General features: G+C 32.3%; 12 protein-coding genes and 1 non-coding gene across 23 annotated transcripts in view; 8 read left to right on the top strand and 5 right to left on the bottom strand.

Annotated features, from left to right (window-relative positions):
• Nucleotides 8,454-12,284, top strand: LOC109361040 (isocitrate dehydrogenase [NADP]-like). 2 transcript variants are annotated; one of them, XM_019606335.1, is made up of 16 exons: nucleotides 8,454-8,609; nucleotides 9,182-9,225; nucleotides 9,315-9,424; nucleotides 9,597-9,634; nucleotides 9,838-9,915; nucleotides 10,067-10,120; nucleotides 10,197-10,298; nucleotides 10,472-10,563; nucleotides 10,657-10,760; nucleotides 10,849-10,917; nucleotides 11,003-11,118; nucleotides 11,207-11,241; nucleotides 11,341-11,483; nucleotides 11,593-11,715; nucleotides 11,826-11,919; nucleotides 12,051-12,284. In XM_019606335.1, exons 1-15 carry the CDS (start codon nucleotides 8,561-8,563, stop codon nucleotides 11,905-11,907), a joined length of 1,239 nt encoding a protein of 412 aa, XP_019461880.1. In that variant the 5' UTR covers nucleotides 8,454-8,560; the 3' UTR covers nucleotides 11,908-11,919; nucleotides 12,051-12,284. The 2 variants fall into 2 exon arrangements, with proteins under 2 accessions (XP_019461880.1, XP_019461881.1); XM_019606336.1 differs by having other exon boundaries at nucleotides 11,826-11,917; nucleotides 12,095-12,284.
• LOC109361335 (L-type lectin-domain containing receptor kinase VIII.1-like) lies at nucleotides 14,813-17,360 on the bottom strand. The gene has a single exon (XM_019606790.1). The coding sequence runs from the start codon at nucleotides 17,046-17,048 to the stop codon at nucleotides 14,955-14,957; it is 2,094 nt and encodes a 697-aa protein (XP_019462335.1). The 5' UTR covers nucleotides 17,049-17,360; the 3' UTR covers nucleotides 14,813-14,954.
• Nucleotides 23,433-24,658, bottom strand: LOC109359244 (universal stress protein A-like protein). Of its 4 annotated transcripts, XM_019603831.1 has the most exons (6): nucleotides 24,333-24,658; nucleotides 24,099-24,208; nucleotides 23,862-23,980; nucleotides 23,639-23,748; nucleotides 23,581-23,596; nucleotides 23,433-23,545 (listed from the first exon to the last, which is right to left on the bottom strand). In XM_019603831.1, exons 1-4 carry the CDS (start codon nucleotides 24,505-24,507, stop codon nucleotides 23,652-23,654), a joined length of 501 nt encoding a protein of 166 aa, XP_019459376.1. In that variant the 5' UTR covers nucleotides 24,508-24,658; the 3' UTR covers nucleotides 23,433-23,545; nucleotides 23,581-23,596; nucleotides 23,639-23,651. The 4 variants fall into 4 exon arrangements, 3 of the variants coding, with proteins under 3 accessions (XP_019459376.1, XP_019459378.1, XP_019459377.1); XR_002109052.1 differs by having other exon boundaries at nucleotides 23,433-23,544; nucleotides 23,579-23,748; XM_019603833.1 differs by lacking the exon at nucleotides 23,581-23,596 and having other exon boundaries at nucleotides 23,433-23,559; nucleotides 23,603-23,748.
• LOC109360331 (pre-mRNA-splicing factor 38B-like) lies at nucleotides 25,554-31,813 on the bottom strand. Of its 3 annotated transcripts, none has more exons than XM_019605141.1 (6): nucleotides 31,692-31,813; nucleotides 30,710-31,084; nucleotides 28,599-28,679; nucleotides 28,034-28,105; nucleotides 25,790-26,681; nucleotides 25,554-25,749 (listed from the first exon to the last, which is right to left on the bottom strand). In XM_019605141.1, exons 2-5 carry the CDS (start codon nucleotides 30,995-30,997, stop codon nucleotides 25,842-25,844), a joined length of 1,281 nt encoding a protein of 426 aa, XP_019460686.1. In that variant the 5' UTR covers nucleotides 30,998-31,084; nucleotides 31,692-31,813; the 3' UTR covers nucleotides 25,554-25,749; nucleotides 25,790-25,841. The 3 variants fall into 3 exon arrangements, with proteins under 3 accessions (XP_019460686.1, XP_019460687.1, XP_019460688.1); XM_019605142.1 differs by having other exon boundaries at nucleotides 25,554-25,740; nucleotides 25,780-26,681; XM_019605143.1 differs by lacking the exon at nucleotides 31,692-31,813 and adding an exon at nucleotides 31,561-31,677.
• On the top strand, nucleotides 32,277-33,354 carry LOC109360334 (protein OPI10 homolog). Its single transcript, XM_019605146.1, has 2 exons — nucleotides 32,277-32,525; nucleotides 32,633-33,354. The coding sequence occupies exons 1-2, from the start codon at nucleotides 32,423-32,425 to the stop codon at nucleotides 33,106-33,108; spliced, it is 579 nt and encodes a 192-aa protein (XP_019460691.1). The 5' UTR covers nucleotides 32,277-32,422; the 3' UTR covers nucleotides 33,109-33,354.
• Nucleotides 35,523-36,253, top strand: LOC109359633 (expansin-A13-like). Its single transcript, XM_019604332.1, has 2 exons — nucleotides 35,523-35,747; nucleotides 35,793-36,253. The coding sequence occupies exons 1-2, from the start codon at nucleotides 35,591-35,593 to the stop codon at nucleotides 36,251-36,253; spliced, it is 618 nt and encodes a 205-aa protein (XP_019459877.1). The 5' UTR covers nucleotides 35,523-35,590.
• On the top strand, nucleotides 38,807-41,494 carry LOC109359634 (expansin-A13). The gene is made up of 2 exons (XM_019604334.1): nucleotides 38,807-39,327; nucleotides 40,891-41,494. Exons 1-2 carry the CDS (start codon nucleotides 38,807-38,809, stop codon nucleotides 41,198-41,200), a joined length of 831 nt encoding a protein of 276 aa, XP_019459879.1. The 3' UTR covers nucleotides 41,201-41,494.
• On the bottom strand, nucleotides 42,433-44,223 carry LOC109360333. Its single transcript, XM_019605145.1, has one exon. It carries the CDS (start codon nucleotides 43,870-43,872, stop codon nucleotides 42,757-42,759), a length of 1,116 nt encoding a protein of 371 aa, XP_019460690.1. The 5' UTR covers nucleotides 43,873-44,223; the 3' UTR covers nucleotides 42,433-42,756.
• On the top strand, nucleotides 44,958-50,730 carry LOC109360332 (autophagy protein 5-like). Its single transcript, XM_019605144.1, has 8 exons — nucleotides 44,958-45,151; nucleotides 45,716-45,840; nucleotides 46,213-46,279; nucleotides 46,860-46,949; nucleotides 47,282-47,369; nucleotides 48,061-48,198; nucleotides 48,366-48,497; nucleotides 50,336-50,730. Exons 1-8 carry the CDS (start codon nucleotides 44,969-44,971, stop codon nucleotides 50,641-50,643), a joined length of 1,131 nt encoding a protein of 376 aa, XP_019460689.1. The 5' UTR covers nucleotides 44,958-44,968; the 3' UTR covers nucleotides 50,644-50,730.
• On the top strand, nucleotides 53,639-58,892 carry LOC109359489 (NAC domain-containing protein 86-like). Of its 2 annotated transcripts, XM_019604177.1 has the most exons (7): nucleotides 53,639-53,915; nucleotides 54,096-54,322; nucleotides 55,499-55,776; nucleotides 56,535-56,873; nucleotides 57,210-57,650; nucleotides 57,899-57,980; nucleotides 58,114-58,892. In XM_019604177.1, the coding sequence occupies exons 2-7, from the start codon at nucleotides 54,166-54,168 to the stop codon at nucleotides 58,776-58,778; spliced, it is 1,962 nt and encodes a 653-aa protein (XP_019459722.1). In that variant the 5' UTR covers nucleotides 53,639-53,915; nucleotides 54,096-54,165; the 3' UTR covers nucleotides 58,779-58,892. The 2 variants fall into 2 exon arrangements, with proteins under 2 accessions (XP_019459722.1, XP_019459723.1); XM_019604178.1 differs by lacking the exon at nucleotides 53,639-53,915 and having other exon boundaries at nucleotides 53,941-54,322.
• Nucleotides 64,065-67,574, top strand: LOC109360474 (phytoene synthase 2, chloroplastic-like). 4 transcript variants are annotated; one of them, XM_019605404.1, is made up of 8 exons: nucleotides 64,065-64,295; nucleotides 64,599-64,762; nucleotides 64,798-65,284; nucleotides 65,390-65,440; nucleotides 65,660-65,832; nucleotides 66,282-66,517; nucleotides 66,666-66,858; nucleotides 67,208-67,574. In XM_019605404.1, exons 3-8 carry the CDS (start codon nucleotides 64,819-64,821, stop codon nucleotides 67,385-67,387), a joined length of 1,299 nt encoding a protein of 432 aa, XP_019460949.1. In that variant the 5' UTR covers nucleotides 64,065-64,295; nucleotides 64,599-64,762; nucleotides 64,798-64,818; the 3' UTR covers nucleotides 67,388-67,574. The 4 variants fall into 4 exon arrangements, with proteins under 4 accessions (XP_019460949.1, XP_019460951.1, XP_019460948.1 ...); XM_019605406.1 differs by having other exon boundaries at nucleotides 64,696-64,762; XM_019605403.1 differs by having other exon boundaries at nucleotides 64,599-65,284.
• Nucleotides 66,927-69,161, bottom strand: part of LOC109360475 (ras-related protein RHN1) — a 9,133-nt gene continuing 6,898 nt past the window's right edge. Inside the window, exon 7 of the mRNA XM_019605408.1 lies at nucleotides 66,927-66,961. Coding sequence (XP_019460953.1) covers nucleotides 66,942-66,961 — 20 coding nt within the window. The 3' untranslated portion in view covers nucleotides 66,927-66,941. The remainder of the gene's footprint in view (nucleotides 66,962-69,161) is intronic.
• TRNAI-AAU lies at nucleotides 68,110-68,183 on the top strand. The gene has a single exon. It is a non-coding gene; the product is annotated as a tRNA-Ile (tRNA).

Raw genomic sequence — 69,161 nt, forward strand, 5'->3', positions numbered from 1 at the left:
ATACCTTGAATATGTTGTTCTATTTATAACATGATGTGCCTATGGCATGAGATAAAGGAAAGTTGGTCTATTTCAATTATAAAATCATGTGTGATATAGAAAACTCTAAAATGTCAAAGCATAGGTGAAAGAACTGAAACATGATTAAAGTTTAGCAAGAGCATAAGAAATTTCATATTAAAAAACAATACAACAGAGCAAAAATGTTGTTTAGTATCTCCATGAGTTAATACACAAACTCTAAAACTTTAAACTATTGATAGAAATGAGTGGGTTAGATAAATTATGGAGAGAAACTATTACCTAAAATATGAAATATATTGAAAAAATATCTTTTTAAATTGAAGTGTTACATTATATAATTGCATATTGATTTTTTCTACAAATAATAATTATTAAATATTACTTTTCTTAATATGCATCTTAATACTTAATTTTTAATAAAGAAGTAAACTTAATTCCTCCTAAGTACTTTGAATAAGTTGTTCTATTTATAACCTGATGTGCTTATGGCATGAGATAAAGGAAAGTTGGTCTATTTCAATTATAAAATCATGTGTGAGATGAAACAGTCTAAAATGCCAAAGCATAAGTGAAAGAACTAAAACATGATTAAAGTTTAGCAAAAGGAAAAGAAACCTCATATTGCAAAAACGATGTTCAATATCCTCATGAGTCAATACTCTAACTGTAATACTTTAGACCATTGATAGAAATGAGTGGTTAACATAAATCATGGAGAGAATTTGTTACCTAAAATATAAAATATATTGGATTTTTTTTAAAATTGAAGTGTTACATTATATAAAAGATGTTGCATGAAAACAAGGAAAGTTGGTTTATTTCAAATTAAAATCATGTGAAGCATTGGAAAGTCTTAACTTCCAAAGGATAGGTGAAAGAACTAAAACATGATTACATTTTAGAGAGAGGCAAAGAAACCTCATATTAGAAAAACTACAAAAAGAAACCGGAAAAACAATGTTGAATATCACAATGATTAGATACCAAAACTATAATACTTTGGACTAGTGATTGAAATGAATGTATTAGATAAAATATGGAGAGAAATCAATGAGGAAGATATGAAATTGATTTGAAAAATATTTTTGATCTCCTACAATGTTAATTAACCTACTAGGGATGAATGCATTTTTGGATTAAGTTTGGGTGAAGTGTCTTACAATAAAAACTAAAGAGGGGTAATAAATAAGTTTGAATTTAAGCCGTCTTTCATAAACTATTTAAATTATGAAATTCACTAGTTGACAATGTTAAATCATTTGTTTTTATAAAATTATTTTCCAAGATTAACTCAATCTAAAAAAATTATAATAGGTTGATAAATATAATATTTTAATATTTAATTATATTCGATTAATTTGGTTTCTCGTTAGAATTATATTTCTCCATAAAATTTAATAGGTCAGATAAATAAATTTGGACATGATCCTTATTGCAACAATAATTTTGTTAGTAAACGAGTGGTGGCAACGCACCACCAATTATATTAAAATCCACAAAGAAAGAGGATAGAGTTTACAAGGAGGCTTACATTGAAACAAACCTATAGTTCGGTAATTTTAGCCTATTCCTATTGACCTCCTCATGAATGAAGATTGGAGCATGGTTCCACCAACTGTAAACCATGGATGAAATTCAATAATTAGCAAGCTTATCTGCACTAGAATTTCCCTACCTATATATATGAGAAATTACTAAGTCCATTGATGTTAACATTACTTGACACAAACTCCGTTTACTAGCTAGCTTCCACGGGACTCTAGCTTTTAGATTTATAATATCCACTACCAGCATTGAATCACAACCAACCAGATTTTTTGCCAACCTATTTTGTGAGCAACCTTGATTCCCAGCATAGCAGCATTTAATTCAGCAAAAGGAGCATTTTCTAAACCATTATAGCAAGCAAAATAGACCATGACCATTCCGTTTTGATCCCTAAAGATACCACCTCCACCAGAGTGACTAGGGTTGCCTTTGGCAACACCATCACTATTGACTTTAATTCTCCCTGGGGAGGGTGGTTGCCAAATGACTTCCAAGATTATAGGAGTCGAGTTGAAGTTGATTTTTATATGGAGCTCGCTAAGCAGGGAGAAGTCATGCACATTGTTGTATGCATACTTAGTAGAGCTATTTCTAGACATAAATGTTGTTGATTTCTAATTAGACAAGGCTGAAAAGTTAATGCAACAATAATAAAAAACAATGCTAAGTGCTCATAAATATTTTACTTTGAAAATTCATAAAATATTAAATAAAGCTTTTAATAAAATAAAATCAAACACATTTTTTGGACCCTTATAAATGAAAATCCTTATAAACTGAAATTATTTTGATAACCAAAAGAATTAAAAACATGATACATTATATTAGAATATTTTTCATATACACAATTAGTGATTGCATTTTTTTATTTTGCAATCCCCATTCAATAAAATAACCGAAGTCAACATTAAATTAGTTCACCAAATCTAAATTCCTTGACTTAAATCTAGATGAAACACATTTTTTTTAGGGTCATTGCATTTTTTGGCTGTAAAATCCAACCTTACCCCTCAGAGATTGATAAAACCTGCATTAGGTTGATAATATGGGATTCCTCAAGCCTGCATTAACTTCATTATTGTAAGTAGACTCCTTAACTTGTGTTTTTATTTTAAGGTCACTTTATTCGTACTTCCAGAGAGGAGTGACAATTGGATGAATTTGGATGTGTATGAATTTGGATCATAATAGATGGATAAAAAGCCATATATCAATCCATATAAATCCATAAAATCACATTTCCAAACTATCCAATTCATCCATATTCATTGGATTCCAATCCACCCATTCCATTCATATATCCATTTTAATCAATTGGATGGATAGATATCCAATCCATATTTTTCTTAAATTTTAACTACAGCATTTTTTGAAGGAAAAAGCCCTTTTAAAAATTATCATTTAATAAAGAATTTCTAAAAATCAAGTTAAAAAAAAAATTTAAAATATTTTTTTAAAAACACTATTTAAAATAACCGAGTATTTAAATTTACATGTGGAAGCTCTGAAAGACAATAGTGTAGGTGAGATCAGAGATATTGTATTATGCAATTATGCATTTTTTCTTGTGCTCAATCATGACACAAAATGTTACACCAATCCTTATTGAATCTTTTTGAAAAAATGTTGTTATAAGAAGGATAATATTGTTGAAGGAATCCCTTTGTTAGGAAGAGAGTAGTTTATATCACTAATATCAAAGTCGGTTCGTGTCGGCCGAGTTCAACCATTTCTTGTCGCCCGGGTTCAACTGGTAAACATATGAATCAGTATTGATACAACTACAATACAACATTTATTCTAGTCATGCAATTATATAGGTAAAAACTGGTCACACTAGCCGGTTTTCAATTGAACTGTACTGATCACCATCTTGTTTCATTTAAAATTATTTTTTAATAAAATTGATTTATTTTCACCAAAATATTTGTATGGATGATCAAACACACAACTACTACATTTTTTATACATCTAAAATATGGTCTATAATATACATTTTTAACAAGTGCTATAAATAAAAATAATTATTGTCTTCTTTATTGATTTTTCAACATTAATATTAGTATAAAATATATGAATATCTAACTTCACCGGTATGCGATTTAATAATGAACCACTGTTTGAACCACCATATCACTATACCAGTACTCTGACTGATATGATATTAATGACATTTGTTTATTATATTTTGCACGTTGAGTTTGCATAGCAAAGTTGGGTCTACATGTTGCTTTATAGAAAAATTATTTGTTTTTTATTTTTTGGGTGGATTGGATATCCATCCAAATGGATATACCCATGGATATCCATTGGATATAATAGATGGACTGGAATCCATCCATTATTAACACTATCAATTGGATTATATAAATTTAAATTTATTACTTCTAACGGATGGATTTAACTTTGATGGATTGTGGATAATTTTACCACCTCTATTTCCATATACTTATTTACATTAAAAAATTATCATTTATAACTTTCAACAAAAATAAACTCACCCTTTGGTTCATACATTATAAAAGATATATTATTGAATTGACAAGGTAACATGTTTAGTTCTACATAATTATGTGAATAGTTTAATTTTTGTGATTGCAAATAAAAAGTGTTGAGAGAATTTACATCCCTAGAATTGGATATCTCTACTCAACTCGGGTTAGTCTAAATCTAATGCAATTTTTCAAAACTATATGTGTTACACTTAGTTTTTCATTCTCACAATAAAATAACTTTGATATACAATAAAATAAAGTTGGTTTATTTCAAATTAAAATCATGTGAAGCATTGGAAAGTCTTAACTGGCAAAGGATAGGTGAAAGATATGTGGTAATCACTCTTCCTTATGTGCTAATCCTCATCTGTAGGAATTTTATATTTTGAGAGCCTTTAATGTTCAGTGTCATCTTAGCAAAGCTCCAAGAATCACTGAGGTAATTTGGTTTCCTCCCAGACCTAGTTGGACAAAAATCAACACTGATGGGGCTGCTCATGGTGCACCTGGCCATGTTTTATTTTTAATGAGGAATGGGAGGGAGAGCATATTTATGAGGATTTAAAACGTAGTTCCTACATTTTATATGTCGAAGCTCTACCAAGTACCAACCAAGCAATCTTCATACAAATTGTAATAATAGCCAAATTATTAGTTCTGATGGCATGTTCAAATAATTTGAACTCAAAATATGAAGTGAAAAACATTATTTTCAACCACAACCTCTAATAAAACTAAGTTTATTTTTTTAAATAACAGGAATTTATAATGCCCAATTTATTTATGTATATGAAGGCAACAATGACCTTCTATTACATATCTGAAAGATCAAATTGGAAACTTTTTTTATCAAGGAAATTTAGTTTGTACTTGGAGGCCTGAAACATACACAACTTTTAAATAGGCAAAAACAACATATACAAAACCCCGGAACGTCGCACGCACAAGGAGGGCAATCTTCGGTTTTTCCACAGGGATCGCCATAACCTGGTTTTTTAACTTCAGCCTGAAGCTCCAAGCCTAAAGATACATTGAAGTTTGTAATCAATTAGTAGATAAAGCCTAAAGATACATTGAAGTTTGTAATCAATTAGTAGATATTTGTATTAATATTAAGATGAATTAATTTAGAAGCATTTTATTTAGATTATATTAGACACTATGATGAGACCGACAATATTTGTATATAGTACGTTACATGAGTAAATACGTGAGATACTTCTTATGAAATTGTATTGGAAAAAATGCAAACACATTTTTGCATTGAAGTTAATCGAGAAGAAACAATCATAAGTTAATAGAGAATTCTAAAAAATAATCATTTCCTAGGATCCTAAAAACGTTGTAATTAAAATAAATTAAGGAATTAATTGTTTGTCAGATTTAAATAAAGAACTAAATGGATCTTCTACTAGTAAAAAGGAAAAATTACCTGAAGCGACAACAAAGAGGAAGACAAAGTAAAACACGACAACCAAGGACTTCTTCATATTTTGTTGGGTATAGAGATGATGTCTTCTCGTTGGCCAAGAGTGTGGACTTTTATAGGTGAAGCGGGTAAGATTTGTGTCAAGTTGTTAATATTTTCCTTTATGTCCATTTAATGGAATAAAAAATAATTTTCAATCAAAGATTATGATTATGATTAGGTGGTTGAATAAATATCTTCAAAGATTATTATTATGATTAGGTGGTTGAAAAAATATCTTCAAATATTATGGTTAGAATTAGGTGATTGCATCTTTATTTTCAATGATTTTGCTTAACATTAAGATCTACTCTAACATATTTTGTTTCATTTAGCTTATAATCACCTGAAATATCATAAAAACACATGCTATTAAATTTGGTGCAAATATTTGATTCAGTAAATATTATACATTAGATTTATATATACTCTTAAAGTTAAAAGATGTTAAATTGTCTTTATCATTTAAGGTAATTTTTGCATTTAACAAGTTCAAACTAAAGGATTAAAAACATGATGCATTATAGTAGAATATTTGTCATACACATAAATTGTTGGTCAGTAAAGTTTCCAGATTTAGAAACTAGTTGTTAAGCTGCTAAATCAGTTTAGTTTGTTTTAGCTTTTGGCATTGTATCTTTAGTTGCTTATATAAGTTCACAACAATTTATGTTTTACTTGTTAATTGAATACATACATTCTTGAGGAATATTCACTATCTCTAAAGATTTAATCTCTCTCAACTCTCTCTCAATTCTACTCTTCACATTCAATCATCTTCTCTTTTTCATTCTTCCGCGTTAACAAAAACAACATATACAAAACCCCGGAACGTTGTATGCACAAGCAGGGCGGTCTTCGGTTTTGTTGCACGGATTGCCATAACCTGGTTTTTTAACTTCAGCCTGAAGATATACATTAAAGTTTATAATCAATTAGTAGATATTTGTATTATTGTTAACGTGAATTAATTTAAAAGTGTTTTATTTAGATTATATTAGATACTACGATGAGACCGACAATATTTGCATATAATATGGTTACATGAATAAAAACATGAGATAATTCTTATGAAATTTTATTGGAAAGAATGCAAAACACAATTTTGCATGAAGTTAATTTAGAAGAAACAATCATAAGTTAATAGAGATTTCTAAAATCGATGGAATTAAAATAAATTAAGGAATTAATTGTTTGTCATATTTAAATAAAGAACTACATGAATCTTCTACTAGTAAAAAACAAAAATTACCTGAAGCAATAATAAAGAGGAAGACAAAGAAAAATACCACAACCAAGGATTTCTTCATATTTTGTTGGGTATAGAGATGATGCCATCTTGTTGACCAAAGAGTGTGGACTTTTATAGGTGAAGCCGATAAAATTTGCTTAAGTTGTTAATATTTTCCTTTATGTCAATTTAATAGAATAAAAAGGTAATTGTAAATCAAGCATTTATACTTTTTAACTTTTTTCCATATTTAAATGTATAATTGATTTAATTAAAAATGTTAAATGTGTTATCCTTTGAAAAATATAGTAATTTTAATTTAATAAATAATTCATGTGAAAGATATCTCATTGAATAATAAAAAAATCATTTAAAGTTGGATTTGATCCGTCTTTAATAAATTATTTAAATTATGAAATGCACTAATTGACAAATTTAATTCCAATTATTTTTTATAAACATATTTTCCAAGATTAATTCATTCTAAAAATTATAGTAGTTTAATAAATGGAATTTTTTAATATTTAATTATATTAGATTAATTTGATTACTCGTTTGAATTATATTTCTCATTAAATTTTAATAGGTCAGATAAATAAATTTGGTGACAAGCCTTAATGCAACGATAATAATATAGTACCCATAAATATCTGTCTTTGAAAACTCATATAATATTAAATACAGTATTTAATAAATATAAATAAAATCAAACACATTTCTTGGACCCTTATAAATAGAAATCATTTTGTTTACCCAAAAACTATAAATATTTTTGAACCAAATCTTTTAAAAGGAATATGATATTCAAACTAAAGAATTAAAAACAGGATACATTATATTTGAATATTTTTCATAGTCATAAATTGTGACTAAAAATCATAATGCAATAAATATCATAGTTGCAAAAAATCAGTTTTGAAGTGTTACATTATATAAATACATATATTTTTTTCTACAAATAATAAATATTAAATATTATTTTTTCTTAAAATGCATCTTAATATTTAATTTTAATAAAGAAGTAAATTTAATTCCTCCTAAATACTTTGAATAAGTTGTTCTATTTATAACATGATGTGCTTATGACATCAGATAAAGAAAAAATGGTCTATTTCAATTATAAAATCGTGTGTGGTATGAAAAAGTTTAAAATGACAAAGCATTGGTCTATTTCAATTATAAAATCATTTGTATTACTTTTATTTGATAGTTAATGGTGGGTAATAAATCAATGATGGATAATCTGTTAACAGTGTAAAAATATTTATATTGTCAATGTATACATACTAAATCATTTCTGGATTAAGTTTGGGTGGAGTGTCTTCCCATATAAACTGAAAAGGAGTTTCTGTAGTTTACTGTTTAAAAATAAAATATATATTTTGTCTTCTTAATAAATTAAGTTAGGTATGAAACCCATATAAATAGTTCTTCATTAAATTACTTCACCAAAACTAAATTCTTAGATTTCAGTCTAGATGAAACACATTTTCTAGGGGGTCATTACATTTTTTTTGTCATAATAATGCCATTTAACGGTTTAGTAATACAAAGCTAGTGTACAAATATAGTGTATCAGGAGTAATATAAGTATGATTTTTAAACAAAAGCAATACATGATATAATAATAGTGTTGTATAGATTTTAAAGTGAATTTAAGGAAGAGTTTGGTACTGAAATAAATATGATTGATTAGTTAGTTGTGTGTCACGGAGCCTCTACATACGTTTTTGTCTCATTTCTCAGTTCTCACCTAACTTCCTCCTTCACTTCTCATCTCTCATCGGAGCCACCATGGCATTCCAGAAGATCAAGGTCGCAAATCCCATCGTTGAGATGGACGGTCCGTTCATTTTCTTCTCTCTCTGATCTATTCCTATATATCAATTAACATGATTTATGTAAACCATTATTTGGATCCAGCTTCGTTGTTATTATTGTTTCTTCTGTTTTCCTTTTCGTCGATCTTTATGTTATCTCTCTAGATATTTTTGTTGTGATGTTTCTGTGTTGTGGACCACTCTCTGTGTTCTGTTTTTTCATTGCACTGGATAATATGTCACTTCATGTTTAATTTTCTAGATCTCTTTCGTACTATCCATTTCTACTGTCACCATTATTAGATGGGATACAAGCTGTAGCTAGTTTCTATTTCTTAATATTTTAAAAGCATTAGTTATATTTGTGATTTTGTATTTGTATTTTCACAATTTAAGAAACTCAAACTATGGGATACTTGATGCTTGATTTTTAATTAATTGTTTGCAACAGAATACGATTGTGTTTTTTGATTCACGTAGCTGACCGCACCGAGTGATGCTTGTAGGGGAAATTTTTTGTTGATTGTGCTTATCTATTGAAACAATCTTTATCTTGCCCCTCACATGTTTGTTTTTGGGTGATGATGCATTGCAGGAGATGAAATGACTCGAGTTATCTGGAAATCAATCAAGGATAAGGTGATTTATCGTTGTTCTGATCTCCGTGATGAAAAGTGTTTACAATAATTATATAACTGATATCTTTCTTTCATTTTCCTTTGAGATAGCTCATTTTGCCCTTCTTGGAGTTGGACATCAAGTATTATGACCTTGGCCTTCCTTACCGTGATGAGACAGATGATAAAGTCACTGTTGAAAGTGCTGAAGCAACTCTGAAGTATGTTATTATATAACATGCTGATTTTAAGTTCTTATCTAGTCATTTTTATATAAAAATATCATTCCTATATCAAATAAATTTGAATGTAGAGGGGTGAAATACTTATTATATGCATGTGCTATGGTATTGTTGTTATCCTTGTTTCTCTAATGGTTGCTCTGCTATGCAGGTATAATGTAGCAATCAAGTGTGCAACTATTACTCCAGGTATGGTAGTCATATCTTAACAAAAGTAATATCTCCATATGTGTTCTTGTACTTCCATATACTTTTGGTAAATGATAAATAGGCGACATCGTATGTAAGTTTGTATTGCTTGTTCAAGAATGATACTGGTTGAATTGCTGCATAATTACTTTCCATTTGGTACTAGATGTTGCCAGAACTTATACAAGTGTTATAATTGACAGATGAGGGCCGTGTGAAGGAGTTTGGCCTGAAGCAAATGTGGAGGAGTCCAAATGGGACAATTAGGAACATTTTGAATGGTAACTTAACTTTGTTAATGGCTACTGTTTCTTAAATGTTAATTACTGATTAATAAATATTTAATTCATATATTTGTATTTGGTGACTAATTAATGCTATATGAATAGTGACATGTATTGGTTTCTTATTAGTTGTTGGAAAAAATTTCAGGAACTGTTTTCAGAGAACCAATTCTTTGCAAAAACATCCCCCGCCTTCTTCCTGGTACTTATATTGGAGTATTGTTGTTTTTTATTTCTCCTTGATGAATGGAGTTGCATTAATGTCTCAACATTGCCAGGCTGGAACAAGCCAATATGTATTGGAAGACATGCTTTTGGTGATCAATATCGGGCGACTGACTCAGTGATTAAAGGAGCTGGAAAACTAAAACTGGTGTTTGGTATACTTCTTACTTATGGATATTAGATAGCTTCTTGAGATTGTATTTCTGTACTTGGACTTCTTGAGTTATTATTTACAGAACCATGTTCTCCCTTCTTAGGGATTAAAATTTTCATTATTATATTTGTTTGTAACTAAAAATTACTTTTTATGATTCTATTATGCTTGTAGTCCCAGAAGGCCAAAGTGAGGCAACTGAATTAGAAGTTTATAATTTCACCGGTGAAGGAGGTGTTGCATTGGCTATGTATAACACCGACGAGGTTGATTCTGCAATGTCTTTTATTGGTTTGATTGGATGTTTATCAATTCTGCTAGTTGCTGAACTTCTGTCTATCATCTGTTTTGTGATGCAGTCTATCCGTGCTTTTGCTGAGGCTTCTATGACAACTGCTTATGAGAAAAAATGGCCACTTTATCTTAGCACCAAAAATACAATCCTTAAGAAATATGATGGAAGGTAGACAAATATTCATTAGCTTATTGATTTATTTCTTAAATTTTTGCTACATTTATCCTTTTTAATTGTATTCATTTATTGGTTTAAGATTCAAGGACATCTTTCAAGAAGTTTATGAAGCAGGCTGGAAATCAAAGTTTGAGGCTGCTGGTATATGGTGAGTTATTGAGTACTTCAGTTTTGAGAAAAAGAAATTGGTTCATGTTGTACCGTTGTTTACAGTTATCTGATGGATTTTTAAGGTATGAACATCGGCTCATCGATGATATGGTGGCATACGCAGTCAAGAGTGATGGAGGATATGTATGGGCGTGCAAAAACTATGATGGAGATGTCCAGAGTGATTTCTTAGCACAAGGTTTGTCTGATGTGCTTGTTTATTTATCATTGTTTTCTACTATAGTTGGTTTCCTCCCTTAACTAATACCTAATTTTCTTTGTTTTAGGTTTTGGATCACTGGGCTTGATGACATCTGTATTGGTTGGTGTTATTCGAATTCCTTTTATAAATATTTATTGGAGAGTGCTTACAGTTCTTGGCATCTGCCTGTTGACACTTTGTATTATGGGATGAATTCAGGTTTGCCCTGATGGGAAAACTATAGAAGCAGAAGCAGCCCATGGCACAGTTACCCGTCATTTTAGGGTTCATCAGAAGGGAGGGGAAACCAGCACAAACAGCATAGCATCCATCTTTGCTTGGACTAGGGGTCTAGCCCACAGGTACGCAACTGTGTAATTTGCGTAGTTGAGTGTTAAGCTTTTTTCCTGTCTCTAAATTCTGCATATAATATTGAGATGTTGGGGAGTTAAAATATTTCTGTTCTAACAGGGCAAAACTTGATGACAATGCTAAACTCTTGGATTTCACTCTAAAACTAGAGGCAGCTTGCATTGGAGCAGTAGAGTCTGGGAAGATGACCAAGGATTTGGCACTCATTATTCATGGATCCAAGTATGTCACTTGTTACATCGCTGCATTATTTAAGCATAGGCCAAGTGCACCTGTTTTTCTCATTTACATGATTAATAAACTTGTATGCACTGTATAATTCTTGCAAATAGGCTTTCAAGGGAGCACTATCTGAACACAGAGGAGTTCATTGATGCTGTGGCAAACGAGCTCAAAACAAGGCTTTCTGCTTAGGCTTGATTTTAGGTAGACAGCACAGATTATATGTTCTTTTGTTGCACATAACAACATAATATGCAATGAAACACTAAATCATATTGTATCTCACTTTTTATAGCTAACGGGAATGTTTTCTTTATTTTTTATGGCATTTTCAGATAGATGAGAAAAGATTAAGACTGAAAGGAGATCTTTCCAGTGATGTTATACTCTCTTCTGAAGAAATAAGAAAGCATTGGTTGGCGCATTTTTCTTGTTTGTTGAGTTAGTCCTGTAATTTTGAGTGGATTACTTCGGAGTTTAATTGGGCTTTGCTATGTGTTATTTTGCTGATTTTACTTCTCGCATGTTTGACATATTATTCTGCAAATAACGCATGCGTACTTATTAAAGTCAAATTTGGGGGATTTTTCCACTACATGATAAAATTCTTCTAAAGCCATATTTGGGAATGGAATAGTATATCCATCCCGCGTGACTTTTATTCCTTGCTAAATCATCCTTTGTGATCATCATTATCCTTTTTGTGATAGAAAGGAGCTTAAAATGCCCAACAGAGAAACAAAAGACATTACCCAATCCTCTATCCGGAAGGAAAATAATATTGTAAAGTTAGGGGATAAAAGTTTCTTTGTCTTTTAGTTTTTCTATGTATTTTTAACTAACTGTTCTCTCTAATAATGGGAAGAGGAATCACTATTCTATTATTTTTGTCATAACTTATCAAAATCTTGAATGAGGTAACTGTTTTTTACAATGATGTAAAAATCATACCGTACTGGTTGGTTCGACTGAAAAACTAGCGAACCGGACCCCGAACTGGTACAGTATAGATGTTGAAGTGGTCAAGTATCAAAACCAGTCAAAATCGGTAAACCGGTCAGTATTTGATTAAACCGGACGGTTTTCCACATATTTTTTTTAGAAAAATAAAACTTAAAAACCCATTACAAAGTGACTCATCTTTCCAACACTTGTTCAACACTTCAAGGCACATGCTTCTAATGTATACTTAGATTCGTTTCTAATATTCATGTGTAATCTCATTGACATTTGTGTAATCTTAGAGTATTATATGAATGTAGGATTTGGTGCAAAAATGTAATCTCAAACAACTTTGACTCATTGGTGTTAAATATTAAAAATCCAAATATATTTGATTTGTAGAATGAGTTATGAACTTGTGCCATTTATTTATATTTTGTGGTTATTAAGTGATATTTTTTGGATTGATATATGTTTTGTAATTTAGACTTTGAAGTTGTTTGTTTATGTGAATTTTAAGTATATCATGGATATAAATTATAAATTTGAGTATCTACCTATTTGAATTTTTTTATTTTTATAGGTTTATATATATATATATATATATAAATATAAGCAATATGTCCAGTTTAACCGACATGCAGTTTAATTACTGAACCACTGTATCATCGTACCAGTATCCTGACCGATATAATAAATGATACGGTTTTAACAACATTGGTTTCATATCCATGGAAAAACCTCAATCCATGAATGAAACAAGGGATGTGAACGGTAGAAAAATAAAGACAGAGTTGTGTGTCCTGCTCTCATCTTGTCCAGGCACCATTTCATTGCGATTGACTGGTTAACAATCAACAATACTACTCTTCTATTACTCAAAATTGGAAAAATAGTTTAAGCATAAAAAAATATTTAATACTTTTTATGTAGTTACTAAGAGGATTAGTAAAAAGAAAAATAATCGGGTGACAGAATTTAGAGTTCTCTTTTACAATACATTTTTATGCTCATCTCTTGGGCCTTTTGCTGTAGCAGTTATCTTATAAAAATTATAGTATCAATAATGGTTACTCACTCTAGCTTGTCATATGTAATACCAGGAATGTTCAGATGTGACTTATTAGTTGAAATAAGAGGAAATATCATTGACTAAGATTTGCTATACAACAATAACCAAGTCTTTATCTCACTAAAGGAAGACGATATGAATCGAACAATGCCACAACGTTTTATCAAATCATATTCATTTAAAAAGCTTTGATCTCTAAGTTTCTTAATCATGAAACCGAATTTAAATGGGCTGGGAACTAGGATTACAAAAGGTTCACTCAGAAAGTGGAAAGTGGTTTTACCAGCACTTAGCATTTCTACCATTTTCATTCACTTGTGAAAGATAATCAACTTTGGAGGGTATCATCAGTCAAATAGAGGCAAGACTCCTATTTCTGGATTCTTATCAGTAACCAAGGCAAATCCAAAGAAATACAAACGTGTTAACAAAAAAATTCCACCATCACAATTTCCTGTAGACAAAAGAAAAAACACAGAATAATCTCACTATAATTTTCCTAGTTTTTTTTAAAGAAAAAGGGGATTACATACAAAGAAAAGTAGATTAAACTCAAGGATTGAAGAAAAAAGTGATTTATGACTTAGTAGAGAAGCAGAAAGGAAGATGCATTGGTGAAACTTTCCTGAAGTTCAGGTTGTCTATCTTAATTAAATGGACAAGGTCTGAGGAAAAAAGTGGACAAAGAAATGTTGTGCTGACAGCTAAACACTTTCCATACATCAAGAAAATTAAGAAGCAGTACCACATATGTATTATGGAAGATACAGCACCTGATTGTTATGGGGAGGGGAATGGAGAAGGCTGCAGAGAAATTTCTATCTTTATTATACAGTGGTAACATAATCAAATTGACCAAAGCTTGTTTAGCATCAATAACTTAATTCTATTTTTCTCTATACAACTGGGGCATTGGATAGAACTAGAACAATGATCTATGTAAGTTTCCACATTGCCTGTAACATTACACACCATAATCTTGCAATGTCTTGCAGCATCAGATTAACCTCTCCAATTAATTTGTGCGAAAAAGTGCACACTAGCACTCTGCCATAAATTATGAGAATTAGAGGCAGAATTGCATTAAATATCAAAACTTCTTTCTCAAGGCCCTCATTTGCATGTTATTGTTATTTACATACATGAACAAATGAATACCATCTCTCTCTATTTACACTATGAGTCAATAATTTAAAATGGCTCTGGTCCCAGCCAAAGATTTTCATCATACTATATCTCCGCCATTAAAGTTGTTCTCTGATGAGGAGGTAGAGATGGTGATTACACCATCACAGTCAGATACACTATCTTGCAAGCTCAGTAATAGGTCAGAGTGAGAGGTACTAAAACCTGTAGATGGCTTAGCTCTTGAGACAACAGGCACTTCAGCCTCGCCGACCAGCATCTGAAACACACTCCTCATAGTGGGTCTAGCCAATGGGTCAGGGTGGGAGCAAGCTAGCCCAACCAACAATAACCTCCTCATTTCCTCCTCGTCAAACTGTCCCTCCAGCCTTTGATCAGCTGCCGTTAGCAACCTCCCTTCACGGTGCAAACTCCAAACCCATTCTACCAAATTGCTGCGAACCCCGACTTTACCAACCCCAGTGGCATCCTTCTCTATAGGTCTTCTCCCACTAGCCACCTCAAGAACCACGGCACCATAGCTAAACACATCAGTTTTCTCTGTAGCTTTACCCGTAAGGAGATATTCAGGTGCCAGGTACCCCATTGTTCCGGCAGCCACTGTGGCATCTGGAGACTTGTCATGCTCGGTTTGCCTTGCCAAACCAAAATCACCCAATTTAGCATTGAATCCTTCATCCAACATTATGTTACTAGTCTTAATGTCTCTATGAATTACCTGATTCTCACATTCCTGATGCAAGTAGGCCAACGCCGACGCAACACCTAACAAAATCTTACGCCTGTGAGGCCAAGGCAGAGGTGTTCTTGTCTCGAACAAAGCCTTATCTAAACTTCCATTGGGCATCAAGTCATACACCAATAAAATCTCGCCTTTCTCATGACACCAACCTTGAAGGCGAACAAGATTCCGATGTCTAAGGGTCCCAATTATGGATAACTCAGACAAAAACTCATTCTTACCCTGACCATTATGGCTACATCTCTTAACCGCGACAATGTCCCCATTTTCAGGCAAAATGCCCTTATACACAGTCCCAAATGCACCATGACCAATTATCCTATTGGCATTGAAGCACTTAGTAGCTGCTTTAAGCTCCTTGTAACTAAACTGTTTAGGCATTTTGATAACCTCTAATCCTAATGAATCCATCTTTTTCACATGCTTAAACTTCTTAGAATAAACCCAAATCATTGCACCAGCAAATAGAGCCAAAACAAAAGCACCAGCAGTTACAACCCCAGCAACTGCACCCAAACCTCGTTTGCATAACCCATTGTGGCAAGAAGACTTACTCTCCTTTTGTTGAGCATTGGATGAAGCTGAAGGTGCCAAAGACGGTGGCGGCGACTTAATTGAATTAGCAGTCGTGTTCATCAAACTCATTGCCGGAGGCGGCGGTGACGCACCCGATGAGTCAAAAGAAGAATTGAAGCTCCACCACTCAACACTATGAACTTCCGTGCTTCCTTGTGTTGAACCAGAGAACCCCACATACATAAAATCATTGAAAAGCTGATCCACATCGAGATTCAAAGTCAAAACCGGTTCTTTCGGTTTCAGATTCGAGTATGAAACCCACACGCTTAACCCTTTGTTGGATCCATCAAAGTCGATCCACGCGTTAACCGTGTCCCCACTTTTGAGATCGATTCCAATATCACCCAAGTCACAAACTTGCGTTGAAACCATTGTGTTAAGGTTCACCCCAACATGGTTTCCATTAATGTCATTGAATTCCTCGTCCATGAGAGTATCAAACTCCACAGCGACAAAACTTCCGCCGCCGCCGAGACCGAGGAAACCGCCGGCATCTCCCATGGAGTCGTCGTCCGGCGATAGGAGGAAAGCCAGACCGCCGCCGATGGAGGAGGGGTTGAGGTTGATAACGGAGAAGGAGAAGAAGGTGGTAAAGCTCGCCGGAGAATGGGCTCCGTATTGCCGGAACATGATCGGACGGGAATATAGTGCTCTGCCGGCACCGGAATTGGGTACGGCGAGGTCGCGCGTGAGGCTGACGGTGCCATTGTTCAAGTGGGCATCGCCGAGAAGCTTGAGACTGCTTAAGGTTAAGGTTCCAAAGTCAAAAACGGTGGTTGCGGTTACAGTTACATCATAGATAAAGAAGAAGAAGAAGAAGAAAACGAGAAGGGTGGAAGAAAGTAGTGACATTTGGGAATTTTAGGAAAAAGGGTGTTCAAAAAAATATTGTGTGATTCAATTGGTGATTGGGCTTTGTTTTTATTTTGGTTTGTTTTGTTTTGTGAAGCGAAAATGATAGAGGAGGAAGAGTGTGTGAAAGATTCACGGGTAGAGAGAGAAAGGTATATATATAGAGAGAGAAGAGTGTTGTGTAGTGAATAGTATGTTATGTTTGCAGAGAAGTGAAGAGAACAAGACAACATGAAGTGGCAGAGAATCCCAAGAGAAGAGTGAAGAAGACATGTGACTCGACATGACACGTGCCCATTCTCTTACACCGGTTATTGGTTTCTTCACCATAGCAAAGACCAAGAATATCATATCTCATGTTAATAAAAATATGATATATCAAGTAAAAATTATTTTAACAACATATTATCAATCATTAATTTATATTATTTTATATTTGAGAATTAGTGATGGTTTATATATGAATAGTAGATAATTTGTTAACAATGTAAAAAACTTATATACATAAAGTTACCAAGTCATGTCATTAACTATTTTTTGTCAATTTATGTTGACTTCAGTCATTTACTCACTTTTCGTTTTGTTTCTTGGAAGAAAAATTAAACATATAACGGAGATATTTAGGTTTATCAAACAGGTTTTATTGTTTTGAAAAAAACAATTATGTAAAACACTAAACAAACAGGCTCATTGTCTCTACTCTCTAACTCTTTGTGGTTTACAGGTTTAGCAATTTTATGAACAAATTTTTAATAATTATGAAGGCAATCATGAACTTTAGTAAGGAAAAATCGCATAAAAAATTATAGTCCTAATATTTATGAACTTTAGTAAGAAAGCTTAGTATGGGTAAGCTATGTACTATGCTTACATTGTTGATATCTACATTGCTACCAAACCATGATCGTGTGGGTTTTGATCACTTCATACTTTGACTTGTAGGTAAGATGGATATTTCATTCTGTTTAATCATAATCGGATAAAATTTATAATTTTGAAAAAAGCTTAGTATGGCGAGTTAAGCTATAAATTAAGAGTGTGAGTTTGCGTATAAATGCGTTCAAGTGCAGACAAATTAATGTTAGGGACATGTGCACTAGCCACTGAATCTAAATTTTTTCTAATAATCGCATGTCACTTGACTATTTAACTATAAACTATAAAGAGCAGGGAATCGGGGGTAATAAAAACATTATGCCTTTCATTCCCTGATGCATTGTGCATCTTCTCAACTTCTGATTAAGCCATGTGGGTAGTATTTGGACATCATTTAATATATATTTTTCGCCTACATCGATTTTATGTTGTTGGTTATCACATATTTATTTTGAAAATCTATTGCACTTTCATTATAATGATTTATTCACAATCAACACACAACATATACCAATCATGTGTTTTTTAAAAAGGGATGATAATTAAATATAGATAGTAATGATATAATGACAATTTATAAACTCATATATTGTCAGTATATATATATTTTCTCTGTTTTAAAACTATTAATTAATAAACTAAAGTCGCTAATATTTACTTGCCATGAATGGCATTAAGAAAAGTGATATTTCAATATGTTAGCACAAGCTATGTGCTCTTCTAAGTACATGCCCATTCCTTTTTTAATAAGCAAAAGAAATTTATGAAAGGAAATGGAAAGTAAATGGAAATATTATCCACAGCATCCAGTATTTTGTTCATTTAAAAGAGAAGGAACATGTATATATCCTTCAAAAATCAAATTTCAAAATCAAAGTTGAATAAGTAAAAAAAAATCAGTGCAAAATAATTATAAGGAATAAGCTAGGATAAGTAAATAATGTCAGGCACTTAAAGTGATTCGGGTATAGTATTTATTTCAGGGGAGTTTTCATCTCCCAGTTTTGTAACTATAACTACAGGTATTTAGATCTTCATTCAGGGTTCCTTTTTAATGTTTTTTTCAGGGTTATAAATTCGTAATATTTTGCATTGAAGGACTTTGCATCAAATGTTCATAAATTGAGTAAATCAATTATCAAATTTGTGTTATAAGAGGGTTGTTTTGTCACCCGAAAAAATTGCTGCAAAACATTTTTGGTTCGTTATTTGTCCAAAATTTGGCTTCTTAACCTTATTTTAATGTACAGAATTAAATTAAACTATTCAAGTGTCGTTTATATCTAAGTTAGCTCGTTTAATTTTTGTTCTAGGTATTAGAAAATTTATACGTTAATGTTGTATTCTATGGGTAGCTTTTACTGCAGTTTTAGTATAGCTTGCACTTGAAATGTTGCCCATATTCTTCTTTTTATTATTACTAAATACCACCCAATTATAAAGAAATAAAGAGAGTAATTAAGAAAATACATCATCTTTTAAGCTTTTCAATATATAAGGTTGCATCCTCGAAAGCCGTTACAAGTATTCTTTGTGTTACTTTTCTTTTTATCTATTCCTTTTCATTGGAAACAATGTCTTCATTTAAGTTTGACAAGGATATGTTATTTTACATTATCATAAAGTTTGAGGAAAACTTCAACACTAAAATTTTGACAACAGAAACAAGTAACATAACAGCCTGAGGAAAAATAGACGGTGAACAATGCAAATAAATGGAAATCTTGAACACATACAATTTTATGTAATAAGAAACAATCATATCATTAAAAAATTTAATAACTTGTCTTTTAATTTAATATTTCAAAAAGGTAATTATTTGGTAATGGTGAATATTATTGAGTGTTATTAATATCATATCAGTCATCAATCTGGTTAGGATACTGATATAATAATATAACGGTTTAACTGATGGTTCACTAATTAAACTGCACACCGACGAAATTAGATATACATATATAATATATTAATATTAATATTGTAAGATCAATACAAAAATCAATCCTTTTTTATTTTCTTAGAAAATTAATTTTAAATAAAAACCGGTCAGTATAACCAGTATGGTTTAATTGAAAATTGGTTGGTATAACCGGTTTTAGCCGGTATGATTACATGACCGATATAATTATTATATCATACTAGTATTGAGACCAATTCACCAGTTTACCAATTAAACTGACTAGTATGAAACAGTTTTAACGAAATTGATATTATTAATCTTATGACAACTAGTATATAAGATTTTTCTTTGCATAAATGGTGCACCGAGAATTGAATAAATTGATGTACACGCAACATTGTTAATTTCAAACAATTTAATGATAACATGAGACAAACGATCCGTTATAATAAGTTGTATTACAATGGTAGTGGGGCTAATTTTCAGTACTTGTATCATCGTTTATGTTACTATATAGATAAGATGCTCTCCCCACCATAACAACTTAGAAAGGTAAATGTACATGGAGCCAAATTTTTGGTCTTCATACTTTACCAAGCTTCTACTCAAACTATTATACCTTTTTTGACAACTATATTACTTCATTTGAAATTAAAGCCCACCTCACCTAAACCAAACCGATCTCATCGGTGCGAGAAACAGAGAAATATTTTGATTTTCTCCAACCACCTTGAGATCACATGGTGCAAAATTTGTCTACAACCATTATTACACAAATTTTGATATGATAGCATCACATAATCGCATAATCCCTAAAATATCAAGGACCCCTTTCTTTAAAAGGACCTTTCTCCATAACTCTTTAATTGCATATCAACAATACTATATGCATCACTGGTATGAAAGTTAGTGAGAATAAAATACAACAATATAATTACCATCAAAATAACTATTGATAAGAAAAAATAACTATTAACATAATTCACCAATGGGATCAAGAAAAAAGGCATAATCAAAATGATCATTTGTGAAGATTACCACATGTAAATTAGAGTAGTGTTTGTTTATTTGGATAATTATTCTGTAATGTGGAATTATGAGTATAAGAAAAAATGAATGAATTTTAACAAGAAGATGACACGACAAAGGGAGATGACAAATACGAGTTCCAAATTTTCGAAATATATTTATCATTTTATTTAAGTTAATTTATCATATTTGAGTTAATTTATCATATTTGAGTTAATTTAAACCATTTATTATAGATAAAAACAGATCCAAACAATAAGATATAGTTCTATTCTTTCAAATATATTTATCAGTATATATAGTCCAATACATAACAAATGAGAGAATCTTGCCTCACAAAAATGATGAGTGGTGTGAAATGTAGATATGGTATGGAATGGTAACAGTAGCATGGATGGTTTTCGTCGGCAATATTTCAAGAGGGTCCCATAGTTTTACTTATTTTCAAAAGTTAATAAAATCGTCATTTTCAAATATCATCTTACTTTTTTTAGACTTATTATCTTCAATCTTAAGAGCTTAATTTAATATTTCCTTTTTTTTATAATTTTAGATTTCCAACTCAATTATATGGTTGAGTGGTCTCACTAAGCTAGTGACTCACTAGTGTTAAGATAGGCATCATCATTTTTATTAGCATTTACAAAGAAACTTATAATTCATCTATCAATAAAACTCTCTTATTAATCATGAGATTCAAACCCACTTCATTATAAGATATGAGCTATATTCTTACCTATTATCAATTACTTCATCCCAACTCTTAAAAATATTGTATAATATGATAATGATAATAGTGACAAATTGATGACATAATCAATAGTTAAGCAATTAAAAAAGGTTTTATCTCATATGTTATTATGGTGTATTTAAAACATTATTATTTCAATCATTAAAATTTAAATTATGTAAAAAAACTCACCTACTATGTCAAAATAATCAAATGTAATGAATTTGCCAAACTCAAAATGTTACGTACAATAAATTTGAGTAGTTGTAATTGATATAATTTAGTAGATGATAATTTATATAAAATAGATCAATATCACACCAAATTTTATGTACCATACTAAATCGAAATCAAAACCCTTGAAATAATTTTTTTCCATGCAATGTAAATTAATAATAAATAGTTACTAAATTAATAATATTTTTTATAAAATAAGAAACACGGAATTGGGATGAGATAATTAAATTCAAACTTTCAGATCTACTAAACTTCATTAAAAAAATAAACTCCTCAAATTTATTCGAAATATCACAGGTCTACTAAATCTAGATAATTTTTAAAAAAATATAGAATTAAAAAATATAGATATCAATTTAGTCTTTTAATACTAAAACATTAATTTAGTCACTAAATCGAAGACACTTTTACATTATTTTGGTAGTCCATAACATAAGTAGTATCTTGAATTCTTGATGTCCCTTTCTATGATTAAAATACTAAGTTGATATTATCTTCTCTTTCTGCAGAGAACTATTATTGCACCTCTATTGTCTATTAACACCTAATATATATCTATATGGAATAATATAATACTAATATGAAATAATTAATTAATTAATGAAAGTCTAACTGAAATTTTATATACTTTAGACATCTCATGGAAAATTTCACCTCAACAGATAGTCTAATGAAATTCAATGTATTATAAGAAAGTTTTTAGTGATCCAAACACTTAGTGTAGTGATGCAAACACTTTAGGCTTAACTTTTAAGTGGATTTCCCAAATTAAATCTATTAGTTAAGAAAATAAAATTGCTTCTGTTGGTTGAAAAGTAGCAGCGTTTTACATTTTAGGCTTAACTTTTAAGTCGTGACACCAATGATGGCTTAAATCACTTAGTTTTAGTGGAGAGATAAAAAAATTGTGTTTTAAGATCTCACTAAACCATGATTAATTTATGTAATGAAGCCAAATGATCCATTATTTTCTTTTGCTTTGCTTGCTAAGGACACTTCTGATTACATGCTTGATGTGAAGTTACCTTTAAAAGACACAACTATAATGGGCTTGAAAAGATTAGTTTTAACCTTGCTTTTGGTCTAATGAGGAATTTTCTTCAATAATGAAGGGTTGAGGTGACCCATCAAAATGGACTTTGTCTGCTGAATAATATCTCAAGTTCTAGTTGTAATATTGCATACGTGTATAAGAAACACATTCTTAAGGAAGGTTAGGTGTGTATTGTTTAAAAAATACATATATTATTTTCCCACATAGACATAAGCAATGTTACATATGTAGTATGTGATTCAAATTGTGGATGTATTGTTTAAAACGAAGCTCTCTTAAAAACTGAATAAATATTAGAGAATTGGGCTTACGCTTGGGCCAAAGCCTATTTAGTAGATACTGTTGCTCAATTATGTTTCATCACTTTACCTATTTAGAGTGAATCAAAGAAAAAATATAACATGTTGTAATATTTCTACCAGTTAAATATAATAATATGATAATTCTCCAAAAATCAAGAGCAAAATCAACAACTTTCTTCCTCAATAAAGGACTTTGATTCCCCCTGATAATAAATTCTCAAATATTAACAAACAGAAAATTTGATTCAATTCAATCTCAATACAATCCAATCCAAGAGTTTATTGAATAGTAATATTACACATAACATAGATAAGAGATGTAATAATCAAAGATACAAAATAAATGATGGTTACAAAGCTAGAGCATTTCAAGGGGTACAATACTTTGGTTTCATTATTACAGCTATGATTAATTTCCATGTCCACTTTTTAATGAAAGTTCCAGATTTTGTTCATATAGATGCAAACTAATTGATCAATGCTTGGAATTGGAAGATTGGTTTCCCTTAACCACTGTGACGGGGCAAGAAGCATTTGTCACCACATGTTTACTTACACTTCCTAACAATACACTGAAAAGGGAAAAAAAGAAATCACTTATTTCAATTATCTCTTTGAATCACACATTAAACAAATAAAGTAACTTAAATTGTAAGGGTCTTTATTTTATATATAATTAAGTTACCTTTTAATGGTACCTAAGCCTCTGCTTCCAACAACCAAAGAGTCCAAATGAAGATCTTCAACAGCACTGCACAATTTGTCCCTTGGATCTCCCCAGTACACCTTTGCCACTACTTTTGCCTGCTTCAAACACACACATATATGTATAATTAATATATATTTATTTATGTTAATTTCACCACCTTTTTGTTCATATATTATTAATTATACAACTACATGCAAGAAACAGAATAAATACCCCTTTGGTCTTTGAGACAGTATCAAGGATATCAACGACTTCAGGGTCCCTAGCAATACCATATTGCTTTGTTAAGTTCATCTCCCTTAATTCCTCCAGTGGCAACAAAGCTGCAAAACCATTAACCAAATACAATATATATATATATAACTTATATTATGTAACATATATATGTATATATATATAGTAATTAATGAGTAATATGTATGAAGAAAGGAGAAAGAGGGTACTAACGTGAACCAGTGGTCTCAAAAAGCTCTTTTCTGGTGTGATCAGATTTTGGAGGCTGAACTGTGATTAAGATGATTTGATCACCTCTATTTATGAGATTATCAACGGTCCATTGAAGGGCTAATTTGCTTGTAGCAGAGAAATCCATAGCTACTCCAACCGTGTGTGCCTTTGCCATCTTTCAATCTAATTGATGATATTGCTGCTAACAACTGAAGGCTATGTCTTCTTTTTTATACTTGATTTTGGGTTCTAGGAACTTGTATGGTGGCACCTGTTGAAGATGTTTCGTGAAAGCACTAGAGAAAAGTATTGAAATGTAAATGGCTTTATTCCTAGAAGATAAAGTCTCTTGTTTGAAAACAAGGGAAATGGTGACAAAGTTGAACAGTGGAATATAGCATAAAGGTGAAAGGGACAGACACAACAATGAATATTGCTTTTCTAACAACTTGTTTTTGGTTGCAATATTCTAATTGCTTTCTTTAATGTATTGACAAAAGGACACGGGTACAAAGGAGACATTGTTCAATTATTCTTCCATCTGTATAATTTCTACAATAATGTTATTAGTTTCTCACATACAAATACATCTATCATATCATCTGTTATATATATTTAGAAAAATGTTATATCGAGTTCATCTTTGTAATTAACATGCATGATCTTGAGTTGTATAGAAACTTCAGTTCTATCACTTCATTAAAGAACAAATGATGTGATTTAAGATAATATTTGTTATTTATTTTTATTTTATGAAAATAGATGTAAAGAATAAAGATAGAATCACCATGCTTCTAAAATCTACCTTCTAATAGGAAAAAGCAAGCTTGGAGAATCTCTTTACAACTTGTGCTTTCGATTGTTCAAAATCTTCTTTACCTATATGATAATAGTGTAACACAAGATTGTAAAGGCTTGAGGTGATTTGCTGAAGATTTCAATCATTGCTTCAGAAATTATAGATTATAGAACATATATGATAATAGTGTAACACAACATTCATTTCTTGGAAATTTAGAAGAAAAGCTTTTTGCTTTACTTTCAAGGTTCAGATAGTATTGGGCTTCCAGAATTATATATGAAAAGTTTTCTTCAGGATACAATTCTACACAATATCAAAATGAAGACTAACTTATCCTTTTATTTCACGTCCAAAAGCATTGCAAAATACAAACTTTATTATCGTTAACTTTTGGTGCTGAACAAGATGTCGGGAAAATATTGTAACAAATCAATGTAAGCATGGTAGTCTCGAATTCCATAGAAATATGATCTTTCCGAGTTACAAAGCATGAAATTAAATACAACAAAAACAAATTAGTTTACAATATCCATATATAATGCTGATACAAGCAGCAGCATTCATCATTCTATAACTTATGTTAACTAAGACAAATAAAAGGGCAAGCATTCGATTATCCCTTTTAGGAATTCTTTCCATGTTGGCATCCCCTTTATTATCTTGGAAATAGTTATTCAACATCTGATGCAAGCATTAGATTACGTCTCTCAATACTTCCAAGTAGAACCACCGAGTCTAATAACCTCTTCCCCTCCATTATCCCTTCTAGGAATTCTTTCCATGTTGGCATCCCCTTTATTATCACCTAAATCACCATAGATATTCTTAAGTTTAGCTAGATTACTGGATGCAGAAGTCTTGTTTGCATCCATCAGAGGACTAGAGCGTGATTCAAGGCATGTAGTGCCAGCTTGTAGGCTCCGACTTCTACTCCTGCTCCTACTTCTACTGTGACGGTGCCTACTATCATTCCCATGATAATCACGGCTGCTTTCTCTCTGTGTATACTTAGACCTCCTATCATAATCCAAACTCCGCTCTCTCTCCCTTTCCCGCTCCCTATTCCTCCTAATTCTGTCCCTGTCCTGATCTCTATCATGGTCCCTGTATCTTTCACGGTCTCGCTCTCGCTCTCGCTCCCAGTCCCTGTTCCTATCACGGTCCCGATCCCTGTCCCTGTCCCTGGATCGTGACCGGTCTCGGTCCCTATCCCGATCAGGATATTCACGGCTTTGGCTGCGGCGACTATTTGGAGATTTTCTTATGTCATCATTACCATTTCTTTCATGAGGAGGAGGTGGGGGTATAGTACGCCGGATAGGTGAAGAGTCCCTTGTAGAGGCACGATGTGGAGCCCTCTGACCAAACGAGACCGAAAGGGAAGCTTTCACAGAAGGTGGTCGGCGGGCCGGGTCATCAGAACCATGACGGGTGGTTTCCCCTGTTGTACCACAATGCGTTGTGGGTAGCTTCAACTTTTCAAGATTAGACACAACCTGCCGCAGTACAGGAACAGGGATGCGAGGAAAGAGTGTGTCAAAGTAATACTGCAACAAAAGAAAAGACTCATCAATGTGCTTCCTTAAAGTTAAATTATCTGGAACCAAAGGAGTGAAATAAAATTTGGGAAATGCAGCATTCAAGTCTGACAATGAAGAAGGCATATTAAATTGTGTATCATGCAGAAAGTACCCAGAATCGTAGCAACAATTTTGCTCACAAAAATGACAGCTACCAAGTAGTAGTAACTTCTTAACTGAAAGAAAAAATAAGCATATGATATGTATAAAATATAAACTGAATTGGAAGAACAAGATTATGCTAATGCATTGTGCTCTAATCATACATGAATTTGATCCATACTTATCGTAACGAACAAAGTAACAAGCACTGATGCAGAAATTTGCTTTAAAAGTACTATTTATAACTTGAGAGGAGAGAGCAGCATATATTGGAAGCATTGAAATTGTCTTCCAGAAGATATATTTTTATTGTACTTGTTCCTTCTTTATTTTGAACCAAATTTGTAAGTTTGAATCGTTCGTTTTAAAATCCTCCAGATATATCATACAATTCCTTGGTACAGATGAACAGCTTCGCAGCATAAAGTTAGAATAAGAATTCCAAAACACCGTGCAATTAGGCAAACAAAGAACAGATTAATTGTTGATCAGCAATAATAGCAGTCAGCATAGCCAAACCACAAGTAGAAATTACCAAAGCAGGATACATTCAGGGCAATATATTGATGCACAACCCCTCCATATAAAGAATGAAGATGAATGATGTGTCGACCAGACTTGATGGAGGGACTAAAATATTGGGGATTTAAACTATGAAATCAAATCAATCTGGGGAACAAAATTGATAGATGTGAATATTTCAAGGACTAAAACAGGGTTATACTTCAAAACAATTAATTAAGAAAATATTCCATTTCTTATAAATAATAGAAGCCGGCCTTCATGGTGCATTCACTAAACAAAAACATGTGTCAAATAAAAATGAAGATTCGTTCAAACTAGTTCTTATCAGAAATAGGCATGCAAGTTTTATGTCCAAGATACTGAAAGCACCTCATAATGTTACTCCAAATTATGGGAGAGGAACATATCTGCCTTAGCAATCTTGTGATGCATCTTGATTCTTGTAGGAAAGCTCTGAAGAGAGAATTCTCAATTTAAACTAGTCAATACTTGAGCCAAATAAATTTTTCCCCGTGCCATTGTATGAATTACATTAAAAAAACTCAAATTCAAGGCGTCAGGCTATAATTTGCCAATAATCATATAAATGCAATTGATTGTCTACAAGCAAAACAAAAGCATGAGTACAAAGCGAATAAATAAGGAAGCACACTCATCTGAAATATAGCCTGATAGAGATAGTGATTACGAACCTGTCCAAGGAGCAAATCACGGACATATACACCCATTGTGGTCATTCGACCATTAGATCCAGGAGAAAATTCCTGAAATACAGAATTAGAACCTAATAAGAATAATTATATCACATGAATAGGAGATGATTCAAGACAACTGAAAACCAAACAGGTAACTATTTTCCAAGGGAAGGGAACATATGGAAACATAATATACAGCGGAATCTTAAGTCTAATAGATTTGTTCAAAAGCAGATCATGTGAAAAAACTTGGTGTGCTAACATTTTGAATAAGACATGCTATTTACATGGAACCCTAGTCCACATCTAGCAATGGTATAAACAACCACAGTTAAACAGGTGGAAATAGCATATTACAAAAGTGAAAGGCATGATATCCAGGCTCCAGCACATTCATCAAAACTCATTTCAGATAAAATCTAATCTGAGGCATATGGAAAGTAGGCAAATGAAAGAGAAGACACAAAATATATATAACAAATAGGATTATCAGCTCACAGTAATAAATGTCACCGCGAGATAGAATTTCAAAGGTACAGAGATCATGATCATGTCCTCGTACCTCGTCATCTTTTACATATGGCTCATACCAGTTCCACAGAGTCTTTGGATCAGCAATATATCTCAGATAGAGAAATCCAACCTGTAAGCAATATAAGGAATAAATACAGAGTATAAGATAAACAGAGAGGCGGCAAAACATGAATAAGACGAGATGTCACAATAACCTAGAATTATAAAAAATCAATTATGGAAATAAGAAAAGAATATATGTATTCTGTAAGGAACAGAACAAAGCCTTTTTATTTTGATACCGAGCAGAATAAAATGAAGCCATCCTTTTTCTTAGTAAAACAGACTTATGATCAAAATAAATGACATAAAATATGCTAGTGCGGTCCTAATTTAAGAGGCAAAGATGGAAGTGAATTATTACAAGAAAGATTTCGCTCTTTAGAATTAAATTACATAAATCTTCACAAACTTAAATTTCATGTCATAATCATAAAATGTATCACATTTCTAATAACAACTCAACAAATGTATTAAGTAGTATGTGTAACTTTTGAAAAAAGTAGGTGTTATTTTTATCAGATGACAGTTTAGCACACCACAAACATAGAGAGAGAAGAGACAGGCATAGAGAAAAGAAATACACATAATTTTTAATTTTTTAAAGAAAACAAAAAGAAAAGGCATTGTACAAATCAAAGAAAACAGAAGGGCCAATCAAAACAAAATATCTGTGCATAATTTTCAACAGATGCCCCCACCCGATGGATTTATACTCTATATAATGAATATTTTTAATATTTTTGAAGTGAACGATAAAAGGGAAAATGATACATGATTCCCCCCCACCCAAAAAAAAGTAATTAACAGTTTCTAAGAATATATGATTCAAACTTTTCAAAATGAGTAGTAGTCACTCATACGGTTAGCACTCTCAAGTGAGCTAGACCCACTTCAACTTTTTCCTGGATGCACAGAACATAGATTGTCAACACCCCTCACACTGGATGTGAGACAACCATTACCCGTACAAAATACACCTACATGTTTACAGTTTACCTTCACTTAAAGAAAAAAATTTAAAACATGATGTGGCTTCCCAATAATCCTATTCACATATGCTACTTTCCTTACTCTTTCACGCAGCGGTAAAAACAATTAATGCTGTGACTAAGCCCATCCAAGAACACTCTGAGTCATATCATCAACTAAAGCTATTTCCACATGAGAACATGTCTCAGCCTCAGTATTTTTTTTCTTTTCAAAAAGACTGCAACACACAACAAAGAACAAGCCTGGTAATTCTAAACTAGAAAACAAACAAGCAAACTTGGTAAGATAATCCTGCAGGTTGAGGCCTAAAGGTATCAAATAGCTATAAGCAATCCAATGCGTTTCCAGCATAGTGTAATTATATGATAAACATGCTCCTATATTTCACCATCCATTTGGCCCAAGGTTTTAATTCTTGCCCTATTTAAACTAGTATTTACCACGTCCAATATGGACATTGGACTGTTCTACATAACATGGCCACACCACACATAAAAACACACTCTTCATATTGGTAGTTGGTTGTGCATAGCTACCACATTCTTCGAAGAGATAAGATGCACATAGTGAGATAATAAAATGGAGATAGACAACAAGTTCTACAATGACAGAAGATCAGGAACTAAGATAAGGACGAACGGTAGTTCAAAATTAAAGTGACATTTGAAAAGACTTCATGTAAAAAAGGCTCAAAATGCTTGAAAGCAAAACAATAAGTTCAAGTGAAACTAATCAGAAGATTGATCAATGATCCAATTCGGAAACATGATTTATGGATGACATTTGACAATTCAACAGAATTCCAACCCTCACTAAATTATGAACAGGTAAAACTTACGATGTAGCATGCGACAAAAAAGTCATGCTCATATAATCAAATCATACCACTCTCTAACTTGCAACTTGCAAGCATAGTCTCTTGATATACAAGATGAGTAACTATCACATGAGTATGAAGTCACCAGCCCCTAAACTTAATACAAAGTGGGACGCTAATCACAGACAAACAAACAAAAATTGCATGCATAAACACATACGCATGACGGTGAGTATATAATAATTTCAGAACTTTGTATAGAAAATTAAGAAACGTCTGATATACAATACCGCTCTTATGTAAGGAGAATCCGGGTGTTTTAACAGCCCGTGCATTTGTTTGACAGTGAGCTTCATAGTGAAAAACTTGTAAAGAAGACAAAAAGCAGTTGAAGGACCACGACAATTTCCCGTCATCCATGGTTCGACATGATCAACTTGATTGTAAATCTCGTCAATGACTTCGTGGTATGTTTTCATCTGATAGAGCTCCTTGAAGTAATCAGAGGACAGAATATTCATACAAAGGACTTTCTCTAGCAAGGAATCAATTGGCCTGCCACAAGTCTGTACCTCCATGATGGGTCACAAAATATACTACTGCTCCCACACATAAAATTTCAAAATGTCAACTTTCAGCAATGTTGTTAAGTCACAATCGCATACCTGTATATAGCAGAGGAACAAACAGAAGTTAGAAAACTCAAAATAATATTGTTTATAATAGAATGGAGTTATAACATGGAACAAGTAAAAAAGATAAAGTTTAGTTTCATATCAATCAAAAGTAGAACTATCAAAGCAAGAAAGAAAGCTCATTTGGTGCAAAAAAAGTCTTGTAACAATTCAAGGGGGGGACGACTTGAAAAACGATTTAAATACAATACATGATTTTTTGGGTCAAATTTGACAGATCACAAGCTTCTTACAGCTCAAATCCGCTGAGAGAGACCAAAGTAAGGTACTTTAACCGAAAATTCCATTACTGAATTACTACGATAAAAATAAATAAACTCGCTAGAATTGATACCATCTTCAACACGTGAATGGAAATTAATAAGAAAGGTGCGGGAATAGAGATACGCGAAGAACCCTAGAACAAAATAAAACAAACTACAGGGGGGATTAGGGAAGCCCTTTACCCAAAATTCGAAATTGGGTAAAAATGAGATTTGGGGTTTTCTAAACGCCACGCGATGCAGAGGAAAGAGAAGACGATTAAATAAAGCAAGGAAAACATGAAAAGGAGTTGAAAACCCGGAAGAAAACACACCAATTGGCAAAAGCTGTGTGTGGAGAGAGAGAATAAAATTGGAGCGCGGTGATGAACCCTAACTTTATGCGACTCAATATTTAGTTCTAGTTGGGACGAGAGGAAAGTCTTATAAATTTCGACTATATTAATTTTATCCCCAAAAAATATAATTCCATATTGCGAATATGGAATAGTATCACAAAAGTATTTAAAAAATAAATTATAAAAAAATACACTCGTATTTAATATCTATTTGAAACTAGTTTTTTTGGTTACAATGTATAATATAAAGTATATATTGTAATTTTTATAAGACAAATTTGGAGAATTTCAATCAATGTAAGAAATATCCTTAATCATTTAATCTATAAAAGGTTAAATAGTTTCCAAATAACAATAATCACAATTATCATGTTCTCTTTAATAATAAGTTTTGATATAATAATATAAAATTTAATTACATTTTAAAATAATTAAAGTTAAGGTTTCATCTCACTTGTCTGAAGAAATAATTACCCATTCCAAAAAGTTAATTTCTCATCCAAACCCAAAAGGTGAGAGGGTGTAGTCCAAAAAAAAATGATCTTCTCTTAAAACCCTTTGGTTGCAGAAATCCAACCCTCACTAAATCGAGAATGTTCTAGACAGAATGTTGTGGTGCAAACCATTCTTGTTGTTCTTCTTTAAATCCTTTGCTTGCATGACTCTGTAGAAGTTGAAAGAAGTGAAGAAATTTGATCATCATCATCATGTTCGGAGTGGTTTTCCCAAATCGTAGCTTCCCCATGGACATATCCTCTTTCTCTCAAATCGACACCTTCCACTGGATCCTCGACATGAACACTTTCGTCGGTATTTCATTCACTAACCCTAAACTCTACTCATTAATTTAACATATGCTACCCTTTCCTCTGGCGTACATTAGCATCCACCCCTTTAACAAATACTAACGTCCGCAGGTGAGGCCTACGACCAGGTTCGCGAAATCTGCATATTCCTCCTCAACAGCTTCACTCTCCCACCGGACAAAGCGCTCGCCGTTTACATTCAGTCGCCGGGATCACCGTTTGTTTTCGTCGGCGCCGTCACGGTCGCCCGTCCTTCGGCTGTCCTCTCATTGCCGTGGCCGGATCCTGGCTGTTCCGATGGCAGCGGACAGCTGCAGTTGACGGCGGATGCACAACTGCTAACGGCGAAAATCGGTGTATCAGTGGAGGATCTGGCGTCGCTGCCGTCGCTGGATGTGGCAGCGGAGAAGCGAATCGAGCGGCTGGCGATGAAGGTTGGTGAGAATTTGTTTAATTTCATGCAATCTTTTTGTGGTGTGGATGGATCAAAGTTGATTGTTCCAATGGATATATTAGACCGGTGGTTCAAGAAGTTCCAGGAACGAGCTAAGCGTGACCCTGAGTACTTGAAGGGTTTCGCTTTGTAGGCTATTTCCCCCTTTTCTGTTACACTTTTTATATGTTGCAAATCATTGAGGATAGGAGGGGTCTTCTTCACTCTTGTGTTATGATGATTCTAATCTAGATGTGTATTTATGGAAAATCATGCTTCAATTCATGGTGTTGTTTTCTGTGGATAATGAAGATGTGCATCAACTTGTTTTGTTTTTAATTTGAATTTGAAGTATGGTTGTGTGACAATGCCAGAGAGGAAGAGACTGTTTCATTGTGAATTAAGTTGCTGAAAATTATTGGTTCTAAGTTTAGGGCAGAAAAAATGTATAGTATTTGAAGGGTATGGGTGATAGGGAAAGTTTTATAGATGTTGATGCTAGTAAATTATGTTCCAACTTTTATGTTATGAAAATCTATTAATGGGAGTAGTATTGAAAGACGGAGAAAAGGTAAATATAATACACTATTTTTTCTCATACTCGGAATCATTATAAAAGACTGTGTTGACGTTAGTTATATGAAAGATTGTTGTTAGTATTTCTTCTTCCTAAACATATGATTCAAGGGTCACTTGAACAATGTATCCCTGTGATGTGTACTAGTTTCTGTCTACTTTTATGTTTTTGAAAGCATCTTAATTTGATTGGTTAAAGAGTTGGCTGAATCAAGATCCAAACATTGGGCTAATTGTCCTGACATTGTTGCACGGTTGGTTAGAGACTCCAGCATCAGTATTGGGAAGCATATGAGAATGAGAGGTTTCCTAAAAAATGTAGGACTAATATTTGTTAAGAATTTGGTAGAAATCATGTAAGAATCATCTCAAAAGCACCCACCCCAAACAATAATATTCAATCTTTTTTATTTCATTGCACCTTTGGCCAAGTTCAATTGAATTTTTAGACATGAGGTTGATAGGATTGACACATCTCTAGTTGGTTATGCTTATAATTATTTTGGCCTTCACATAAATTGGAATCATGTCATAACTTAATAACCCATTACTACATTTTTCTTGAAAGCCATTCCTTGCCATGCCTATAGTTATGTTATCTTCCCAGAACACATGTCTACTTTCTCATTCCAGCAGCATGATGGAGTATAATCCTTACTGGGTGACCTTGATGAAAATTTTGGTTATAGTATTTTCATTGTTCCGTGTGACACTTTGTTTGATGATGATTTCTTTATGCTTTACTTTAAAATTTCTAAATCTTAGCATGCAGAGAGAATTCACGGATAGAACTATATTGGGTCTTGTTGGCTTATAGAGGATATATGCTCCCTAAATAAATTATATCATTTGTGTTAAATATAGATTTTCTTTCTAAAAAATGGTTGAAATTTCATAATTGTGATACAAATATATCTATAGTGCATCTCTTGCACGAAGATGTAGTAATCTTCAGCTTACTGCAACGTAGTCTGTTTCATTGAGATATCATAACATTTTTAGTGGAATATGTACTTATAGAATTAGTACAACATTTATCATTGAATCAAGCCACCCACCATTTTTTGTGAAATGTGTACCAATGCACTAAATGAATGCAGACAAATGAAAAGAAAATAAGAAGAAAATAAGAGTTGTGTTTTCTAAGTAGAGGGTAGTTTAGTATTTTATTCACTCATTTTAACTTTAGTTAACGGTGTTATATCAAAGTGAGGTATGTGTAAGGGTAAAAGAAGAAGGGTAGTGTTTGTAGTTTCATTAAACTTTATGAGAGGTTCGTGTAATTTACTCAAAAAATATATATTCTCTACCTTTTTTATAATATCGTTTTAAGATTTTCGTTTTAGTTTTATTTATATGATTTTTCAAAGTTTCCTATATAAAATGAAATGAAAATCTTATCAAAATATCAAAAAAGCAATTAAATATTATTAGTTGGTGATGATTATCAAAAAAAGCAAAAAAGCAATTAAATATTATTAGTTGGTGATGATTTTGAAAGTAATACTTACTTTTGTTCTTATATATTTTGAGTGTACAATTTAATTTCAGAAAATTAAAAATTCAAATTAGTAGTTAGAGAGATCACAAATGAGTCAAAATAATCTATGTTTCTATCATAAAAATACTAAAAACACTAATTTAACTGATATTAAAACTAAAAATTTTACATGTAATTTTACGGACAACACAAATAAATTTTACCATAATTTTTTGTGTGTTATTAAAGGTATTCCACCTTTTGAGAAATCTCTTTTAAGGCGCATGACTGTTTATCTTAAAGAAGTGTTGTTCTCAAGAATCAAACTCTTAATATTTTGATAATTGCATGACAGAATTTTACACTACTAGATTAACATATTGTTGGTTGTAATTTTAAATAAATATACAAGTTGTTATGTTGCATTAAATTATCCAAAGAATGTTAAAAATGACAAGAGTAAATGAAAGCAATGGTGATATACCACATGAATAAAGTGTGAAACAGCATGAAAAGAAAGCTAAAGAAACACTGAAACAGTGCAGCAGTAGTAGTCGGTTGTTAATAAAGTACCCCAATTATGAATCACTCCATCATCACTTTCCTTATTATATTCTGTTTCCTTCTCCAAAACCTTACACACTCTAACTCTACTACAGAAATGTCACACTCACTCTTCACACTTACCATTCTCTTCTTCACACTCTCTTCATTCGTAACCTCTCACTCCCCTTCTTCGTTGTCTTCTTCTTCTTCTTCCTTCTCATATTCCCAACCTCAACCTTCTTCCTCTTCTCCTTTGATCTCCGAATGGCAATCCGCACACGCCACCTACTACGCCGCCTCCGATCCACGTGACGCCGTCGGCGGCGCGTGCGGATACGGCGATTTAATCAAAGTCGGTTACGGTCAGGCCACGGTAGGGTTGAGCGAGGTGCTGTACGAGCGTGGCCAGATCTGTGGCGCGTGCTTCGAGGTGCGTTGTGTTGATGACCTAAAGTGGTGTATACCTGGAACCTCTATCATTGTTACCGCTACTAATTTCTGTGCTCCGAACTATGGCTTCACATCTGAGGGTGGTGGACACTGTAATCCTCCAAATAAGCACTTTGTTCTACCGATTGAGGTTTTTGAGAAGATCGCTATCTGGAAAGCAGGGAACATGCCGGTGCAGTATCGCAGGTACTCTTATCATTTTTTTTCTATCTTGCATGTTGCTATGTTAAATAATTTAAGAAACTGAAATGAATCGTGATTTTGAAATTTTAATCTAGGGGAATCTTAGAAGTGCCGTAAGAGAAGTTTAAAAATAGAAAACTATCTTGGAAAATGTTGCATTCAGACTTTGGAAACTTAGGGTAGTACTTTTTAATGCAAATTTTCTTTATTTGGATTCCTTAATTATGATAGTAGTTAACATTGACCCATTAATGTCGTAGTAATAATTTAATGGTAGATGCGTCTTATAACCTTATTCTCTCGCTTTACATAGAAGTTTAGTAATTACTAGTTTAGAAATGTTTATTTGCTTTAGAGCTTTGACTATTGCAACACGCATTGTTGGTGATTAAGAAGGAAAAAAAGAGAAACTGTGGTGGAATTAACACAAATTGTAATTAAAATCTCAATGCATGTTTGGTTAAGCCAAAATGTTAGAGGAAGATGGATAGTGGATTGTTTCTTTCAAAAGGAGGTTTTGATTATTAGCAATTATGAAAATAAACTAATCTAAGTCAATCACAGTTTTTCAAAGAAGTACCAACGGGTGTTAGTTAAAGTGGTACATGCTGCATTGTCCTGACATTGTTGCACGGTTGGTTAGAGACTCCAGCATCAGTATTGGGAAGCATATGAGAATGAGAGGTTTCCTAAAAAATGTAGGACTAATATTTGTTAAGAATTTGGTAGAAATCATGTAAGAATCATCTCAAAAGCACCCACCCCAAACAATAATATTCAATCTTTTTTATTTCATTGCACCTTTGGCCAAGTTCAATTGAATTTTTAGACATGAGGTTGATAGGATTGACACATCTCTAGTTGGTTATGCTTATAATTATTTTGGCCTTCACATAAATTGGAATCATGTCATAACTTAATAACCCATTACTACATTTTTCTTGAAAGCCATTCCTTGCCATGCCTATAGTTATGTTATCTTCCCAGAACACATGTCTACTTTCTCATTCCAGCAGCATGATGGAGTATAATCCTTACTGGGTGACCTTGATGAAAATTTTGGTTATAGTATTTTCATTGTTCCGTGTGACACTTTGTTTGATGATGATTTCTTTATGCTTTACTTTAAAATTTCTAAATCTTAGCATGCAGAGAGAATTCACGGATAGAACTATATTGGGTCTTGTTGGCTTATAGAGGATATATGCTCCCTAAATAAATTATATCATTTGTGTTAAATATAGATTTTCTTTCTAAAAAATGGTTGAAATTTCATAATTGTGATACAAATATATCTATAGTGCATCTCTTGCACGAAGATGTAGTAATCTTCAGCTTACTGCAACGTAGTCTGTTTCATTGAGATATCATAACATTTTTAGTGGAATATGTACTTATAGAATTAGTACAACATTTATCATTGAATCAAGCCACCCACCATTTTTTGTGAAATGTGTACCAATGCACTAAATGAATGCAGACAAATGAAAAGAAAATAAGAAGAAAATAAGAGTTGTGTTTTCTAAGTAGAGGGTAGTTTAGTATTTTATTCACTCATTTTAACTTTAGTTAACGGTGTTATATCAAAGTGAGGTATGTGTAAGGGTAAAAGAAGAAGGGTAGTGTTTGTAGTTTCATTAAACTTTATGAGAGGTTCGTGTAATTTACTCAAAAAATATATATTCTCTACCTTTTTTATAATATCGTTTTAAGATTTTCGTTTTAGTTTTATTTATATGATTTTTCAAAGTTTCCTATATAAAATGAAATGAAAATCTTATCAAAATATCAAAAAAGCAATTAAATATTATTAGTTGGTGATGATTATCAAAAAAAGCAAAAAAGCAATTAAATATTATTAGTTGGTGATGATTATCAAAAAAAGCAAAAAAGCAATTAAATATTATTAGTTGGTGATGATTATCAAAAAAAGCAAAAAAGCAATTAAATATTATTAGTTGGTGATGATTTTGAAAGTAATACTTACTTTTGTTCTTATATATTTTGAGTGTACAATTTAATTTCAGAAAATTAAAAATTCAAATTAGTAGTTAGAGAGATCACAAATGAGTCAAAATAATCTATGTTTCTATCATAAAAATACTAAAAACACTAATTTAACTGATATTAAAACTAAAAATTTTACATGTAATTTTACGGACAACACAAATAAATTTTACCATAATTTTTTGTGTGTTATTAAAGGTATTCCACCTTTTGAGAAATCTCTTTTAAGGCGCATGACTGTTTATCTTAAAGAAGTGTTGTTCTCAAGAATCAAACTCTTAATATTTTGATAATTGCATGACAGAATTTTACACTACTAGATTAACATATTGTTGGTTGTAATTTTAAATAAATATACAAGTTGTTATGTTGCATTAAATTATCCAAAGAATGTTAAAAATGACAAGAGTAAATGAAAGCAATGGTGATATACCACATGAATAAAGTGTGAAACAGCATGAAAAGAAAGCTAAAGAAACACTGAAACAGTGCAGCAGTAGTAGTCGGTTGTTAATAAAGTACCCCAATTATGAATCACTCCATCATCACTTTCCTTATTATATTCTGTTTCCTTCTCCAAAACCTTACACACTCTAACTCTACTACAGAAATGTCACACTCACTCTTCACACTTACCATTCTCTTCTTCACACTCTCTTCATTCGTAACCTCTCACTCCCCTTCTTCGTTGTCTTCTTCTTCTTCTTCCTTCTCATATTCCCAACCTCAACCTTCTTCCTCTTCTCCTTTGATCTCCGAATGGCAATCCGCACACGCCACCTACTACGCCGCCTCCGATCCACGTGACGCCGTCGGCGGCGCGTGCGGATACGGCGATTTAATCAAAGTCGGTTACGGTCAGGCCACGGTAGGGTTGAGCGAGGTGCTGTACGAGCGTGGCCAGATCTGTGGCGCGTGCTTCGAGGTGCGTTGTGTTGATGACCTAAAGTGGTGTATACCTGGAACCTCTATCATTGTTACCGCTACTAATTTCTGTGCTCCGAACTATGGCTTCACATCTGAGGGTGGTGGACACTGTAATCCTCCAAATAAGCACTTTGTTCTACCGATTGAGGTTTTTGAGAAGATCGCTATCTGGAAAGCAGGGAACATGCCGGTGCAGTATCGCAGGTACTCTTATCATTTTTTTTCTATCTTGCATGTTGCTATGTTAAATAATTTAAGAAACTGAAATGAATCGTGATTTTGAAATTTTAATCTAGGGGAATCTTAGAAGTGCCGTAAGAGAAGTTTAAAAATAGAAAACTATCTTGGAAAATGTTGCATTCAGACTTTGGAAACTTAGGGTAGTACTTTTTAATGCAAATTTTCTTTATTTGGATTCCTTAATTATGATAGTAGTTAACATTGACCCATTAATGTCGTAGTAATAATTTAATGGTAGATGCGTCTTATAACCTTATTCTCTCGCTTTACATAGAAGTTTAGTAATTACTAGTTTAGAAATGTTTATTTGCTTTAGAGCTTTGACTATTGCAACACGCATTGTTGGTGATTAAGAAGGAAAAAAAGAGAAACTGTGGTGGAATTAACACAAATTGTAATTAAAATCTCAATGCATGTTTGGTTAAGCCAAAATGTTAGAGGAAGATGGATAGTGGATTGTTTCTTTCAAAAGGAGGTTTTGATTATTAGCAATTATGAAAATAAACTAATCTAAGTCAATCACAGTTTTTCAAAGAAGTACCAACGGGTGTTAGTTAAAGTGGTACATGCTGCATTCCCCTTAAGCAATGTCTCGGGTTCGAGTCTTGTGGATGGAAAAATGTCCGTTGGGAGAGTTAGTCCCACGTACCTGTACATGTTCCCGGCTCGGACAAGATTGCCTCAAGTGCGAGGATACATGTGAGAAACCAAAAAAAACTTTTTCAAATAAGTATAGTGAGATAGATTCGAGGATAGAGAGAATCTCTAAGAGCCAGAATGAGGATTCATGATACATTTTAGGAATATCAATAATAGTTCTGGGGTAAAGGCTCATCTAAAATGAGTTTGTCTCTAAAGGGAGTAGAATTTCAACGTGGTTATTATAAAGCTACAGATACTGTTACTTGCTCAGTTCAAAGCCAACATCACTCTATGAGAGCCTTTTTTTGAGTTTCATTTGCATAATCCCAATTCTCAGGTTGTAGAGTTTTATGTCTTGTCATTGGCTTCTCAATTGGTGCGTTGTTCTGCCCCTTCAGTCTATCAAGAACTTGGATTGTGAAAAAGCTTTCTAAAAAAACGATTGCCTTTTATAACCCTAATGAAATTGAAGTAATAAAAGCAGGATAGTAACCTAATTGGGAGAAAGATGGAGTATTTATGTGCCAGACAGCCAGCTAATTAGAATTGCATGCTACATCTCTTGAAACAAGTTTTGACTTGGATATACAGGTTACTATCATTACTGCCATGTTTATACACCAAGTTAATGGTAAAAAATCTCAATGATAAATTCTTGTATGTAAAGAAAAGGGGTTGGGTTTATGGTTCTGTTAAATAACTTCATGAAACAGTAGAAGACAGAGGTCTTATTTCAAGTAGCTTATAAAGGAACTTGTAATTCCAAAGGTAAATATTTCCACACGAGTCCTAATGAAGCAAAAGGTGAACACATTGTGCTTGGAAACTTGGTTGTTTCACTCTTCCTATTACTTATTTTGAATGTCATATTCTGTCATGGAGCAGGATAAATTGCAGAAGGGAAGGAGGTATCCGATTTACAGTCACTGGTTCTGGTATTTTCATTTCAGTCCTGATCAGCAATGTTGCTGGCCATGGAGACTTAATAGCTGTCAAGGTTAAGGGCTCAAGAACTGGTTGGCTTCCAATGGGTCGGAATTGGGGTCAAAACTGGCATGTCAATGCTTTACTTCAGAACCAGCCTCTTTCATTTGAGATTACAAGCAGTGATGGGAAAACAGTTACATCTTATAATGTTGCTCCCAAGGATTGGAGCTTTGGACAAACCTTTGAAGGCAAGCAATTTGATACTTAAAAAACATAATGAAGAACTCTTGTTTCAATGTACCAATCTCCTTCCCTTTCCCATCCCAATTTTTTTTAACCCTATTATTAGGTATATAAGTGTACCTAGCAATGGTTTTCTTATAAATATTAATTCTTTTGGTTTTGTAGCAGACTACGTAGATAGCAAATGTTTTGGTAGTTTGAAAGATTGTCATGTGAAAGTTTACCTTTCTATTATTATCTTAGAAGGTTGTTGTATGAAAATGTAAGTTGCTGGTCAAGACCATATAAGGCTAGTAATGATGTGAGACTCTTATTAAGACGTGTCATCCAACTAACTTAATATAAAAGTTTTCTTCAGTTTTAATCCATTATCCAACCCCCATTGACGATTATAAGATGATCCATCACATCAGATAAATGGTACATAAAATAATAGATAGATTTCCATCGAAAGAGGAATCATTACCTAGACAGATATGAATACTTTTTGACAACTTTGGTAAGTTTAGGATGTTTCTAATGTTTGGCATTTTTCATGTTCTCAACATCGTTTCTCACTGCTAGGAAGCTGTTATTTTATTTCATTTTAAAATTTTCACCACACTACAAATGAATGCAAGAAATAGGGTCGTGGAATTCAAACACAGCTTAATTTTTCTGTCCTCTCAACAACAAATGAGTGTACTCTTTATTGATATGCCATCTGCTCATCTTATCATCCTATATTTTCAATGTTCATTTTGCTTTCAGGTGCTAAAGCAACTATCGCATTGAGATCAAAACCCAACTGGCCAATGATTGAGTCTTCTCAGACTTTAAAATGCAGGACTACCAAATTTGTTGAATGATACTCTAACAAACAAATGTATGCTCATTCTATTTAGAGTTGTAAAACACTTCATCAGTTGATAAGCATACACTTAAAAGCAGCTTTGTAAAGTGATTAAAACCTAAAATATCATATTAGAATGATCTTGATTACCATCTAACTACTAACCAGCATGGAGCTGTTGATCCCTGAGGTGTTCTATCATTCTAAAAACAAGAAAAACTTGAGACAGCCACGATTACATTAATCCATTAAGAAAGCAAACAATGATTTCATGGATAATCTAAACTCTCCTTTATCAATCTGATTCATATTAATTGTTAACAGGTCTCAGTAAAAAAGAAAGTAACAAATAGAAGAAAAAAAATCATACAGCAATGAGAACCCACAACCCCATTCAAGTCACCCAAAAGAATGTATCCCAGTTAAAAAATTGAATACCCATTATATAGTGGTTAAAAGCATGTATGGACTGTTAGTACAGAAAATTGTATTTCTAATTTATGTGATTAATACATGAGCTGTTAGCATAAGGTAGAACAACACAAAGAATTTCAAATGTGCTTTGCTATAACAATCACTCTAAAACTAAATGAATCGAGGGCTTTGGGGTTTGAAGAATCCTAGCAAAATGCAAGCTATGAAGTAAAAACTGTCTATTAATCGAAATCATCGAAGTATCCTAACCGTATATATATCCCAGAGAGGGAGCTGAGCACAGCACATCAAAGAGGAAATTAATGCTACAAACTTCAGAGCTTCTGATGAGATTCAATAAGCAATGCATTCAACATAATATGAACCCCAGCTTCATAAACAACTCCATCATAATGCATGCCATCATCTGTACATCTGATTCCACAACTCCAACTCAGTGACCCTATATCGAGTAATTGAAAAGGGCCACCAAACTGCCTCAACATATTACTACTCTGGAGCTCTCTCTCGTACTCGCCACTCATTAAATTATTCATCTTCTCCTTCTTTTCCGGGGTATTCAACATGGAGTTTACTAAAGTCGGCATGGCTAGCCAAAACAAGTGTGGAGATCTGACTGACACAGAACCTGTTACAGGCCCATCTGTGCTGAAATCCGGTGTGATAGGCAACAATGATGTCAAAGAACTCTTCAACATCAGTAACGAGGCACCGTAATCAGAAGCATTGGTGATATGCAGCATGTGCCACAAACCAGAACCCATGACCAAAATATCTGGATAAACACGATTTTGCTTATAGTCCATCACTACATTGGTCAAATTGGTGGTGTAAGGTGCCCAAATAAAATCCAGTTTCATCCCTATCTCATCAACCACAATGTGATAATTGCTATGCCTCTTAAACAAAGACTCTCTAACAGTTTCCAAACGCTTAGAATCCAAAACCAAAGTCAACAACGATAGCGCAAAGATTCGGGATTGGGAATCCCCTGCCACCATGATCCAAGACCCATTAAGCAAATCCATAACATCATGCTTTTTCAGTCTCTGAAACTCACAGGAATCCACAGAAGTGGATCTCCTCCAAGACCAAAACTTGTCATAATTCATTGAATTGTTATTCAAAGGATCAAAATCTCTTTTGGGCTTCACTTCCCAATCAATCTCATGAAGCAATGAAACACAAGCATCACGATCATCCACAACAACATTAACAGAATTTGATGACGATGATGAGGAAACAGATGTTACAAAATCAGAAACTGAAGGGAAATAAGGGGTTAAGTGAACACCAATTGCAAGAGTGATGAAAAGGGCACCACTGAAAAATAGAACCTTGTTACGGCTCAAATGCCAACCCGCCATACCCATAGGAACAAAGAGAACCACACATGCCGCTAACAACCCAAATTGCACCGTCCCTAACATTGTTTGAATTTCAGATCCTCCTCTGAAACTCACATCACAGAAACAAATAAGTGAAAAAGATTGGATTTTGGGAACAAGGGTATTGCTACTTTGTTGTTAAGGTTGATGGGGTTGGAACTATTATGCAACCCGTGAATGAAAATGAAGTTAAGAATTCGAGATCTGAAAAGGAAATGGAGACAGGGTGAAAATTTGGTGGGGAAATTTATTAATGGCCTGTGAATGAAGGTAAAATAAATTTGGGTAGTGGTGGTAATGGGTTACAGATTCAAGACTTGTTGGCAGTGATTATCAGAGTTTCGTTTTGTTGTGTTATTTTGCATCTGATTCCTTTATTTGTCTGAGTCCTAATTGGATTTTTTTTTGCCTTAAGCAACTTCATAGTATTTTTTCTTTTATCTTCTCTTCTCGCACTGAAGGCAATCCTGTCTGATAGTCGGGAACAGACAAGTACGTGAGACTAACTCTCCTCACAAACATTTTTTCCATTCATAAGACTCGAATATATCACTTGAACCAATGTCCATTGGTTTTGTAGTATTATTTGAATTGTGATAATTAAGTACCTTTTCTGTATGGGATAATTTGTAAGGAGTTAATCTTGCTAACATGTTTTTATGAATTTATTTTGTATTTTACGAAATTATTCCAAAAAGCTTTATATTTAAGGCAGTACTACATTATTTCTATCTAAACACAGAATTAAAACATATAAAATATATTAGATTTTTTAATGTCAATATATAATATGGGCTAAAAACTAGCTTTTGTCATTTATTTTTAATTTCAACCTGGTGATTCAATAGAATAAAACTTTAATCAATCCTTGTCATTCCAATATTACTCTTCCACAATTGTATCTATAATTATGCTTAATGATACAAAATGAAAATAATACTTAAACATATAATTTTATTTATTATTATAGTATCTCTACAAAATTAAAATTTTCATTATCACCGAGAATATATTTTATATATTATACTTTTAGCTATTTATTCTACATCTACATAAATTTCATTTATTAACCATTAATCTAATAATCCAGTAATAATAGATAAAATGAAAAACCTGAAGAAAGAAAAAAGAAAGATTCATGTTTTTTAAGCACAGAAGACAAGAAGAAAAAGAAGCAAAGTACAGATTTTGTGAAGGTTTAGAAGATCTAAAGAGAGAGATGAGTGAAGCACAGAAGTTAGTATGGGAAGGTTCTATTCCTCTTCAGATTCATCTTCACCAATCTCAAGTCACCACTCTTCCTCCTCCTCCACCAGCCTTGGTATTCTTTTTCCATTTTCTCTATTTTTTTCTTTAATCTCTACCTAAACTCGATTCATAATGTTATAATTTACACTTTATGATTTTAAATTTTATATTTTTACACTTTTAACAACCATCATCGTTAAAGTTTTTGCCTTTTCCTCACTCAGGTTTGCTGCAATTATTTTTTTAAATATTTAGACTAGAATTGTTGGCATACATCATCCAATCATTGAATAGTTATATTGCTTTTGTTGGAACTTAAATTCAATATCTACATGAGTTCAGTTTTGAAGCACCAGGAGTATATTGTTTTTTTGTATATTATGAAGCAATAATCATTAATTATTAGTGGCTACATTCAGTGACGGATCTAGGACCCGAAGGCGGGGATGCAACACATGTGTTGGGTCAATGCAGTTAATCTGGGGAGCAACATATGTGTTAGGTTTAAGGGCAAAAAAATTTATGATGAAGTAATAGATGATTGGTTGACAGTGAAAAAACCCTTAAAGTAATAATGCATCACAATTAAATCCTATCTACATCTAGTAACTTGTTTATATTATCTTCTTGGTTTCAGGTCTTAGCACCTCGGATCGGGTACTTACCCTTGTTGATTTCTCTCATAAAGCCATATTTCAGCAGTACACTTCCCCCAGGGGTAGACACTATTTGGTTTGAGTACAAAGGACTGCCTCTCAAATGGTATGATATGATTTTTTAGTATTTCATTCTTGTACTTTTGCTTAATTGGTATAGATTTTTAGAAAGACACGGTGTTATCCTAGGATCAGAAATGTAAGAACGAGAAGTTACCACCTTTTGTCAATGCTAGTAACTATATGTTTTCACCCTTGAACGTTTCCGATCGCTGGTTTACTCAATGCTCTTATTTTAAAAACATTTCATTGTTGCCTTTGTCTGCACGGCCGTAACATGTGGTTATAGTTTTCATGCTGCCTTGTCATTGTTTTTCAATTTTTGAATTACAAGAACTATTTATTAATAAAAAATAACAATAACAACAATTCCCCTCATAGTAAATTGAAAGCCTTCTGTCTTTCATGGCTGTTACAGGTATATACCAACTGGAGTTCTTTTCGATCTTTTATGCACGGAGCCAGAAAGGCCATGGAATTTAACAGTAAGAACTTTACAATTTTATCTTGATTTTGTGTTCAGCTAATTTGACTGAGCATCTAATTGAGTTTTAAGTCAAGTTTTTATTGAAATTTGGGACAAAAGAAAACTTTGTTTTGAATTTCCATCTTTTTCTGGTGTTTCCTATTCATATTGCTTGCTTTGAATTGGCTCATTTAGATATCAATTGCATAAACTGGCATTAGTATATGAGATATTACATGTTCAACTTAAAAACTCTCGTAAGTAATCTAGTATCTGATGAATATAGCAGTATATCCTATGGAAAGCTACATTTTGAGTCTCTCCCCTCTTTGTTTCAGTTTACCTGATATAGTGATTTTCTGATGAAAGTGTTTATTATCGTCATCAAAATTCTTGAATTGTATAGGCGACAAGTCAATTTAAAAAGTAACAATACAAATATAGCTTTAAACTTCCCAAGGGCACTACTGCGAAAATTAAGACCAATTTACTACAAATACTTTAGTGGCCCCTTACAAGTTACAACAACACTCTTCCTACATACACAGCTCTCTACAATATTTTAGATATATTCAATCTATGTACCCTCTGATTTACAGGTACACTTTAGAGGATATCCAAGCAATTTATTGCTTCCTTGTGAAGGTGAAGATAGTGTGAAGTGGAGCTTTATTAACTCACTGAAGGAGGTTGGTTGTGTGATTTCTTCTTTGTCTATCTTTTATGGTACTCGTTTAATTTGATGATTCTTAACATGACACCTTATATCCCCATATAAAAGACAGTTTTAACTAAATTGCATAGCAGCGATTGTTCCAGATATGTTATGTGATCCAGGTCATACCTCAGTAGAGTTGTGGCTTGTGGGACATTGTATTGGATTTTCTTTTTGCCCCTTATTATCTGAAATTCAGAGTTAAGTTTTGTGAAAACTTGTGATCTTATTCCAAAGGCAAAAATGGGAGATGTTAAAATGCTCTTTTTTCACTTTCCTTCACTGAATTTTGCTTTTATTTTGCAGGCTGCTTATGTAATGAATGGGAATAGCAAGAATATCATGAATATGTCTCAACCTGATCAGGTGGAGCTCTGGCACTCTGTTTTTAGTGGTATGCTTGATTTTAAAGCTGTTACTTCGCTCTGTATTTTTTTCTTCTTTGAGATGCCCTTAATTAATTGCATGTTCTACTACTGTAAAGCCCCCATCCAGGTGACAAGAGAGGATAGGATTTTTACACGATTTCTATTCAATGGGGTAGATATCATGCAATTATTTCTTAACCGGAGCTAGTGCTGACTGTAGTGTTAAAATAATGATGTATTAAGTTAGTAAGTCATGTATTCTATTGCTGTTTGAAGGCCATGAATATGATGCTGGTGATTCAATGTGCTGTTAGCAAGGGTGTTGGTAATTGGTCGAGCACAATTTCAAAGCGCAATTTTGCAATTGCACATTATATAAGTAACCAATCCTGATCGAGCTCTATTTGACCATAAGGTTCATAAAAGCCATGTATGCTATAGCTGTTTGAAGGCCATAATTACTATTACATATATTTTGAAGGCTCAAAGCACAATTTTGCAATTGCACAATATATAAATAATCAATCACAAAGCTGATCGAGCTCTATTTGACCATAAGGTTCATAAAAGATTAGTTTATTAATATATATTTCAACAATAAAATCAACCAACACAAAGGTTCTCTATGCAGTTGGTAATTGATCGACAATCTGTTTGTTGCTCTCTTAACTTGGACATGTATCAACTATCAATGTTCAACACTCACTTGCATAGCAGGTAATTTGGAATCTTATCACCGAGTGTCATCAAAGCTTAAGCTTGGAACTTTTGAAAATGAATATACGGATAGTATAAATTCAGCTATATCTCAAAGAAGTACTGAGGAGACCCATGGGGCTGGACAAATGAAGACTGGTGAGCAATATGAACTAATTTTCGAGCCTAATTTGTCTTGCTGTTTTTGTTTTATTTTCCTCTTATGGAGCTTTTCTATCTGCCTCATCCTTTCCTTTTTGCAATATTTCTTCTTTTATCTGAACTAACGGTTTGCTTGTTTTTTTGTTATCATCTATATTTTTAAGGTAGGATTCCTGTACGTTTATATGCATGGACTGTTGGTGAGGATTTTGATGATTTAGAAGATGCACCTCAAATTGATAATTGGGACAAAGTCTCTTATATCAATCGACCCGTTGAGATTCATAAGGAAGATGGTAATCCTGTCTCATAGAGCATCCTCCTATTAGAATCCTCTAATTGATTATCCTGTTTTTATTTATCTGCAAATTAATAAACACAAAAAAGGTTAATAAAAAGACATACATACAGATCAATATACATAACAATATTTATAATTTTTTCTTTTTGAGAAAATGAATCATCATAAAGGACAAGTTATCAACACAGTCTTCGAATATAAATGAACTAAGATGAAGAAAAAAAACACAGCTTGGTATCAGCCCACTTGCTGTATCCCTAATAATTGAGGAGAGAAAAATACGAGTACAGATTGTGAGAATAAACAGAGTTAGGTTGGAGAATTTTCTTTTTCCTTTTTAATAAAAGATTAAAGGCCTATAATAAAGTGCAGGGAGATCTTATGCAAGCCTCTGGAGAAGAAAGGGGCCCATATGGCTTATATCCAACCATCCAAGTAAACCATGATGTGGCGATCCCTACGACGAGATAAAGACTAGTGTTTGAATACATGGTGTGGTGACTGAAGACTTCCCTATAACTATATGATTACACCAAGAGTTAACTTTGAGCTTTTATCTTTTCACCTTCATTTTGGTCCTTTTGGATGTGTTTATTGAGCATATCCAAGAGCTCGTGCCACAATGTTTGTTCTTTTGTAGGTTATAGTCCTTTTGGGATTATCAAGAGGGAATAAATGGTAAGCTAGATTTGTCATATTCATTTGGGAAGCACTTGACTTCCAATTAAGTAAAGTGAAGTATATGGTTGCAAATTCAGCAAGAAGCGCAATAATGGTAGCGTAGAGGTGAAATTTGAAAATCACATCATCTCGTAAGTTATACAGATTAGGCATCTTGGATCTACCATACTAAGTGGAGAAGTTCTTTTGGGGGTTATTTGTGTTCAAAATGTGCCCCTCAAGCTAGTGTTGAATGTTGGGTTTTAAAGAGCTAAAAGAGCATAAAATCATTGTTGTGAAGATGATATTATGTTAGATGAATGAACATACCCGACAAAATAGGATCAGGAACGGATGGGATAGCACATATTGACGAAAAGATGGTACAATCTTACCTCACATAGTTTGGTCCTGTGAGGAGAAGACCATTAGAATTCTTGATAAAGGAGTAAATTAGATGGACAATAACCCAATATAGGTTGAAGTAGATGGATTTACCCCTATAGAGAAAAAATCATTAGGAAAGATTTAGAGCTAAATGACCTACCAAAGGAGTTAAGTTTCTTTTCTTTTCAAAAGTAAACAGTAGCATTGTTTTATCTTTTGTAGCCGACCTCTAAGCATTGGGAAAAAGCTTTGATTGTTATTGTTGTATACAATGCACATAGCTGCAAGTAATATTATTAATACCGTACCGGTCATCAAACTAGCCAGAGTACTGGTACGATGGTATAGTGGTTCAACCGGTGGTTCACTAATTAAATACATGTGAAGTTAGGTATACATATATATTATACTAACATTAATGTTAAAAAAACAATAAATAAAACAATAATTACTTTTATTTTATTAAAAAAAAAATTAAGTGAAAACTGGCCGGTATGAGTAGTACGGTTTAATTGAGAACTGGTCAGTATGACCGGTTTTAACTAGTTTTGACTGGTATGATTGCATGACCGGTATAATTGGGACTAGTTCACCAGTTTTCTGGTTGAACTGGCTGGCACGAACCGGTTTTTACAACACTCCTGTAAGGAGCATTGATTCAATGTCTACTCCACTGTTTCCCCTTTTTTTGCCATTAATAGAAATTGGTATTTATTGTTATGATCATCTTAACTTTCTGACAATTTGACTAAGAGCATAGATGTCTGTTATATCTATTGCATGCAGGTAAACACTTCAGCTTAAATGATGCAGTCAAAAGTATTCTTCCTGAGTTTTTCCCTGCAAGTACCTTTGTTAATGAAGGAGATGCAAGCATCAACCAAAATACTGGAGAAGAGGGAGACGATACATGCGATCCTGTGTCATCTTTCCACCCACTCGACAAAGCCGAAATCAAGCTGGTGCGGATTCAAGGGATAGAACCAAAGTTGGAGATACCTTTTTCTTGGGTGGTTAGCAATTTAATGAATCCTGAGTATTTTCTGCATATGTGTGTTTGCTTGAAAGTTTCTGAAGCCAATGCCATGCAATAAGCATAAACATGTGGGGAATGTATACCACGAAACTCAAGATGCAATTCTTTTGTACATATATCTACATAACGTTTTCATTAATATTCATTTCATGATCCATTTGCTATTTTCTACTAACAGAATTTTCATCTAATCAATGTTACTGGTTCATTGCAAAAATGGCTATTTTTCGTTAATCTAATATTCTCAAACCCCAAAGGAGCTATTGTGAAGGATTGAGCAAACATCAATGAATCCAGAAATTCCAAACTATTGGGTGATAGGCACAATTTAGTATTTTATGTAAACTTCACATTTATTCCATAGGCGATCACCCCTTTGACCTACCCAATTAAAAAGCGTATTTATCTAATTCAACATATTCCAGATATAAAAACTGGACCTTTATTTAAAAAAATCGATGAACTGGTTCTAAGCCTAACAAAATATGTCACTCCAACCGGGTTGGCATGGCAAAACCAAAAAGTTCACAGGTTTAGATACTATGTTATACATTTTTATTTAACCCATACTTTTTACCCTGAACTAACGAACTATTTTAAAACCGAGGTGGGTCATGTTTACCCTGATCCGTTTGGGTGATGTATTTTCCTTCTTTTTTTCTCTTTTTGGGGACTTTCGGCTCGGTAATAAACTTCATTGTTTTACGGTATAATAATATGAACTTTAAAAAAATAGAATAATGTTTATAACATAAATACTTATAAGTTACATGATTTATAAAATGAATTATAATATTATTCGTCTTATTTTAAAATGAATAATAATTATAATATTATTCATCCTATTTTGTGGAATGTCGGTTTAAGCTAAGAGTAAAATGATGAATGAATCAAATGAGAAGAAATGTTTAACCATTTAGATCCTACTTTTAGTTTCTTAATTATGTTAACTTTTACAATAAAAATATAATAAAAAATAATAACTTTTACAACAAAAACATGATAAAAAACAATAACTTTTATAACAAACCTTCAAAATTAAAAAAACAACATAATTATTTCTTATAGAACTTCACACAATCAAGTTCAATTTTTACCCATTCACACTGAAGGATTCAAATCAGAATTTTATCAATTCACAATGAAGGATTGATATCGGTCAATTCAACATACTTGTTCACCAATTCTCAATGAATAATCCGTACCTGTCGAAATATATTTGTATTGGAAAAATTTAATATTTTTTAAAATGGTCATGATTCGAATCTTCAATTTTTTTTAGCATGCTATCATAATTAATAATTTGACTAATTCAAAGTATTAGAGTTTAGGTATTTTGACTCATCGTGATATTGAACATTGTTTTTGCATTGATGTATTGTTGTAGAATATGAGGTTTCTTTGTTTTCCTCTCAACTTTAATCATGTTTCAGTTCTTTCATCTATATTTTGGCATTTTAAACTGTCGCATGATTTTATAATTGAAATAAACCATTTTTCTTTTATGTCGTGCCATAAGCACAAAATCTTATAAATAGAATAACTTATTTAAAGTATTTAAGAGGAATTAAATTTACTTATTTATTAAAAGTATTAGGAATAATTTAAAAAGATAGCATTTAATTATTATTATTTATAGAACTATATATATATATATGGGGATTACTCAAATGAGAAAAAATTTCTCTCATGTAAAATTGTGAGAACAATAAATCCAAACCTTATAACCAGTCACGAACGGTTAGGATTAAAAGTTAGTTATTGGTCACATAATAGTCATATGCAAGTATTTTTTAATTTTGACCGTTCAAATAAGATCTAACGGTAAATATTAAATTTCTAATTTCTCATAATATCGCATTATATATATATATATATATATATATATATTATATTAGAAAACCCAAAATAACCACTCATCATGGTGTAATTTGTGGTTCTCCCTATTTTGTCCTCACTATTTTTTAATTTTTACAAAAAAATCATATATAACCTAATGTTCATCTCCACCTAATATATGATCATATTATTTGGTTAATTATTTTTTATTCTTGCATTATGACTATCGGTCTTTAATGTAGAACATTACATCAATCAAATAAATTCAACTTGTATTTATTTAGTTAACACAAAATATTATATTTGACATTTATGACATACAAACTACACATTATAAATTATAGGAAAGCGGGTTGACAAACACGATAGTAACTATCAACATGCTAGTAAATATAATGTAATACATTCAATGCATGATTTTTTTGCAACTTCAGTATTTATTTAGTTATTATTTTTAGTCACGATTATGAAAAATAGTATTAATAATGTATCATGTTTTCTTATTCTAGTTTGAATTTCAATATTTCCATTTACAAATTTATGTTCAAAAATATTTCCAATTTTGGGTAAAAAATTGATTCACGTTTATAAGGATTTTCATTTATGAGGGTTCATGAAAATAAACAAAAATACTAGCAAACTAAAACAATTTTCTAATAAAATGATTTAACATATATAATTAATGTGTCAATTTTTAATTAAAGGATCAGAATTTGATACATAAAATTGAAACATGTGATCTTCATCCACTTTAAGGTCTCTTACGTTTTATGAGCATATATCTTCTGTTCTAATTTATATATCCATTAATTGAAAAATATTACTTAATTAAAAAATTTAAAAACATAACATAATATCTAACAATTCCATTCATTAAGAATAATAGGACATCACTAGAAATTGAAATCTTCTATGCTATTTTTCTATGCCCAATCTATTACCACCAACATAATTTTAATAAATATATATCAAATAAACATAAATTATTTTTTAAGTTAACAATATTATGCATGGTAAAATATTCGATTGTTTGAGAATAATAAGATAAAATTATTTTGACATAGATGATTTTTTTGTTTCATCACTCCCCACGTTTTAGATCCTTTCATCCAATAGTTAGGGTGAGATGCATTTACTAGTATTGCCATGTGGATGAGCCCAGAATCCAATAAAGAACAACCAAGCCAAGAAGCTTAGGATCAATGGGTGGTGAGAGAGTAACATAATATTGTTTAATAATAGGAATTGCTTCAAGCTTGATAATAAAGATAACAGGAATCCATCCAATGATCCAAATGATAAATCAAAGTACTTGAAAAGAGAGAAAAAAAAGCCATAGAGGGTGACACAGCACCCACCCTTTTCCCTTCAATCTACTCTCTCTCTTCTCTTTTTGTCATCTTCATCAAAACCCCAACCAAACCCCACATTCCACCCTCTCTCAATTCTCTTCCACTTTCTGCCTTTGGATCTTCTTCTTCCATAATTCAGGTTTCTCTCTCTCAGTAACTATATATATGCTTGCCATATATGTAAAAAGGAAATATTATATGTATGTTTTTGTTTTAATAAATTTACTTTCTAAGGTGGTTCTTTTCAGATGATTCTATGCAAGTGTTTAATGTGTTCAGTTTGGTGATCATAACTTGGAATTGAGGCTGTCTTTTTTAGGTTGCGTGCAGATTCTTATAGACAGTGGAAGAAGGAGTTCCAAAGTTAGGTGATATATATATATATATATATGGCACCAGTTTCATTACCTCCAGGTTTTAGGTTTCACCCTACTGATGAAGAACTTGTTGCTTATTACCTCAAAAGAAAGATCAATGGTCGTAAAATCGAGTTGGAGATCATCCCAGAAGTTGATCTATATAAGTGTGAACCATGGGACTTGCCAGGTAAATTAACATACACATGCAAGAAAATTTCTTGAGTTTAATTTTCATATTACATTCATGTATGAAAATTATACTATCAATCAAGATGATCCTATAAAATATACTATTTTTAATGGTTTTATAATACATATTTGATTAATATTGTAAAAAAGTTACATGTCCTTGCATCCTAAAAACTAAATCCAATTTTGTTATGTCAACGATAGATATATCTGCAAATGAATTGCTGGAACGTTTTTATTTTTGGAGTAGTTAAAAATTGGAAAAAAATACGAAAGGTTGCATGACTTTATCTAAGTTATTTGGCTCCTATTTCTATTGATATTTAACGTACCCACACAAGATAATATATTTAAAATTCGATGTTATTTCCATGGCTAAAATTATAATATCATGAAGAGAAGTTTTAACGTAAAGCCTTCTTTTCTTTTTTCTGTTTTAAAAAATTTAGTTGTTGAATCATTATTCCTCAACGATTTTGTAGATCGCATTAGAACTTAATAAAAGTATGTTAAAAGAGTAAGCACGCGCTTCTTACGACGCAATTTGCTTCTATGTTCTTTATTCAGTACTTATGGTGAAACACATACTTGCTTTCTTGGTCAAGTATATTTTTGTGCTTTAACACAGAATATCTCATGTGATTTAGGCTAATCTTTATGTGGTGGAAAAAAGGTTGTACTTAAGGTCTAGATAGGATGGTCCCTTCACCTTTATGGTTCCTATTTTGAACGTCAAGATTAGTAATGAGACAATAGTCAGATACCCCAAGTCAAAAAGCTTAAACAAAAAAGAAAAGGATGGTATAATAATGTATATATTAGACACACAATTATACCCTAGAAGGCTGCACCCATGTAATATATACTTTGTCTTTCTTACTTTCTTATTTTCAATTCTTTTTTCCGAGTCTTACATAAAAAATTATTATTCGATGAAGCATTTTAATTGATTAATCTTTCTTAGTTTTGCTAGCTAATACATGTCAAATTTAAGCATTTCATTAAGCACTCCTATTGTTTTTTTATATGGCAAATTATATTAGAAGATGAAGTATAATACAAGCAATCATATTAGTTACTAGATGTTCAAGTGAATAAATTGTAGTCATTAGTATTGAAGGTAATTAATAATAGACATAGTATAACCAATTTAAGTTTTTATTTTTATAATTAGGGAAATCATTGTTACCGGGAACAGATTTAGAATGGTATTTCTTCAGCCCACGTGATAGGAAGTACCCAAATGGATCGAGAACAAATCGTGCTACAAAATCTGGATATTGGAAGGCTACAGGAAAAGATAGGAAAGTGAACTCATTGAATCGTGATGTTGGAATGAAGAAAACCCTAGTTTACTATCGAGGGAGAGCACCACATGGTTTTCGCACAGGTTGGGTTATGCATGAATATCGTCTTGATGAAAGAGAATGTGAAACTAATTCAGGATTGCAGGTTCACCTCCTTTTCATTTTCACTTTTTAATAGTATAGTTTTATTTACTTCTTCACATTTTAATTATATAGCAATATCATGCCATTTCATATTATAGCCTTTTAATTTTCCTATATGGCTCAAATTGTATAACTAACATTTCTTTTATAATAGGCTTAGATCCTACTCTAGTGTAAAATTGAGTCCTTCATTTTACTTCTCACACGCATAACCAACCACAAACCACTAACTAAGTTTTAAAATTGGGGTTTCAACCATAAATTGAGACTCCAATGTTATTGTTTTAATGGTCTTTATAATCACTAGTGTGTTGACATGCACTGTCGTGTCTGTCAACCCGCTTTCCTATCGTTTGTAATGTATAGTTTGTATTTTATAAATTCAAATATAATTTTTTGCGCTAAATTTACGGTTGAATTTATTCAATTGGTCTAATATTCAATTTTTTAAATACACTTTTAAAATAAGAAGATAATAAAGATAAAATAAGAAAATAATATTCTATGGTTTTTTTGGTAGAAATAAAAAGATATTGAGGGCAAAATAGGAAAACACAAATTACACCATGATGGGTGGTTATTTTATGTTTTCCCTTTATTAATATTATAGATTATAGATATAGATATAGATATAGATATAGATACTATAATTATGCAACTATTTTGACTTTATAAACATAATCATACTTTAGTTTTCAGTGATGGTTCGATCATATTCATTTTAACTTGTTTGTGTTTTGTGGGAAAATATAATTTCAGGAAGCATATGCTCTTTGCCGTATTTTCAAGAAGAGTACAGCAGTTACCCCAAATGTTGGGGATCACTATGTTAATGTTACAAGCCATGCAAACCAAATTACAAGCGATCAATCATCAAGCATTGAACTATACTCTGAAGGACAAGGTGAAGATTTGGATAGTTCAAATTATTTAATGCCGATGGATACATGTTCACCCCACAACATGGGAAATGAGGATCCTCTTAATGTCAATGAAGATCATGGGACATGGTCACAGTACTTATCAGATGACCCATTATTCACTCTTCCCACTTCTTCATTTCCTAATTATGGTGCCATATCATACCCTCCATCAAAGGTATTAAACCAGAAGAAAAAAATCAGAATATTAAGAGTGGACATTAGATGGAATAACGCCTAGAAATTACTCAAGTAAACATGCTATATTATTTTATATTTTTCTTTTTGAGAAATTAAATTAGATCTTGGTATTGGATTAGGGCAAGGGGAGATTTATATTTCCAAATTTATTCTCTATGTTAAAGTATTGAAGTCTCATATTAGTTGAGATTACGACTCAAACCGTCATTTATAATAACTTAGGGAATAGCCATTATCTTATGAGTTAAGTTTTGGGATAAAACTAGGTTCAATTAACTTTTGCTGCATTTACATCTTTAATTCAATTTTGCAGGTGGATGTAGCGCTAGAGTGTGCAAGGATGCAGCATAGGTTTGTCATGCCTCCATTGGAGGTGATGAATGAATTCCCTCAAGTTGGAACCTCTGAGCAGAAGAATATGACACAAGCCATGTATGGAAGCAGAAATGAAACAGATATAGTGCAAGAAATTCTTTCAGTTGCTCATGCTTCTCAGGAACTGATAAATAACCAGTCCATCTACTCACAGGGATGGAGCAGTGGGAATGAAACTTATGCTCCTCGTGAAGATGATTTCACTTTCATGGTTGGCACTAATTGCGATCATTTAAATGATTTGAACTCTATGAATACATTTGTTGGAGATCCAAACAAAAGATCCATAGAGATTGGAGATCTGGATGAGGAATTTAAGGCTGAGAGGATGGTTGAGAACTTAAGATGGGTTGGAATGTCAAAAGAAGATTTGGAAAAGGTATAATATATACTAATACTAATTTATTTTTCTAGTGACACTAAAAAATATTAGCTTCAATCAAATGAAACTCATTGGCTTTATGTTAAGGACTTAAAAGGCTCAGGAATGCATTGTATGTTTGACAAAATTGCAAATTTATCACATTCGCATACATAGACTCAAAACACTATATAACTACTGTTAAAAAGATTTTTTGTTCATGAGTTTATAGTCAAGTTGATACTATTGTTTGCAAAATTGGACAGAGCTTTATGGAAGACCAAAAGATTGTTTCCATTGAGGATATTTCAAGCTTCCAATCAAACAGGAAAGAGAATGAGGTGCAAGGTATTAAAAATCCATACAATATTGATGCTTTCTTTTTCTTTTTGGTAAATGAGATAATGGTCATGTGACCTAATCTTATTTCCTTTATTAAATCTGAACAAAACTAACTAACAATAGCTTTAACTTGTAGCAGAATCTGGTCAACACAATAGCAACAAGGAACTCAATGACCCTTATATCAATGATTACTCGTTTGGCTTCAACAATGAAGATGACCCTAACGAGAACCATATAGAAGATGGTAACATGGAAGATTACACAAGTTCACCAAGCTTTGAGGTAGTTGAAGAAATAAAAGTCAGTCATGGAATGTTTATTTCCACAGGTCAAGTAGCTGAGACATTCTTTCACCAACTAGTTCCTTCAGAAACCCTCCAAGTTCACCTCAATCCAGTGATGGCAAATAATCAGTACTCAATAGAGAATAATGCAGAGACACTAATGGTGACAATGGAGAACCATGGGTCTTTCTTTAAGGAATTTAAGGCCTATGTGGCAGGGAAGCTAATAAAGCCATCAAAGACAATAGCAAGTGCCATTGTATTCATCTTTGCACTTCTTTTGATGCATTATGTTTATTTGAAGGAAGAATTGAAAGCAAAATGCTACTATAGTGGTACCAGCATGAAGAGAAGAAAGCAATCATCTGAGATAATCAAATGGAATGAATCAGAAAAGGTTTGGTTTATTGGTATAAAAAGTAAGAAAGTATTTAGTGCAGTCTTGAAGAAAATAAGCATTTTCCTTACCATATCTTTTGCTCTTTGTGCCATGTGGGCTAACCTAGTTAACCCTTGATTCTCCAAATTCATTTATTTTTATCTCTAACTTAAGGTAGTAGTAACTAGTAAGAGCTCCAAGCTAAGTAGGAGGCTGATGTATCCATATATACTCATTAATTATTACTTTACTTTGACAATACACATGTTATTTGATTATTACTTACTTGTATTCAACCATTAAAGTTTTATACTTACTTGTATTAATTATACTCTATGTTCATCTTTAATTTTTTTAAAATTAATTGATGTTCAAGTTGGAGATATATATAGTGGGGAATTGCAAATTGTCTGCAGGTAAAAGTTTATATCACAAGCTTACCATCACATTTCAAGTTGTTTAGCCAAGGCATTTTGCAAACTAAAGAAATTCCTGGAATCCTTTTCGACCTTAGGCCAAATCTCAACCGTGAAAAATGCACCAGAGGATATGCAATCAAATTATACACATCACCACTTAGCCAAAAGATCATGTTCGCTGTAGCAACCTTGTTTAGCCAATGCATCAGCAAAAGAATTGCACTGACAAAATCATATACACATCAAATTTTAGTTGTTCATTCCGGAGATGCGTTTTAGTTTTTCATACAAAGATTTTGAAAGTAAATATTGGACCAATTGATAAATAAAACCGGTTAAGATATCAGAATGTAAAATAAAAACTGTCCACTAAAACAAGGGCACGTGTTTTCTTCCATAAATAATAACAAATCATTGTCACGCAATGAGATGCACCACACTGATACAGATAATGTTACTCATAAATATAAATATATATGCAATCTAAAATCAATGGGATCAGCTGTCTCATTTTCTATGTCTCATTGTGTTCTAAGCCAAATGAATGTTGACATCTACATGAAAAGAAAAAAAATATAATAATATTTTTATACTATTTAATAGCATGTGATTGATTTGAGACATAGGAACGGAGAATTTTAGGTACTGATGATGTTGATTCATCTAAAATCTAATAATATAAATTACAATTTATACCCATGTCACCAAATACGGAAATACCTGCCATGATTTTCATAAGAGTTATGAAAATCACACTTCTCTGGGCCTTTCTAAATTCCTCCATCAGGCAAAGCATCAGAGCTAAATGGACTTTATTCACGGTCCATAATGATGTACTTTCAATTGTAAAGCACTTTAAGTAATAGGCCACTGAGGCCGAACCTAAATAAAATAATGGATCATTCCATTTGTCAAAATTTGCATATGTGCAATGAGTGAAGCTTTAGATATCCTGATCTTAATTTTAGACTCGTCATAACCTTACTATATTCTTATGATAAAAACATTCTGACTTCACTTGTTTGAATGTAAAAAAATACATATTGACAGGTACACAATTTAATATAAAATACTTTCTCATGTATATCAATCTAAATGTATAAAAAACAAATAGACAAGTATATTTTGGTACTAATGTAAACCAAATATACCTTGGACAAACTGAAAAAAACTGGACAAAAAACTTGAGAAAAATGATACTCCCACAATTATTCATGGAAATGAACAAAAAAAAATGGACAGAAAATTAGAGAATGTTAACTTGGAGGAGCAAATGGTGGCGTTCAAATCAGACCAACAGAAACTAATAAGTATTCATGATTTAATTAAAAAGGGTATTTATAGTTGACAATTTTGATGGCTTAAATTCAAAACAAAATGTAATTCCAAACTATAACTTCAATTTGTCTCACTATATAGAGATATACTCATGTTAAAATACCAGAACCATGTAGTTGTTTAGACTGATTTGTCCTCAAAATGAGATAGGCTATTCATCTTGAATAAAGCACATACCTACCATGAAATACCATATGCAAAGAAAGAACCAACCAAATCCAAAGATAAGTGAAAGTATAATAAAATATTACCATCCTATCACATCAAAGGTCCCACAATTGATACAACACTTCTTTATTCAGATTTAAATATTTAATACCTTTTATTCTCTTCTCGTTGCAAATTCTGATTACTCAGTTTTAACTATTTAAGTAACCATGACTAGATATTTAAGTAGCATCTAACGTGAAAAGTAAGCACCTACCAAAACATATGTCTCATCTTTTTTACCAAGGAATCAATTTTTTCAGAGTTTGTAAGTATCACTTTCAGGAATTGAATTTTCGATCTTAAAAATTCAGTTGAGACTTACACCCGTGTTGGTTAAGCACATAGCATATGTCTGGGTAAAAACTGTTTTCTCGTTTGTCTGGCATCATTTATTGATTAGTTAAGTGTTTTGGGTTTTTTGTTTTCTACTTTATAATATCACATATTATAATCATAATCTAAAATCAGGAATTACCGAAGTTTTTACCTACCCTAACCATCAAACAAATGGGTAATGAGATCGGATTCAGAAACAGCACTCACCACTAAAACTTTGATTAGATTAATTACTTCATTAATAAGAAATAAAAGTTACAAATTCTTCATCAATTTAATAGACCCAATCCAAATTTCCAATGAAGGTAGTTATTTTTTTAACTTCAATTGCCAAGTGTCCCATACCTGAATCCAGAGTTCCAAACAGGTGAAGTGAACTTAGAAAAAAGGGCCTCAACTTTTTAAAAATATTGAAATAATTAGTGCAAAATAGATACGTGTCAAATAACTGGTTGGGGTGAACGTGTGGACATTTTGCTCAACTCATATTCATTCTCCTTTTTCCACTTTATATCATATGAGAAAAATATGTATATACCGATAGTGTAAGAGTTTTTTACATTATCACTGTATTATCTATAATTTATTTTCAATTATATTTGACTTTTCAAAAAAATAATCAAAATGAATGGTGAATGATACACTGATAATGTATAATTATTTACACTGTCAGTATATCAATATTATACTCCTATCATATATGCATTGTGGGGTAGGGTACAATTCAAACAGAGAGAGGGACCATGAAGCCTAACTAAAATTAGGAATGTTTAATATCTTAATCAATGCTAGTCAAAATTTAGAGCTAGATCTACTATATTTTCAGGGTTTTTATTATATTTTTATGAACTTGGGGCTAACGCGAAAATTAAAAATAAAATTACAAACCTAAAGAACTGTAACAACCACTACAATCCTACAAATAACGTTTAAAGAATGTCCATGCTTAACATGAGCATTAGCCACATAATAAGCTTCTTGGAAAACATGCCTCGAGTATGTATGTTTTTGTTATGAACAAAACTAATTATAATAATAAAACATAATAAATGAAAGTAAAAGTTTTCATATAAAAAATAAAGCACTTATCTGGTGGAATCGGAGTGGTATTTGCGAAGCTAATAAAAGGATGCCACGTGTAATATCCCCTTCCACCTCCACCGTCTTTAACTTTGTAGCATGTGATAAGGTTATCTTCGACTTATTGGGTGATTGCATCCACGTGTTGTTGGATTTCCCTTCACTTTTTTTATTACGCGCTTCACCTGTTGTTTTCTATCGCCATGTCCAATATTCTTTTCCCGATCTTAGTAATATTAAATCGGTGCACACTAAGCCATATCAGTAAACTAAAGAAAATATAAGAATCTCGTTGATTAAATCTCTAACAAAATTAAAAAGTTAAATAAGTAATATTTATTTGAAATGTTAGTTATACATTCTGAAAAAAATTAATTTATAAAAACTAAAAGGATATTTTTGATAATATAAAAAAAAATAATATCAAACGATTTTTTGAAATGAATTCACTACTGAATAATATTGAATTTAATTGGCATTGATGAAAATATAAAAACTAAAATACAAAGAATTATTTTCTTTTAAAGCTGTATACAATTTTTTGCCAAAAACAATTAAATTTTATTCATAAAAATTTGTTTATCATCACCACAAATTTCATTTATCAGTATATATGACTGTTGTATTATTAAATTGTATGTAATTTATATGTAATATAAGTTTCACGATACCATGTACATTAATAGTTAAAAATATGTTAATTTAAATGTTTTATTTTATTTTAGTTAATACAAAATATAACATTTTATTTAGGAGTATTCATATATCAATGAAACACTGTTATACTATCCTACTGAAGATAATTTATTTATGATATAAATTTTTCACATATTTCTTAATTTTCCAAAATCAAATAATATTTATACACTATTAATATAAAGATTTATATATAGTTAATATATTTTTATCATTCATTTGTATTACTTATATTTAAGACTTAACAATAATAAAAATATGAATAAGTGTATAATATAGTAACAAGTTAAAAAACTCTTACATTATGTCAGTTGTATATTTTTTTCTCCTTCAACATTCAACTTTTGATTATTTGGAATGAAAATAAAGTGGTTGTATTTTATAAGTTTAATGACATTGAATTTATTTACAAACCAAATTTTGTCTATTGTGAAACTCATTTTTTCTAAAATCAAAACCTGATACAAAATGTTAATGTTATTCACATAAATCAAATATTTGAGGTTTGTACACATATAATGTGATCTAACACCAAATCTGCTCATTGGTACTTTCCACTCATCTCGTTGGTAAACTGTTTGACAAATATTATTTGGCATTGACAAAAAAGACAAGAGAACAGAGGCGGGTATACCCAAGTTGGTTGTTCTTAACACTATTCTTAACTAAATAAGAACGTTTATTCTATTATCTATTGTGCTGTTCTTATTCATTGTGTTCTGTAACTAAGAACAAAAGTTGATAAATAAGAATAGTCCCTTTTAGGAGAGAAGTATAATAAAAATACATAATCAAAAAATAAATATACACACAAACATATCTAGAAATATCAAAATATTCACGAACATTACAAAAATTCAAGAATCATTATAAGGAATTAATTTTTTTGCAGAAACAAAAATTAAAAATAATAATCAACAAAATGTTATTTTTTATTTATAATTGATTTATAATCTTTATAATAAATTATAACTATTTTTAATTTATTAATAAATAAGTAAGTAATTATTCTTAATATTTTATTATATTTATTATAGAATATAAAAATGTGGATAGGTTGTTGGACCCAAATAAGAATAAGAATAATGTTATTTTTGTGGGGGAAAAATAGATATTATTCTTATTTTATGAAAATTTGTAATAAATTATAAAATAATATATGAGATACAAAAAACAACAAAAATGTTATTCTCCATGATGCTATTATTGAACTAAAACAAAAAGTTCCTAACTTTTGTGATGGTAGATAATATTACTACCATTTCCTAATACAAAAGAATCATCATGTATATATGGTAGGAGACAATGAAAACAATTATTAGAAGGAATGTGCACAAGAGTTGAGAATTTGGTGGGTCATATTAATGAGGGAAACAAATAATAATACTCCAACTCTTAATGGTCCTTGTTAGTTTTTGCTCCACAAAGTTGATGTTGATGCATACAGTCACATGTTCAATTAAGGGAAGAGTTTCTCATAATTGCGTCCAAGCTTCAGCAACACCCAAATAGGTCTGCAAACTCTGCATCTTGTTTTTTCCTTACATGCTAGTGATTGGATTTTCGTGTAGCATAGGTAAATAATGTACATAGATACGTGTAAGTTTGTAACTAACTTCATAATTTAATAGTGTTTGCTAATTGGCTGCTGAAATAAGTGCAGAAAAAAATCATAGCATACACAATCAGTTGATTCATAGTTTCACACTTTCTATGTGACTGCTGCAACTATTTTATTTATTTTTTCTGTTTGAACTTACATTCCCATTGTGGGTTTTTGTTGTATCTAGTAAAAATGATTTTTTGTGTGCATTTTACAGTGATGTTACTATAACACACTAATACTGAATAAGTAGTGTTTGTTTTGGTTCAATCACAGATAGCTTTAGTGGAACAATTTTCCCACTTGCTGGAACTGTGGTTTTAAAGACTTTAATTGGACACAAGGTTGTTGTTTTGCCTGTGTTTTCAACTAGGATTTTAAGTCAAGTGAGTTTAATAGTTCTGTGAAGATTAGTGTTTGAGCAATTGGAAGTCAAGAAGGTAAGGAATCAGATTTGCAAGCAGATAGCTAGAAGGAAAGGATTAGTTTGATCATCATGTCTGTAACATTATTAAGGACTGTCTTAGAGGTCTCTAATTCCTCTGGGTTGTTTGATTCTATCCGAAATGCAAAGCTTTTAGGTTCTTCCAAGTTTATGTCCCAGGATATGGGGTCAATTAGAGCAAAGCATGATAAGAAAAAGAGACGGCAATTTTGCTCTTTGAGTGTGAATACAAATTATGCATGTGTTGGTCAGCCTGGCTTAGAAGGTGCTGGCAACTTCCCTCTTCTGTCAAATGTGCTCGCAAACCCAGCCGCAGGAGAAGTCGTTGTTTCGTCAGAGCAGAAGGTCTATGATGTGGTGTTGAAGCAGGCATCTTTGGTTAAGAGGAAGCTGGGCTCTACTGATGAACTGGAAGTGAAACCAGATATTGCTCTTCCTGGGAATTTGAGCTTGTTGAGTGAAGCTTATGACCGATGTGGAGAAGTGTGTGCGGAATATGCTAAAACATTTTACCTTGGTTAGCTTTCTCTTATCTTTCCTTCTAGCGAGGATGTTAACTTTTTGAGTCCACTATTCTTTTGTGTGTGGTTTTAGTCCAATTTATATGGGTTTTGTCTTTCAGGAACTCTCTTAATGACTCCTGAAAGGCAAAGAGCTATCTGGGCAATATATGGTGAGTGATCATGCTCAATTGGTTAAGCTCTATTTTGCTCTTATATGGGTTTTGTCTTTCACCAGCAATTGCATACGGATCTTCATGCTTGAAAACCTTGCTTTTTGATTAGCACTTAATATGATTTTGTGTATGTTGAAGTTCAATGAGTTGCCCAAAATTGAGAAAACCATGTCTTTATTCCTTCTAGATTTTGTGTGATGATCCTTGCTTTTGCAGTGTGGTGTCGGAGAACAGACGAACTTGTTGATGGCCCTAATGCTTCACACATTACACCGACTGCTCTGGATAGATGGGAATCAAGATTGGATGATCTTTTCCAGGGTCGTCCATTTGATATGCTTGATGCTGCTTTATCAGATACAGTCTGCAAGTTTCCTGTTGATATCCAGGTATGGGTTGATTTTGTTGATCGAACAAAATTTGCAACTAACTTGATGCCCATTTAATAAACCATGGTTAGACTAATTAAATAGGTCCAGAGAGTTTTAGCCCTCACTTTATTTTTGTTGTGTGTGTGTAGGGGTGGGGGGAGTCTTAAAGATATCACTGGTGTTTGTCTAGAGGGCGAGCTTCGGCTTTTTCTTTAAGATATCATAAGACCATTAGACGCCCTAGTAAGAAGAGTAAATTAGGTGGAGGCTGGGAAAATGAAACCATTAACAAAGACTTTAAATGGCCTTTCTGAAGACATGCAAAGAAGCTTTTTGGTGTTGTTGTTGTAAACCAGACCAGGTCTTTCTAGTGCCATATCACGATTTTGTGAAACCAATTATGTTTTTTGTCACCTTCAATGTTAGAGGACTTATTTTCTAAATATTTTCAATTTCTGTCCATGCAGCCATTTAAAGATATGATAGAAGGAATGAGAATGGATCTGAAGAAGTCGAGATACAAAAACTTTGATGAACTATATCTCTATTGTTACTATGTTGCTGGGACAGTTGGTTTGATGAGTGTTCCAATCATGGGCATTTCACCTTATTCACAAGCCACCACAGAGACTGTGTACAATGCTGCCTTGGCCCTAGGAATTGCAAATCAGCTAACCAACATACTCAGAGATGTTGGAGAGGAGTAAGTCCAGAATTTTTGTTGTGTCTTTAAGTCTCAATAGAATGCTATGAAAAAAGTACTTTTGAACAGTGACAGTTACTAATTTCAAGAATGACCTTGCATTTCATTTTGGCACCAACCTTCTTATCAGTTGTTCAATTTTCAACAGTGCTAACAGAGGAAGAGTGTATCTACCACAAGATGAGTTGGCTCTGGCGGGGCTTTCAGATGATGACATTTTTGCTGGTAAGGTGACAGATAAGTGGAGGAACTTCATGAAGAGCCAAATTAAAAGGGCAAGAATGTTTTTCGATGAGGCGGAAAAGGGAGTTCTGGAGCTTAACGAGGCTAGCAGATGGCCGGTAAGAATTGCAAACTTCTATCACCATGCTAAACCTTTTCTGTGCTTGAAATTTAATATGGACACACATGCAAAACTTTATCATTATTTGGTTAAAATCTTTGCTTCACAATGACATATTATTGGTTACCCTATAAGAGATAACCAAAGTTACCAAAGTTTGTAATCAGTATAAGAAAAGTTATGTATTTGTTAAACTTAAAATGCTCTCATGTGTCTACTTATAAGTTTATGGTGTGGAAAATGCTCTTATGTGCCTATTTTGGGTCTCTCTGATGGCATTATAGTTCACAATTTTTAACCTTCACATGTGAACTCAAAAAGGGTGTTGTGGATGTTGCAACTTGCAGGTATGGGCGTCGTTGCTATTGTATCGGCAGATATTGGATGAGATTGAAGCTAATGATTACAACAATTTCACCAAGAGGGCTTATGTGGGCAAAGCCAAGAAGCTTCTTTCTTTACCAATTGCCTATGCCAGATCTATGGTTCCTCCACCAAGAAAAGTATCTTCTGCAATGAAGGCATAGACCCTATACCATATAAACTTGTGTAGAAAAATGGATAATGTGAAAAGGAAATAGAAAAGCATAATTTGTATATTGTAAAATACTAAGGCATCATTCATTATGCACTTACAACTCATTGTAGTTGATATAAGTTTTTAACATTTTCGTTTTTCTTTAATCTATAATACACAGTTTGAGAGATTATTCAGTTTTTATTTTCTTTTTAGAGTATAGTAAGGAGTTCTTTGTTGTATTTAATAAGTTCTGAACATTTATTGCCATAACTATTTGTCACCAGCCACAAAAAGGGTTGCTGTTGCAACTCAAGTTTTGATTTAAAAGAAACTCAGCTTAGACATGACACTATTAGATTGAAATCACAATCGAGAAGTTCAGAAGAATCACTACTATCATGGAATCCTTTTAATATAACAACTAAATAAAGTGATTCTAAATTGTGGCACAAGTTAATTTTTGCAAAGAAATAATAAGCTTTTGTACTACCAAAATATAGGAGAACAGAACAAAAACATTATAAGGGAACATAAAATATAATTAGTTGTATGACATGTGGCATATTAATCACATTAAATTGAGGGAATACCCTAAAAATTCTCACTTGGTTGAGTGATGTACTAACATTATGAATGGATACCTGCACAGCAAAGTTTAATGTTCAACAAATTAAAATGTCCAGTAATTGTCTTTAAATAATAATTACATGTGGTAAATAATAAGCATGTGGCCCATTAGCTCAGTTGGTTAGAGCGTCGTGCTAATAACGCGAAGGTCGCAGGTTCGAGACCTGCATGGGCCAATATTTCTAATTTTTAACTTTTCCAAAAACTATCATGTGATTTCCTTGATATAATAAGCAGCATCTCTCTAATTATAAACAATGTATCCTTTCAACATTGCATCTCTTCCACATCTATCTAATTATTCACTTTGGCAATGTCACGCTAAATATGAGGAGCATTAGTGTTAAAATCTTGAAATTCCTGCAGTGATATGATATATATTATTATTTGAAGTATTTATCTACTAATGTTTATATACATCCTAGGGAACAATCCATTATTATTATTTGAATTACTATTTATCTATGAACGTGTGCATAGAACATGCCAGACCAAGAATGTTTCAGTGTACACCATACTTTGATTTTAATAAAAGGAATGGCCACTCTTCATCTTTCACAATGGTAGTTTCAGTCTGGAACATGTTTTCTCCTCATCCCAGCCAAACAAGATAGTTCAAATTTAGAAATTATAATTTATAAGAACCGTTCTTCATTTAATCATCGCCACTTTTCGTGTTGAACTTTATGTTTTACGTTTCTGTTCGCTATAGTATTGTTGTTCTTCAAGCACTACAAGTATTGTAGTGAATTAGTGGGTTCAGTATGATTTAATTATTATATCAATGAGAACACTACGTAGACAAAAAAAGCATATGAAAATTCCTCAGCGTTACATACATTTAACCACACAAAAAAACTACGTATATGCAATCTCCATCACAATTTATTGATTTCAATTTTCAAGTACAACTACTTCAACATACAGGAAAAGAAAATAGACAAAATATTTTTAGCACAATCCATTGTACTTTTTATTGTAAAGAGGACGACGTGGCAGAATATAGAGCATGCACTTGTTCAAGGTGAACGACGCACCGATTTAAGGTAGTCCTGAAGGGCTTTGATCTGTTCCTGAGTAGGAGGTTTTTGGTTGTTCTTGATGGATCTATGCACATCGTACGTTGTTGATGCCAAGAACAGCACCCTGTTAGT

Source organism: Lupinus angustifolius, chromosome LG11 (assembly GCF_001865875.1).
Source record: "Lupinus angustifolius cultivar Tanjil chromosome LG11, LupAngTanjil_v1.0, whole genome shotgun sequence".
Taxonomy (NCBI): Eukaryota; Viridiplantae; Streptophyta; class Magnoliopsida; order Fabales; family Fabaceae; genus Lupinus; species Lupinus angustifolius.

Excerpts from the sequence above, each read along its gene's own strand:
- LOC109360331 (XM_019605141.1), bottom strand. The coding sequence starts at position 30,997 with ATGGAGGTACAGACTTGTGGCAGGCCAATTGATTCCTTGCTAGAGAAA. Across the intron at positions 28,680-30,709 it reads ATTCTCCTTACATAAGAGCG|GTTGGATTTCTCTATCTGAG; the intron begins GTATTGTATATC and ends TATTGCTTACAG. Across the intron at positions 26,682-28,033 it reads GTGATTTGCTCCTTGGACAG|TATTACTTTGACACACTCTT; the intron begins GTTCGTAATCAC and ends CTTTTGTTGCAG.
- LOC109359489 (XM_019604177.1), top strand. The coding sequence starts at position 54,166 with ATGGCACCAGTTTCATTACCTCCAGGTTTTAGGTTTCACCCTACTGAT. Across the intron at positions 54,323-55,498 it reads TGAACCATGGGACTTGCCAG|GGAAATCATTGTTACCGGGA; the intron begins GTAAATTAACAT and ends TTTTATAATTAG. Across the intron at positions 55,777-56,534 it reads AAACTAATTCAGGATTGCAG|GAAGCATATGCTCTTTGCCG; the intron begins GTTCACCTCCTT and ends ATATAATTTCAG.
- LOC109361040 (XM_019606335.1), top strand. The coding sequence starts at position 8,561 with ATGGCATTCCAGAAGATCAAGGTCGCAAATCCCATCGTTGAGATGGAC. Across the intron at positions 9,226-9,314 it reads GGAAATCAATCAAGGATAAG|CTCATTTTGCCCTTCTTGGA; the intron begins GTGATTTATCGT and ends CCTTTGAGATAG. Across the intron at positions 11,242-11,340 it reads GCTTGATGACATCTGTATTG|GTTTGCCCTGATGGGAAAAC; the intron begins GTTGGTGTTATT and ends GGATGAATTCAG.
- LOC109360333 (XM_019605145.1), bottom strand. The coding sequence starts at position 43,872 with ATGTTAGGGACGGTGCAATTTGGGTTGTTAGCGGCATGTGTGGTTCTC.
- LOC109361335 (XM_019606790.1), bottom strand. The coding sequence starts at position 17,048 with ATGTCACTACTTTCTTCCACCCTTCTCGTTTTCTTCTTCTTCTTCTTC.
- LOC109360334 (XM_019605146.1), top strand. The coding sequence starts at position 32,423 with ATGTTCGGAGTGGTTTTCCCAAATCGTAGCTTCCCCATGGACATATCC. Across the intron at positions 32,526-32,632 it reads CGACATGAACACTTTCGTCG|GTGAGGCCTACGACCAGGTT; the intron begins GTATTTCATTCA and ends TAACGTCCGCAG.
- LOC109360474 (XM_019605403.1), top strand. The coding sequence starts at position 64,819 with ATGTCTGTAACATTATTAAGGACTGTCTTAGAGGTCTCTAATTCCTCT. Across the intron at positions 66,518-66,665 it reads CTCAGAGATGTTGGAGAGGA|TGCTAACAGAGGAAGAGTGT; the intron begins GTAAGTCCAGAA and ends AATTTTCAACAG. Across the intron at positions 66,859-67,207 it reads ACGAGGCTAGCAGATGGCCG|GTATGGGCGTCGTTGCTATT; the intron begins GTAAGAATTGCA and ends TGCAACTTGCAG.
- LOC109359633 (XM_019604332.1), top strand. The coding sequence starts at position 35,591 with ATGAATCACTCCATCATCACTTTCCTTATTATATTCTGTTTCCTTCTC. Across the intron at positions 35,748-35,792 it reads AACCTCTCACTCCCCTTCTT|CTTCTTCCTCTTCTCCTTTG; the intron begins CGTTGTCTTCTT and ends CCCAACCTCAAC.
- LOC109360332 (XM_019605144.1), top strand. The coding sequence starts at position 44,969 with ATGTTTTTTAAGCACAGAAGACAAGAAGAAAAAGAAGCAAAGTACAGA. Across the intron at positions 45,152-45,715 it reads CTCCTCCTCCACCAGCCTTG|GTCTTAGCACCTCGGATCGG; the intron begins GTATTCTTTTTC and ends TCTTGGTTTCAG. Across the intron at positions 46,950-47,281 it reads TTATTAACTCACTGAAGGAG|GCTGCTTATGTAATGAATGG; the intron begins GTTGGTTGTGTG and ends TTTATTTTGCAG.
- LOC109359634 (XM_019604334.1), top strand. The coding sequence starts at position 38,807 with ATGTCACACTCACTCTTCACACTTACCATTCTCTTCTTCACACTCTCT. Across the intron at positions 39,328-40,890 it reads ATGCCGGTGCAGTATCGCAG|GATAAATTGCAGAAGGGAAG; the intron begins GTACTCTTATCA and ends GTCATGGAGCAG.
- LOC109359244 (XM_019603831.1), bottom strand. The coding sequence starts at position 24,507 with ATGGCAAAGGCACACACGGTTGGAGTAGCTATGGATTTCTCTGCTACA. Across the intron at positions 24,209-24,332 it reads TTTTGAGACCACTGGTTCAC|CTTTGTTGCCACTGGAGGAA; the intron begins GTTAGTACCCTC and ends ATGGTTTTGCAG. Across the intron at positions 23,749-23,861 it reads GGCTTAGGTACCATTAAAAG|TGTATTGTTAGGAAGTGTAA; the intron begins GTAACTTAATTA and ends TTCCCTTTTCAG.